At 40.1% G+C, this 72,089-nt stretch overlaps 1 protein-coding gene across 1 annotated transcript; it reads left to right on the forward strand.

The window, feature by feature from the left end:
- The first annotated feature begins 12,803 nt into the window (after positions 1-12,803).
- ankrd39 (ankyrin repeat domain 39) lies at positions 12,804-20,618 on the forward strand. The gene is made up of 5 exons (XM_028799449.2): positions 12,804-12,970; positions 13,989-14,201; positions 15,718-15,821; positions 18,433-18,636; positions 20,096-20,618. The coding sequence occupies exons 1-5, from the start codon at positions 12,943-12,945 to the stop codon at positions 20,255-20,257; spliced, it is 711 nt and encodes a 236-aa protein (XP_028655282.1). The 5' UTR covers positions 12,804-12,942; the 3' UTR covers positions 20,258-20,618.
- Positions 20,619-72,089: the final 51,471 nt, after the last annotated feature.

Consider the following 72,089-nt stretch of genomic DNA (forward strand, 5'->3'; position numbering starts at 1 on the left):
AACAACTGTTTCCATATTTCCACACTGTAGCAACTTGTTCAGCAATACTCAGTGAGCATGTGAAGCACCTTTTGAGCAGAGAAGAATGTCTATATACAATATATACACTGATCAGCCACAACATTAAAACCACTCACAGGTGAAGTGAATAACATTGACTATCTCATTACAATGGCACCTGTAAAGGGTGGGACATATTAGGCAGCAAATGAACAGTCAGTTATTGAAGGTGGTGTGTTGGAAGAAGGAAAAATTGGTAAGCATAAGGATCTGAGCAAGTTTTTCACACAGTATCTCCAAAATGGCAAGTATTGTGGGGTGTTCCCGGTATGCAGCACTAAGTACCTACCAAAAGTGGTCCAAGGACTGACAGTCGGTGAACCAGTGACAGGATCATGGATGCCCAAGGCCCATGGGGAGCAAAGGCTAGCCCTTCTGGTCATATCCCACAGAAGAGCTGCTTTAACACAAATTGCTGAAAACGTAATGCATACCATGAGGGAAAGGTGTTAGAACACAAAATACATTGCAGCTTACTACATTTGGGGTTGCGCAGTTACAGACTGGTCAGAGTGCCCAGGCTGACCCCTGTCTACTGTCAAAGGTCCATACAAAGGGCATATCAGCATCAGAATTGGTCCATGAAGTAATAAAAGAAGGTAGCCTGGTCTGACAAATTACATTTTCTTTTGGATCATGTAGATGGCCGGGTACATGTGCATTATATACCTGGAGAAGAGATGGCAGCAGGATGCACTTTGAGAAGAAGATAAGCCTGCGGAGGAAATGTGATGCTCTAGGCAATGTTTTGGGTCCCAGCATTCATGTGGATGTTACTTTGACACGTACCACCTACGTAAAGATTGTTGCAGACCACCTACACCCTATCATGGCAATGGTATTTCCTTATGGCAGTGGCCTCTTTCAGCAAGATAATGCACTCTGTCACACTGCAAATATTGTTCAGGAATGGTTTGAGGGACATGACAAAGAATTCAAGGTGCAGACTTGGCCTCCAGCTTCACTGGATATCAGTCTGATTGAGCACTTGTGGGATATGCTGGAAAAACAAGTACGATCCATGGAGGCCTCACCTTGCAACTTACAGGATTTAAAGGGTCTGCTGCCGATACCACAGGACATCTTCAATGGTCTTTTGGAGTAAGAGCTGTTTTGGTATCATGAGGGTAACCTACACAATACTAGGCAATATTAGGCAGGTGGTTTTCATGTTGTGGCTCACAGGTGTATAGAAAATAAGCACAAATTGCCTGTATCTTCTAATCCAAGATTTTATTGCTGGGTGCTTTTTGAATCAAATCTCATTTTCCGTTGTAACTGCTGCGGATTCATAAAACATTTAGACCCTTTTACTTTCTGTACTATTGTGTTATAGATTTCATTTTAAATTTATCTTTTTTTGCCCCAGTCTGAGATTGTGTACACTCTAGAGCAGGTTTTCTTCAAGAACTTCTCTGTATTTGGCTGCATTCATTCTTCCCTTAATCCTGACTAGTTTCCCTGTCCATGCTACTGAGAAGCATCCCCATAGCGTGATGCTGCTACCATCAAGCTTCAGCGTAGGGATGGTATTAGGTTGGTGATGGGCAGTGCCTGAACTTTGCCAGAAAAATTGTTTGGAGTTACATTTTTGCCTCATCAGACTAGATTATCATTTTTCCTTATATTCTGAATCTTTTAAATGCCTTTCATTCAATAATAACTTTCTCTCTAACCATTCTACCATAAATGCCTGATTAATGCAGTACTGCTGAGATGGTTCTCCTTCCAGAAGGTTCTCTCATGTCATTACAAGACTTTTGAAGCTCCTTCAGAGTGGCTATTGTGTTCTTGGCCACCTCCCTGACCAAGGCTCTTCTTGCCCAGTTAGTTAGTTTGGCAGGACTGCCAACCCAAGAAGATTCCTGGTGGATCCAAACTTCATCCAGTTCACTATTATTGAGGCCACTGTGTTCCTGAGAACACTCAAAGCTTTTAGACATGGTTTCACCACAATTTTATCATGAAAGTCTACAGAGATTTCCTTGGACTTCCTAGCTTTGTGTTTGTGCTGACATGCAGTGTGAATTGTGGTACCTTATATACACAGGTGTGGACATTTTTAAATAATATCCAGTCAATTTAGTTTGCCACAGGTGGCCTACAATCAAGTTCTAGACACATCTCAAGGAGAATTAAAGTAAACACAATTTGGAGTGTCACAGCAAAGGGTCTGAAAAGGAATATAAATGAGAGATTTCAGCTTTTGGATTTTTAATAGATTTTCAAGCCTTTTTGAAAACAGATTTTCACTTTGTCATTAAAATGGCAAATTTATCCATTTCAAATAAAATCTTCAATACAATAAAGTGTGCAGAAAGTGATGGGGTCTGAATCCACTACATGTGCAAGAAAAAGTAAAAGAGCAAAATATGTGAAATTTCAGATTCATATTTTTTAGTACTGTAAGATATTAAATACAATTATAGTATAACACAACATATTCAACCCTGTTTAATCCAATTCAGGTTTATCCATCCATCCATCCATTTTCCAACCCGCTGAATCCGAACACAGGGTCACGGGGGTCTGCTGGAGCCAATCCCAGCCAACACAGGGCACAAGGCAGGAAACAATCCTGGGCAGGGTGCCAACCCACCGCAGAACACACACAAACACACCCACACACCAAGCACACACTAGGGCCAATTTAGAATCGCCAATCCACCTAACCTGCATGTCTTTGGACTGTGGGAGGAAACCGGAGCGCCCGGAGGAAACCCACGCAGACACGGGGAGAACATGCAAACTCCACGCAGGGAGGACCCGGGAATCGAACCCAGGTCCCCAGATCTCCCAACTGCGAGGCAGCAGCACTACCCACTGCGCCACCGTGCCGCCCAATTCAGGTTTATGGGGAGGCCAAATCAAACCTCCAGCACTGGACACAAGGAAGGAAAGATCCTTGGACCAGTCACCATGGCCCACTCATGCATAAACCCACACTCAGAATTACAAAGGCAAATTTGGAATTTCCAATCTGCCCAATAAAGCACTGCTGCTACACATAACTACTGTCCTGAGCTCAAATTCAATTCCAATGTATTGTCTGTGTGGTATTTGCAGGTTCTCTCTGAATATGATGTGTTTTTCTCTGGGTACTCCAGTTTTCTTGCCACATCCACTATATGGTGGAGGTTAGGAATACTGACAATTTCAAGTTGGTGCTATGATGGTCTAGCACCCTGTCCACAGCTGTTTCCCGCTTTGCACCACCATGGCTCCCTGCTTGTCAAGACCATGAATTGGATTAACACAGGTTTGACAATGCCCAACTGATTAACTGTTGACCCAATCTGCACATCTTCTACATGTGAGAGAAAAACCCATTAAGATATAGGGAGAATGTCTTCTTCTTTTAGCTGCTCCCATTAGGGGTTGCCACAGCAGATCATCTTTTTCCATATCTTTCTGTCCTCTGCATCTTGCTCTGTTACACCCATCACCTGCATGTCCTCTCTCACCACATCCATAAACCTTCTCTTAGGCCTTCCTCTTTTACTCTTACCTGGCAGCTCTATTCTTAACATCCTTCTCCCAATATACCCAGCATTTCTCCTCTGCACATGTCCAAACCAACACAATCTCGCCTTTCTCACTTTGTCTCCCAACCGTACAACCTGAGCAGACCTTTTAATGTACTCATTTCTAATCCTGCCCATCCTCGCCACACCCAATGCAAACCTTAATATCTTTAACTCTGCTACCTCCAGCTCTAACTCCTGTTTTTGGTCAGTTCCACCATCTCCAACCCACATAACATAGCTGGTCTCACTACTGTCCTGTAGACCTTCCTTTTCACTCTTGCTGATGCCCACCTGTCACAAATTACTCCTGACACTCTTCTCCACCCATTCCATCCTGCCTGCACTCTCTTTTTCACGTCTCTTCCACAATTCCTCTTACTCTGTACTGCTGATCCAAAGTATTTAAACTCTTCCACCTTTGCCAACTCTACTCCCTGCATCCTCACCATTCCACTGACCTCCCTCTCATTTACACTCAAGTATTCTGTCTTGTTCCTACTGACCTTCATTCCTCTCCTCTGTAGACCATATCTCCACCTCTCTGGGGTCTCCTCAACCTACTCCCTACTCTTGCTACAGATCACAATGTCCTCAGCAAACATCATAGTCCACTGTGACTTCATTCTAATCTTGTCTGTCAACCTTTCCATCACCACTGCAAATAAGGGCTCCTGATGTAATCCCACCTGCACGTTGAATGCATCTGTCACTCTTACTGCAGACATCACCACTGTCACACCTCCCTCATACATATCCTGTATCACTCTTACATACTTCTCTGTCACTCCTGACTTCCTCATACAATACCAAAACTCTTCTTAAGGCACCCTGTCACATGCTTTTTCCAGGTCCACAAAGACGCAATGCAAATCCTTCTGGCCTTCTCTATACTTCTCCATCAACACCCTCAGAGTAAACATCACATCTGTGGTGCTCTTTCCTGGCATGAAACTTTCCTGCTGCTCACTAATCATCACCTCACTTCTTAAATTATCTTCCACTACTCTTTCCCATAACTTCATGCTGTGGCTCTTCAATTTTATCCCCCTTTAGTTACTACAGCTCTGCACATCCCTCTTATTCAAAAAAATCGGTGCCAGCTTCTTTAAATAAATTAACATATTCTACTACACAGTATATTATCCACTCCTCAGGCATCCTCTCACTTTCCAAGATTGCACTAAACAATCTGGTTAAAAACTCCACTGCCATCTCTCCTAAACACCTCCATGTTTCCACAGGTATGTTAATCTGGATCAAGAGCCTTTCCATTCTTCATCCTCTTCATAGCTGTCCTTACTTCCTCCTTCACTTCCTGATTCACTATCGCCACAACATCCAACCTTCTCTCTCTCTCATTCTCCTCATTCATCAGCCTCTCAAAGTACTCTTTCCATCTGCTCAACAAACCCTCCTCACTTGTGAGAATGTTTCCATCTTTATCCTTTATCACCCTAACCTGCTGAAAATCTTTCCCAGCTCGGTCCCTCTGTCTAGCCAATCGGCACAGGTCCTTTTCTCCATCCTTAGTGTCCAACCTCTCATACAACTCATCATACATCTTTTCTTTAGCCTTTGATACCTGTCTTTTCACCTTACGCCTTATCTGCTTGTACTCCTGTCTAATTTCTTCATGTCCCTGACTATCCCACTTCTTCTTCGCCAACCTCTTCCTCTGTATACTCTCCTGTTCATCCCCATTCCACCACCAGGTTTCCTTTTCCTCCTTCCTCTGTCCAGATGTCATGTCAAGCACCCTTCTTGCAGTCACCCTTACTACTTCTGCTGAAGTTGCCCAGCTGTCTGGTAACTCTTCACTGCCACCCAGTGCCTGTTTTACCTCTTCCCTGAACTGAACCTTGCAGTCTTCCTTTTTCAACTTCCACCATTTGATCCTTGGTCTGCCTTCACTCTCCTCCTCTTCTTGATCTCCAACATCATCCTACAGACCATCATCCTATGCTGCCTAACTACATTTTCCCCTTCCACCACTTTGCCGTCTTCAATCTCCTTCAGATTGACCCTCCTGCATAGGATATAATCTACCTGTGTGCATCTTCCTCCACTCTTGTACATCACCCTATGTTCCTCCCTCTTCTTAAAATATGTATTCATCACAGCCATGTCCACCGTTTTCACAAAATTCACTATCATTTGACCTTCTTCATTCCTCTCCTTTACATCACACCTACCCATTTCCTCATCTTCTCCGTTCCCTTTACAATCATGTCAATTGAAATCTGCTCCAATCACCACTCTCAGTCCCTTGGTTACACTGTCCATTACTTCATCCAACTCACTCCAGAAATCTTCTTTCTCATCCATCGCATACCCAACTTGCACTAACAACATTCACCATCACACCTTCAATTTCCAGCTTCATAATCATCACTCTTTTCACCTCCAAATCACTCCTGGCATACTGTTCCTTCAGAATAGCCCCTACCCCATTTCTCCACCCATTCACACCATGATAAAACAATTTGAATCCACCTCTGATCCACCTGGCCTTACTTCCCTTCCATTTAGTCTCTAGCACACACAATATATCGACCTTTCTTCTCTCCATCACATCAGCTACCTCTCTCCCCTTACCAGTCATACTGCCAACATTCAAAGTTCCTACCCTCAGTTCCACTCTCTTTACCTTCCTCCTCTCCTTCTGCCTCTGGATACGTCTCCCCCTCTTCTTCTCCTTCTTCGGCCAACAGTAGCCCAATTTCTGCCAGCACTCTGTTGGCTAAAAGTACAGGTGGTAGCCATTTTTAACACAGGCCTCAGCCAATCCAGTATGGAAATATGTATTGTTGTCCAGATATTGATCTGGCAAAATTTTACACCGGATGCCCTTCCTGATGTAGCCCTCCCCATTTATCTGTGTTTGGGACTGGTACAAAGAAACACATTGGTTTGTGCATCCCCTGTGGTTGAGAGAATGTCTACACTCCACATTAACAATGAACAAGAGGCTGGATTCAAATCCAGAGTGCTGGATCCAAGAAACACAAGCACTAACCACTCATTCATCATGTTGTCTCTTACCACAAAAAGCCCCTGGCTATCTCCAGAAAAAAAGATGTCTGTCCTAGAATATCAATCTCTAAAGCTATGGAGCTTCATAGTATCCACATGGATACATTATCCTGCTACAACCTCTACAAGAACATAAGAAAGCTAGAACAGCATCTAAAATACTGCAAGCTTCTCTAGAATCAGTGTTCATGGACCCACTGTCAGAAAGACTCTGGACAAAAATGGGATCCATGGCATTTTAACAAGACACAAACCATCTCTCATTAGTAAGGGTGCTCACTTTGTATTGCCATGATGTACTGGGATGATCCTCAGCAGTGCTGGAAAAATGTTTGATGGAGAATTAAGTTAAAAACAGGACTTTTCTGACTGGAGAGCCTCTGTATTGTTTGGTGAAAAGCTTATTCTACATTCCAGTTAAAGAAATTTATACCAGTGATGGGGCATAGTGGTAGATGTATTATGAAAAAGCCTTGCTTCATCAGGACCTAAGTTAATTGTCATCAGTGAAGGAACGGTTAATTTTGCCCAGTTTTAAAGGGATATTCAGGAGAATGCAATGGCATCTATTACTGTGCTGAAACTAAAGTACCACTTATTCTGCCCTACACCACAATGACTGAAGAAAAAGATTTTTTTTGGAATGGCCAAGTCAAAGTCTTAAAATAAATTACAATGAAGTGTTTTGGTAGGACCTTAAATGAGCAGTTCATTCGTAAAAGCCCACAAGTATCACCAAGATGAAGCAGTTCCGCAAGCAAGTTTCTCCTCATCAGTATGAGGCTACGCAATGACTACAAAAGACTTTAGCTGCTGTTATATGTAATGAAACTAGTTAATGTGTCCATGTGGATAAAAATACAGTACTCTTAATGTTAGTTAGTTTCCTTTTCAAGTAGGCCAAGTGCTAGGTTTGTTATATTTTTTCGACTTCTCTTTTTTCCTGTTTAATTTTGACTTGCCCCATTGCTGTTTTTGTTCATTATTTTGCTCTTCCAGTTTTGACAATTTTGCCTGTTATAAACAACAATTTTTGTCTCACAAAATTTATATCAAAAGAATAGTGGTCAAAAAAGAGTTGCAGGAGTCTGACTTGTCTGGGTGAGGCAGAGCAGGTCTTTTTATATGATACCTGGGAGTGCTTCTGGTGCCAGGGCATGTGGCCTGTAGGAAGCACTTCTGCGTCAGGCAGAAGCCCCAAAAAATGCAGCACTTTCTGGTAGCACCCATAAAACTGAACAGGGCTGCTCCATGGAAGTACAATTCCCAGCATACCTTCCAGGTGTCTGAATGGGTACTAAAGCCCAGGTGTGCTGCCCTCTAGTGTACTGCAGGAGTAAGTAGTCAGACCGGATTTCCTCCTTCTGTACCTCCATTATATTAACCTCCTGCTTGGATAAAGTTCTTCAGTCCATTCCAGCTGGGACAACAGTATATGCACTTCCACATGGGCATTTCTTGCCAGTCTCTTGGCATAGGTAGGACATTCCTTACCTTTCATCTTGTTTATCCAGTCAGTTGGCCTCCTGGCCAGGTAAGGAACGTCAACCCATCCTGGCAGGGATGACGATCATGCATGGCGTCCATCACAAACTATACAAAAAGACAAAACGATGAAGTTCAGGGCTCATGGTGTACACATAGTGCAGATAAGACAAGACAATGTACATAAGCAGACATAACCTTGCAACATACTGTACATACACATTTAAATAGGCAGTATGTGAATAAAATGAATTGCCACAATTGCACATTAAACGAAAGTTCCACAGTTGAACATGGTTGCTGATCTTTTGACATGATAGATAAAGTGACTTGTGCATAAACTGGAGCGAGAGACTGTGATCTAAGATGTTAGGATAGGATGGAAGATGTTGTATATTTACGTTATTTAAGTGTATTTTGTGGGTGGAACATCAAGAGACAGGGCCACCATGACATCAATACTTTGGGACCACCCTCAGCCTTTATACTGAGCTTGGGAAGATGGTCCCTGCAGTGTGTCATTTGAGTTTCTGTCGGACACATCTTTCTGTTGTACTACTGGACTTATTGTTTTTAGTGAATTTTTGCTACTGGTTATTGGATTTTGATATTGAATTGTGGAGTTGGACTTTTTAGGCACATCCTTTTGCCTCATTTTATCATATATTATTCTTCTATCTTAATAAATTATTTATATTTAAAGAACATAGCTTTGTTTTTGTCCTTCATGGTAGAAGTTGTCACAGTTTTCGTCTCCTCTGATGAGCATTTTTGCATTTTCGGGATATGTAAAGGTATTTTTCAACTTTCAAAGTCAGTGCCCCATTTCAGGCTTACACAGGCCTGAAAGCCAGCCTCTTGAATTTTCGGTCTGGCAGCCTAGGGTGAAGCCTGTTTCTGAGACTTACCAGTGAAGTCTGTCATATTTTAGCCAGGATGTGTTCTCTGGTTTATATTTATTTTACTTTTCTGCATCTTCTTCGTTTGTTGTAAAGTATTGTTGTTTTTTTGGTACTGATGTATTTCTGTCAATATTCTTCAGTTTATTATTTGTTAAATATTTATGACATGTTCCCCTGTGTTTTTTGTGTTTTACGGATGGAACCCCAAGATATGGGGCCACACTGGCTTCAGAACTGAAGGACTTTATATTGTGAAGGTGGGCTGCAGATCCTTTAGTGGTTCATTGACGTTCAGGGAAACCTTTTCATTGTCAGCATTGTTTTAAGGTTCTGGGTTTATTGTTTCTGTGAACTTGGACTTGGTTGCTGTGGGTTGCATTTTTAGGCAAACACCTTTGCAGTTTTTTACTCAGATTTATTTATTTATTTATTTTTTAATTTTTACAATTTTTTTTAACTTTTGGAGCCAAATCCCTTTTTAGCCTGTGTAGGTTAAAGCCTACCAGTAGACTTTGGGGAGTATGTGCTGAGGCCTATTTATGGACAGGCTGGGGTGGGCCCTGGGCTGGTTTATGGGACTTTTTTGATGCCTCACCCCCATCTGGTCAGGTTTTCATTTACTATGAGATCTGTTCCCCCTTTTTCGCTATTTTGTGTTGCTGCATCACAATACTTTTCAATGATTAATTTTCCTTCAAAATAGCCTCTCAAAATTCAGCAAAAACCATGGTAAGTGCAAGTTGCAATTAATTCCACAAATTCTCTCAAAGTTGGTTTGCATTTTTACTTCTTAATAGTTTAAATTAAATTATATGGTTTTATAAAATGGTCACAACTGAACTGAAAAATGCAAGGATGAAGAATATAACAAACGTTCATTTATCCAAAGAAAATAAATTTCACACAATGCTGTGGTTCCTCTCCCTAGGCCAGTAGGAAAGAGAAGGCAGATTAAATATTCACAGCAGTTTAAATAAACAGCAGGCAGTTCTGTCTCTTATCTAATCTGTGTTTATTCTTAAATGTAATATTAGCTCTTTGAGAGTATAAATAACACATACATGAATAATTAAACTGCCATGAATAAAACACTCAGCAGGTGACCTTTTGTTGTTAGACAGGATTTCTAAGAATTCAGTATCTAATGCCATGAAAAAAGCAACCCCTTTTGAAAATACAGTGATAATACTGAAGATAATAAATACGGTTTATATACAGAACTGTGCAAAAGTCTAAGGCATACGTAAAAAGAGTTTTGTGTAGAGAAGATGTTTTTTAATAATGAAATTAAATATGTCTAAGAAATATATATTATAAAGAGCTGAAAATAGTAAAAAAAATCAAATTAATACTTGATGTGATCACCCTTTGCCTTTAAAACAGACTCATTTCTCTTAAGTTCACTGTCATGCAATTGTATAAGATAATCAGCTGATAGTTTGCTTGTAGACCTCACTTTGATGTACAGTATGTCCTGTAGCTGACCATTGTGTTCCTGGTCTGAACCTTGTCTGTCTGCTAGGGAGAGACTTCACTAATGCAGAATGAGCACCTTTTGTGTTGCTGCTGCGCTCACTCTTGCCATTGTGTAAGGACTGATGATTTGGAGGTTAAGCTGGTTAAACCTTTTATTTTGGGTGTCCTTCACCCAGTTTGATTCCTTCTATGCCCCTGTTTCTGTTTCAGTGAATAGTTTTGCTTCAATTGACTACTTTTGACATCAATTATTACCACCTGTTTTTTATGCTTGTTTAACCATGCACTGAGCTATATACAGTTGTTACAAAATAAATAGGTTTTTATCTGAAAGTGGTATATTCTTTACTGTTATGTTACTTTCTTTACTACAATACAAATCTTTCCCTGTAAAATTAGATTTTTTGGAAATCCAAAAGTTGCTCCTTACTACTTAAACTGTAATGAAGAAGATAATAAAATAAACATTGCAGACAAAATGTATATGAAAAATCTTGAGTGTCTAAGATTGTTGCACAGTACTGTATATAATATATGCTGCTTATTATATATTGAATAGTAATTTACCCTTGCACTACCATTATCTCTAATTGTTATAAAAGGCTCACACCATCAATGCGGCTTAACAAGTAAATCTGACTACTAAAATAAAAGCAGATATTAAATGTCATATTTATTTTAATTTGTTGTCTGATTTATTAAGATAAGCAAGAGCATTGTTTCTTCATTTATCACATATTTTCCCTTTCCTCAAAGATTTTCTCAAACTCTTCCTTCATATCTCAGCATAACCGAGTTCAGTTGAAGGGCACAATACTGCCCTTTAAGAATTTAATGAACATAAAGTATGCTTAATATAATAATATGGTTACAGGCACAAGCAATATTTACTACATGTTAAAATATTTTCTTCTGGTCTAACAACTATGTTAAATGATTTTATCAGTTTTTTTTTAAGCCTACTACAGTATATAATTAATTACCTGTGATGTTTCAATTGTAATGCTTAACTGTGACAGTATTATTTGCTACTATATAACCTCCTATTAGATTAGATTAAATAAACTTTATTAATCCCAAGGTGAAATTCAGAGAACAGAACTGACCAGAATATCTCTTCTCAATAATCCTTTTCACACTGGCACTGATTTACCACTAACACCAAGAACCAGGATGAGGCTGATGACCAGTTTTCAAGAGCTATAGAACTATACAAGATGAGTTATTTAAACATTAGTTCTAACATAAAATTATCAAATATAATTAAACCAACTTGTGGTTCCAGGAGGCTTGAGCCCTATCCTGGTAGCATTGGGCAAATGCAGAAAGCTACCATTTGATAAGCCCATTCATGCACACATTTACACATTCAGGCCAATTTAAATTAGAAATTAACAACTGCACATCGTTTGGGAACGTGTGAGAAAGCAAGTGCATATATTGGGAGAATGTATACATTTCACATGGAACAAGTCCATGCACAGAATTCCGATCCAGAAAGATTGGTCACTAAGATGACAATGCTGCTCACTGTGCTACAATGCCGACAATACTGTGATGTATTAATTCTAACATAATGGAAGGGTACCTGCAGCATACGATTACTAAAACCAAAATAAAAACATAACTGGGTTAAACCAAAGATGAGCTCAGCAGTACGATCTAGGGAACAAACCCCGCGTTAAACGGGTGCTTCTCCGGATCGAGAAGAATCAGTTGTGGTGGTTTATTTTCTTGATTTTGCCTTGTTCTTTCTCATCATTGTGTTGGCAGGTAACCAACACTCCACTTGGGAGACAGGTAACACATCTACTGGCGGGCGCCTCACGTTATAAAAAACGGGAGTTCAAAATTAACGCGCAGCTCTGTCCTGTTAACACCAAAATGTACACAAAACTGTAAATCCCACTGGGGTTAACTTTATGGTAATCAACGGTCACACAAAGCACAGTGACCACACGGGAAGCTCAGCGCTTTCGCTTTAAACCATTAAACGCGCCACAGGTATTATCCTGTTACGATCTGGCGTACATGTAGGATTGGCGTCTTTCTTGCAACTGTGTTCGAGTCTGTTGTGCTGTACAGATCAAATAAAATATTTGGAAAGCTCACATGTGTCATTCGAAGGTAGGGTAAAAGCACATACTGGATGAGCCATTACGCATCCCATGTATCGCCCTCCTCTGCCTCCGCCCCTCAGACTGCGACAGTTTGCGTCCTGGTTTAACCTTAAAACTATTGGCTAGCCACTGACCAATCATCAAAAGAACACGCTATTTGCGGAACTACAGGGGCACGTGACGTCTAACACGCGTGCGCAGTGCAATCTATGGAGGCGTGGAAAGCAGTAGTTGGCGGCGGGCTGTTTGTTTATTTTTAGTGAGCTTCTCGAATGTAGGTAATCTTTCTTCAGCAATCGAATCTTCAAAACAAGTTCACTACGCATACTATGAAGTTCAATGTTTTCTGAACATCGATTGAAGAAATGTACGTTTTCATTTTCAATTATAAAAATTCATAACTAGTTGGTAGCAGATATCAAATATTCAATGTTATTCGTGAGTGCCTCGTGCTATACAAATTTTATAATAATAACATAGCAGATGCCTTTTCCAGAAACAATGTAAAGCGATAAATGTATACACTTTGTTTGTCCAGCGACACCTACTGTATAAGATTTCCAGCCAGAGAAAACAAAACGTGTATTCTATTAACAATTGCAGACGCCAGCAAAAGTGTAGTATGATGAATTAATGTCTAGGTTTTGCTTATGCCGTATGTTGTAAGAGTAAGAAAATGTTAAGCAGTTACATGTAAAAGTGAACTGGCCATTGCCAAAAGTCAAACTCAATACAAGAAATGACTAGGAGTTTAAATGCAAGTTATAGCAAAAAGGCCACAAATGGTTATTTGGCTTTATCAGTTAAACATATCTGGAAAGGTTAACCTTAAGTGGTTTTTTTTCTTTTTGGAAGTAGACACCAGCGGTAAGAAATAGTAAAGAGAAGATTTGGAGGCCAGCCCTTTTAACTAGTGCACGTTATGTCCCGATGCTCAGTTATAGCCTGATGTCCTGTTCGGTTATAAATACAGTCTTGCTGGGTTAAGCTTCTGCTCCTTGCAACCCTGTAATGGAAACATAAGTATAGAAAATAGGAGGACAGACAGATCATCTAAATGTTCTCCTGTAAACAAATGATGTCTTTTCTGTGTTTACCTGAGATTTGTTAACTCAAAAGATGCCTGCGGCCAGTGTGTATAGACCCAGTGCATCACAGTTGCTTCCCTCACGTTATTTTGGTGCTTCATCCATCGTTAGTTCCATCATTCTGTTCAGTGCTGCCAGGGTAGATGCCAGTTTCCTTAATCTAAGGTTGATAAAGAGGCAAAAAGATGGATAGGTGAATGAATTAGTGTGCAGATTAATGGTTCCCCTTTATTTCTTTATTATAAGTAATTGTGTTACTTTAGTATGAAATACTGAGCAGTTGTTATTTTATTTTAGTGTGTTGTTATATTAGGTGGACACAATGCATCAAGAACTGGGACCATCCAGGACAAGGATTAGCTGTTGCTTATAATTTCGCAGACAAGAAGGAGAGAAGTATTATCTCAAGAATGAGTGCTTCAGAAAATACCAAATGTACCTGCTGTTCCCATTGTTCAGCTGTCCAACTGAGTGTCCATCAGACTCTAGATGAAATGGAATTTGAAAGAGGTGCTTACTTACTGTATAAGTGACTACATATGTCTAATGATCTAAAGAAATGATTGCATTTGTTGACATTGAAGTAGACTTTTGTAATGTTTATAATACATTTTTACAGTAAATAAATGAAACAGAAAACGGATAATACTAGGACTGCAACAACTAGTAGATGTAATCAATAGTAACTAACAATAAAATAGTTGCCATTGAATTTTGTTATCGAGTGTGCTGATATTGCACCTTTTATGTGATGAGCCCACATGGTTTAACTTAAATAAAGCAGAAATATCCAAATATAGTTTCAAGGCACTCTTCATTTTAACACATTTATCCTGTTATGGAATCAGTTGATAAACAAAAATACCTCATTTATACATGATTTGAGAGTTAGTTAGCTTGGTCAGTTTAATAGACATGTCTTTTTTCAGTCTCCCTCTCAGCCTCATTGTCTCCAGCTCTGTCTTGGTGCATGTTTTAATTAACCCAATCCTCTGCCATTTTGTTCCATATGTCCAAACCACCTTAGCCTGTTTCTCCTGAACACAACACTTGTCCACCTCCCCACCTAATCATCTTTAACATGGTATTGATTTTCTTCTAACCTCATTATACCCCACACATCTATCTAATCATTCTCTCTGTTCTTTCCAGTTTTGCTACATACAGTATACTGTCTTCACCTGCCACATATGTCTGATTTTTGTAGACTTCTTTACAAGTGTGAGTGGAGGACAACTGCCAAAGTTTTTTCCATTCACCTCTCACAGTTGCTTTCACTACTGTTCTCACGTCTCCATTTGCACTACAGGACTATTCTAAGCAACAGAAGGTCTACACTTTCTCTAAGACAACTCCATTGCCAGTGTCTACATTTACACTTACTACATTATCATTCTGTACCCCTTTCACACATTTTCTGCAAACCAGGATTTCACTGGCTACCTGAAGACTAGCCTTCACACCACTGCATCTTTTATATTTCACTCGTACAATTACGTGCTCAATGTATTGAGTTTATTTACACACCTAGGCCACACATGCAGCATGCCCGTGTACCTACTTCTTCCATGCCTCCTTCCTCTTTGTCTCCAACCATCAATTTTACTTAGTGAATTTACCTTGAGGCCCTTTGCTTCAAAAATAACTTGTGAATACCTCCAAAAATGACCAGAATGCATACTTATATCAATGCAACATCCAGTAACTTGTAGAATCTATAATGCGAAATTTAAAGATCTGACATTTCTTTGAGACATAAGATTTTCCACTCATCTGAAACATTCAAGTGAGTAAAGTAATTGTGAAAGTTCACCAGAACATTTTTTATTTTTTCAGTTTCTTTAAATCCATAAAATAAAGTAAATGGCTCAGTGACTAATGCAGTATATTAAGAAAAACAAAAATTATTTTATTATTAATTTCCATCACAATGTTTAGAGTATAATTTTTGGAGCATATGAACATGTTACATATATATTTCTGATAACTATTATTTCTCTTATCTTCAAAACTGCTCTTCATTTAGGTATTTGGTCAGCAGCTATGAATGGAGAGCTGGATAGAGTAAAAGGGTTTCTTGATAAAGGAACCAACCCCTGTGTTGTGGACAAGTTTGGTTATACAGCATTGGTAAGTGAACATGGTTTTTCATTAATCATGAACTGGTAGACAGTACATTGGCTTGTTAGGGTGATGAATTCCTTCTTTAGGTTGTTCAGGATGTTTGCTGTATTGGTAAAATGTAATCAACAGGGATTATAATGCTTTCAAGTGTTCAGAAAATTGATTTAGTTAGATAGTATTCTTCAAAGCAATGACAGGACAGTTTCTGCTTTTAGTTGCAATTATAGTGTTTTTGACACAGCTGTGTCTATTATCCTATTATTTACTTAAGAATATCAAGTTAGCAATACCCCGGGATCCTGCTCAGGATGAAGCAAGTTTGAAATTGAATGAATAGAAGTTAAAAATACAAGTTTTTGACATTGAAAATCTACATGTGTAAAACTGACCAATAATGATAAAGATGCAACAACCAAGCCTGCTTTTGTAGTTCACATTCCTCCCAAAAATAAGTTTTTCAGTGACCTAATAAAAAGAAGAGTAACTCTGTATAACTACTATTAAAGGTGCACATAAAAATTAAGTAATTAAATATTTATAGTAAAAATAGACTTCCTAAGCTGCCAGAAATAGTTAAAAAATCTGTGTATTTTCAATACTATCATTGTGTCAAAATGTATGTTCTGTATCGCTGTGAACACTATCACTTCAGAGAGATCAGTATAAAAGCCGGTCAAAATGAACATGTAGATCTACCTAGTATGGAACCTCTGTTCCTCCATTACACTTTTTTTTTCACCCTGTTATTTTAAATGGAAACAAATTTCCTTATACCTATGAATTGTGTGTTGACTGCTGGTGGTAGTGAAGTGATCTATTTTGGTTAAAAAATAACAAATTGCACTTTTTGAATTAAAAATGCAGTACAAGTATCTCCCTTTTAACCGTCTACCCTTTGATATATATTTTTTTGTTATTCCAGTTAGCTAAATGGCCTACCAAGTTTGCATGTAAGAAACTATGACAAATGTTCAAATACATTCCTTAATATCTTTAGAATTGTGATTATTTTGTAATAGCACCTTTTTCATCTGTCTGTTTTCTGAAGATACTGTCTCTCTATTACTGGATCACAGATGTAATCAGCATAAGACAGAAATTAATTCTGAGTGGGATGCTAGCCCATCAGAGTATACAATGACTCTTATAACTCACTTCTACACAGAATCGGCCATTAAGAATTCACTGAACGTAGAAAAATGTTACTGTTGGGAGATGACCATAATTAAAGATTGAATCATTAGAATTTACAGTACTTGGTCAAGTAGCAATGTTTCATAATCCTGTGATAAGAAATGTCAACTAAAAAGCACTTCCTTTTCCTTTCCTTATATTCATCTTAGGTTACTTGGAAACATTTTATTCTGTCCAGCTTGTTTCTTTAAGTATATGTAATACTAAAGTCACAGTTCTTCATGTCGCATATGACACACTACAAATCCTTAACTGTTGATTTTGTTCTTAACATGTCTGCTTTTAACAATTCTTCTTCTTCTTCAGCTGCCAAGTTTTGAGGTTATGTTTTGTGCATTGAATATTTGGGATAGCTGAATGTGTCTTCAGTTTCTAGATGGTTCATTTTAAAGTGCTCTTTGTGATTCTCAGTGCTTTTGAAAATCTTTTTATATTATCCCTCTGCTAACTTGTGTTTGTAAGGAACTGTGTTCCTCAGCTTTTAAGATGGCTCCTTTGTATTCATTTTGCTTTATTGTAATAACCAATAGAGTATTTTCTCACAGACTGATGTGTTTCACCTTACAAGGACGTGATTTGAATTTAAAAGATTAAGTCTACAGATGGATTCCCATCATAATCAGATTAAAATTCTAACAGCAACAGGACATGGCTGTACTTTAATTGAGAGGAAATAATGTACTAAGGATATTAATATATATATATATTAACTTTTATTCCAAAATAAACCTTTTATACTTTGAATGTTTGTGGTCCATTAAAATGTTAGGTATATTTTGTTTGCCATACAAAATGATCCAGGTTAATTTGCTACTTTTTGCTGTAAATAATTCTTCAGCAGCTACCAATGCACACCCTCACTGGATCAAATAGCTCATAGAGCCTGATGCAAAAACCTAATTTTATTAAGTGCTCTGTCAGTATATCTTCCAGAAAATGACCCAAAATGAAAATTCATGCTCAGTTTAGTGGAAATAACAGTAATTTAATCTGGGTACCACTTGATGCTTGAAGACTTTGATCTGCAGTTTACATAATCGACTGTGAAAGATAAAATGATGCGATGAGTTCTTACCTCAGTGTTATGCAATAAGTTGGTAACTAAAATAGCAGCGTTTAAAATACTCATAAGAGAAAGTTCTTAAACTGCTCTTTCTGTATAATCCAGTCATTTTATGTCTGAGTAGTGAAAGAAATGACTAGATTGATCTTTGACTTCTATTGGTGGGGAATGAAGGTCATGCAAATGTGGGCTCTGCATGATTGTTGGTTCAGAGCTTAAAATAAGTTCAGTAGCCTGCATCTAAAATGTCCTTAATCATCAGACCTTAATGTATGCATTTCTAAATATCTGCATATTTGCTTTTAAACCTTTACTGTAGTCTCTGAATATTTAGTCTGTGGACAATCTTTATCATTGCAGCATTATGCAAGTCGTAGTGGCAGCCTTTCTGTTTGCCGTACCCTTCTGCAACATGGTGCATGTGTCAATGCCCAGACTAGGGGAGGAGCCACATCCCTTCACCGTGCAGCCTATTGTGGTCATGGGGATGTGGTGGCACTTTTGTTGTCAAGTGGAGCAGATCCAAAGATTTCTGATGATGACGGTGCTACTCCTTTACACAAGGTCAGTTGCATGTTGGTATTGCAGAAGATCTTTGTTTTACTAAAGCTGATTTTCCTAAGGATGTTTTTTTTTTTCCCCTGATCCTTTGTAGTGCTGGGAGATATACCAGTTCATACCGAAAAACGTTTTTTATTTTTGTTATGATATGGATTTTTCTTATACCGCAATACCGGTTTAAATAGCTTAAACAACGTTCGGAACGTGGTGCAGCGGAAAACTGTTTAAGGGGGGACCTTTTTCAGTGCTACAGTGCTAAACACGCATGCAATGGAGTACATGCGTTAGTGGAAGTATTGAGCGATGCAAATGGACAGAGAACATTCAGAAACTGAAGCTGTAGCAGATGATAAAGTTGAACATGATGACAAAGAAGAACTTTTGCCGAAAAAAGGACCCGTGTCTGTTGTCTGGAGATACTTTGGTTTTAAAAGATCGGATGTAGACCAAACAACTATTTACTGCAAATGCTGTTGAGCTAAAGTTGTCGCTGGAGGCAGCAACACAAGCAATTTGCTGTACCACCTTAGCCGCAAACATGCTTTGGTGTACCATGAATGTATGGAACTAAGATTGGCACCCTCCATGTCCTCAGGTAAAACTGAAAAAGCTGGAGGACACTCGAGTCAGATGCGTTTGCCAAAGGTACTGCCTACAACAAAAAAAGCAAGTGGTGGATCGAGATAACCAACGCCATTACAATCCATACAACTAATGTGTCAGTGGACAGAGGTTGGTAACATTAACAGAAAGTGTAGTTGGTTTACAAAAAATATTTACTATTTATTCCTTTTCTAAGTCATGTTCAGTGCAATGCAACTTTTGACAAGCACCTCTGGATATTTTACTAAGTCTAAATGCCTCTTTGGATGGTTGAAAATATGTTGTCAAAATTTTAGTTTAAGTTGTTTGCAAAATTTGTTCAATAAAAAGGTTCTATATTTTGACTGCAGCTGTCATGCAATGTGATTCCTTCTCTTTATTAGTGCCACCCCCTTGAAAACTATCACTTTATGGGGTCATGCAAACCTGTATTAATACGTGTGTGCACATCAAAATGGTTTTTTGTACAATGTACAATTCTCATGACAGTGGAATAGGTTATTCTTAGCCAGTCTATTGCAGAAATTGCAGTGGAAAATGTGGTTAACATCCATTCATGCATGTGAAAAAAATACCGTTGAATACCGTGAAACCAATATCATTTTGAAAAATACTGTGATATAGAATTTTGGTCATACTGCCCAGCACTAATCCTTTGTCTAAATTTGTGACCGGTTAAATCTACCCATACTGAAAATTTTCAGCAATAAAAAAAGAGGATATTTTCAGGGTTTAGATGTCTTTTGTTGTAATCAGATGCTATTATTATTGCTATTATTAACCTTTTAAACAAATATTGTTAAAAGATAATTAAAGAAAACATTACATTGGTTTCAATGCATTGTTTTTTAATTTTCAGGCTGCAAGATGTGGACATGTGGAGATATGTAAAGTACTTGTCAAAAACTGTCCTGCTCTCAAGAATCTCCAGGATAAGAATTGTAGAATCCCAGCTGGCCTAGTCCAAAACAACATTGAACTCATGGACCTTCTTATGGTGCCAGAGACTGTAGACTGCTGATATTTCTGTTTGGCACCAGAAGAGTAAGCAATCAAAAGGACATGTGAATTGTTTTGATAATTACCCTTTAAAATAAGCATCATCTGGATAACGTTCCTTACACCCTTTTGAAGGTTAATGCTTGCATGTAAGCACAACACCACATTGCAGTGCAGAAGTGCATCTAATTTGTCAAGGTTTCATGTGGCCACTAGGTGCCAGCAAATCATTTCATTTAATCTCTACTAAGCAGCAATACTTGTTTTCTTTTTAAATGCTGGTAGATGGTAAACATTGTTTTCTCTTTCATGGTGCCCTTAGGGAACATTGGTGTACTTTCAGAATTCAACTCAAAAATTAAAATTTCTTTTATTCAACCATTCTTTCTTTTCGTTGCAGTCACTCATTTTTAAAATGTATCTCATTTATTTTGGCTCACAGTACCATCTGTCCTGTATTGTTTAAGCAAACATGTCCAGAATTAATTAAATTTCTTTCCATAGTGATAAATGAATAGAACTAGTCATCCCACAGCTAATGGGGTATTTTTAGATTATCGGATAAAATGTGTTTGAGAAATGCTTGGTGTTTCAGAGTAATGTAGCCAGTCATAGAGGTATCAGGAATTTATTAACAATATGATTGCAGTGAATGCTGTTGTACTGTAAATACATAAACAAGAAAAAGTTGCAGATTGCAAATGTACCATAAATAAGAATGGAATGAGTCCTTCAGTTTAAATAACAGTGTAAATGTGGCTTGTGGATATTTTAAAATCCATTTTCCTCAGCAAACTACTCTATAAAAGCATAAATATATATTAGATATATTTTATATATAGATACAATGTGTGTTTGCATGTGTTTTATTTTTTGGGTAGTGGGTCATTCTTGATTTTAAACAGTGACAAGCTTAACATGTGAAAAGAAGAAAATGAAATGGCTTCTTCTTAAGTGGGGAAAGTAAAACAACAATCCAAACACCTCCGCAGAAACGGGAGTTTTCAGGTATTTGTTTGCTTACAACACACTTTTGCCATTAATTAAGCAATCAGAATAGCACAGTAAACATATTATGGCCCCATAGATTGTAATTGTGAAATTTATTTTTAAAGAAGAAGACGAGAGATATGAATCCTGTGATAATGCTTTATACAGTATGTAGTGTTATATAATTCTTTATTCCAGAAATATTTTGCTTCTGGTAATTTCAAATGTGTGGCGTGGTAGACATGGGAGTTTAGCTGTGTGTAGTTGAACAATGCAGGCTGCATTTTTAATCAAACTCAATTTGTCGAATTAATTTCCTAGCATATCTCAATACCAACAACTGTGACACGATAGCAGCAGTAGGAGCTGGGAGTTTTTGTTAGACTTCTCCTTTGACCAAGTCCTGTTTTGTGTGCAGTTTTACATTGCAGAGTTGATCCACTAACAAAGTTACAACAGATTCTTGCATTTCAAACAGGATAGTACTGTATTCAAAAGTGGTTCCATGCAATACAGTCGATAGGTTCAAGAAAGAATAACAGCATTTAAATAAGTAAAATAAAAATGGGTCATTATCCTGTACTTTGACCTGTTACATCCCAGTAGCACTGATTTCCTGTCTTGGTTTAGGATGAACTGTTTAAGTTACCCAACTCCATGGAAAGTAGTGTCTAACAACGCATACTAATGTTTGCTGTTTCTGCTCATTGTTTTGCTCCCTAAAAGCCACATATCTTCAATGAGTTACTTCAATAACCATGCAGATACAAGCAGACTATAGAGGAGCTTGTCATGGTAAAACCTGACAACTCCTGTTCACTATACAGTAATTGTGATATAAATACATTTTGGTGAAGAACAAAATCACATAATATATTTGGTTTTATTTTCTAAAATGTTGCATTTTGGTGCCTTTCAATGCTGGATGTAAGCTTTAGTAAGCACAAATTGTTGTGTACACACACAAATAAATGCCTGTTTTTGTTTTTTTTTAACAGACATCGGAAAACCACAAGTCACACTCAAGTGGTAGCATTTACAGTACACCTTTGTATTACTCTGGCACAGAGAAGCTGTGTTGAGGAATGCTGCTTTGGGCCTCTTCCGGCCCTCTGTACACTTTTATGGTTGCCTATTCTGAGAGCACAGGCTCTGTGGGAACTTTACTAACTTTGTGCCTTCCCTGTGATTGACCTTCTGAGGCAGTTATTTGTGGAAAGCACTGTCCCTTAGAAGCAGTGTGACCCATTGCTGGTGCAATGTATTGTGCATTACAGCAAGAGAATAGCATACAATTGTTGCTTTCAGAAAAGTGTAAATGTTCTTTCCTTGTTCTACCTACTTACTCCCTCTCAGCTCCACCACCTCCCTCATACTGCAGTTTTTTTGGCTCACACCCCTTTGCTTTTGTCACGTGTTTAAATTTCCATGGTGGAACTGTACTTCATGCTATTTCTTTTGGCAACTGTTCTGCATGGCCCAGGGAAACTGGAAAATGAGGTGTCTTTTCCATTTCTCTGTTCTTCATTTTGAATAGAAGAACTTTTCCCATTACATTGGTACCATTTAAAGTGCTCGGATAAGCTTGAAGTGTGAACATTTGCAGCTTTGTTTTGTAAAACAGACTATCCATGCCACAGCAAAACACTGCAGATAATACATTTTATCACTAGAGATGTTATGTTAAGTTGTCCCTAAGGCGTGGATTGTTTATTAACAGTATAGATAGGTGTGTGTGTACTGTGATGGCTTAGAGTTACTTCCCACTTACTGGTAGTCCTGTAGCCGTGAACTGGATAAATAGGGTAGAAAATATATTATTAATCTGTGGAGTCCGAGTCCATAGGAATTATTGTGTTTAAAATGTACAGAACTCAAATGAATGTAAATTGTAATATGTGTTAAAAATTCTGATTTCACTTTTTGTAGTTTTGTATTACTTAATAAAAAAAAAATCACAGTAGCATCACTACAGAGTTTTAAACCCAAAATTTAACTGATTAGGATGCTAAAAAGTAGCCTGATAATTTACGATGGTGGCAATGAAATGCTTTGAATCTTGTATGTTATGTGCTTTCAATCCACATAGTAAATATATAAATCTAATTACAGATAGAGGAGTCAGAGTTGGCGGTACCATAAATTGAAGAGTTTAAGAGTCGAAAGTTTTTGTACTGACCCTACAGCCCAAGAATTAAGGTGTAGCAGAGTAGGCCAAAACCTATATGTTTTGATGTCAAATTACTGATGGAGCTTAAGGTCGTGATTTACAAGCTACTCTTGTTGGGATTGTACATGTAATTTACAAGTGTACAAGTGAAAGCGTTGTTACTTCTGTGCCTTATTTTGAAATTTGCTTATTCAAAAAATTTTAATTCATGAATTGCATCTTACTGTTCATTTGTTTAAAAAAAAACTGTTACTCCTTGTTACACTTTGCAGGTAAGATTCTCAGTCTTCTGCTCCCTTTGTAGTTCAGATACAGTGTTTGTTTAGATACACCTGGTTTTTGAGGCTGATGAAATCAAAGGCAGCTGAATGTGATTCTGTGCATTGGTTTACTCTTGCTGTACTTGTATGATGAAGTACAAATAAATGGCATAATCTCTTCTAGCCAGTTTGAAACACACTGTCTTATTGTCTGATGGTTTAAATTGTACCATATACAGTGCATCCGGAAAGTATTCACAGCGCATCACTTTTTCCACATTTTGTTATGTTATAGCCTTATTCCAAAATTGATTAAATTCATTTTTTTCCTCAGAATTCTACACACAACACCCCATAATGTCAACATGAAAAAAGTTTACTGGAGGTTTTTGCAAATTTATTAAAAATAAGAAAACTGAGAAAGCACATGTACAGAAGTATTCACAGCCTTTGCCATGAAGCTCAAAATTGAGCTCAGGTGCATCCTGTTTCCCCTGATCATCCTTGAGATGTTTCTGCAGCTTAATTGGAGTCCACCTGTGGTAAATTCAGTTGATTGGACATGATTTGGAAAGGCACACACCTGTCTTTATAAGGTCCCACAGTTGACAGTTCATGTCAGAGCACAAACCAAGCATGGCCAAAGGAATTGTCTGTAGACCTCCGAGACAGGATTGTCTCGAGGCACAAATCTGGGGAAGGTTACAGAAACATTTCTGCTGCTTTGAAGGTCCCAATGAGCACAGTGGCCTCCATCATCCGTAAGTGGAAGAAGTTCGAAACCACCAGGACTCTTCCTACAGCTGACCGGCCATCTAAACTGAGTGATCGGGGGGAGAAGGGCCTTAGTCAGGGAGGTGACCAGAACCCAATGGTCACTCTGTCAGTGCTCCAGAGGTCCTCTGTGGAGAAAGGAGAACCTTCCAGAAGGAGAACCATCTCTGCAGCAATCCACCAATCAGGCCTGTATGGTAGAGTGGCCAGACGGAAGCCACTCCTTAGTAAAAGGCACATGGCAGCCCACCTGGAGTTTGCCAAAAGGCACCTGAAGGACTCTCAGATCATGAGAAAGAAAATTCTCTATCTGATGAGACAAAGATTGAACTCTTTGGTGTGAATGCCAGGCATCATGTTTGGAGGAAACCAGGCACCACTCATCACCAGGCCAATACCATCCCTACAGTGAAGCATGGTGGTGGCAGCATCATGCTGTGGGGATGTTTTTCAGAGGCAGGGACTGGGAGACTAGTCAGGATAAAGGGAAAGATGACTGCAGCAATGTACAGAGACATCCTGGATGAAAACCTGTTCCAGAGCGCTCTTGACCTCAGACTAGGGCGACGGTTCATCTTTCAGCAGGACAACGACCCTAAGCACACAGCCAAGATAACAAAGGAGTGGCTTTAGGACAACTCTGTGAATGTCCTTGAGTGGCCCAGCCAGAGCCCAGACTTGAATCTGATTGAACATCTCTGGAGAGATCTTAAAATGGCTGTGCACTGACGCTTCCCATCCAACCTGATGGAGCTTGAGAGGTGCTGCAAAGAGGAATGGGCGAAACTGGCCAAGGATAGGTGTGCCAAGCTTGTGGCATCATATTCAACAAGACTTGAGGCTGTAATTGCTGCCAAAGGTGCATCGACAAAGTATTGAGCAAAGGCTGTGAATACTTATGTACATGTGATTTCTCAGTTTTTTTATTTTTAATAAATTTGCAAAAACCTCAAGTAAACTTTTTTCACGTTGTCATTATGGGGTGTTGTGTGTAAAATTCTGAGGAAAAAAATGAATTTAATCCATTTTGGAATAAGGCTGTAACATAACAAAATGTGGAAAAAGTGATGCGCTGTGAATACTTTCCGGATGCACTGTATATATATATATATATATATAATATATATATATATATATATATATACTGTATACCAGGGGTAGGCAACGTCGGTCCTGGAGTGCCACAGTATGTGCAGGTTTTTGTTCCAACCCAGTTCCTTAATGAGAACTCAATTATTGCTGATGAAGCACATATTGCTTAAGTGACATTTTAATGCTTCATTTTAGTGGTCTCGCTTGTTAAGGTTCTCCAACTTTAATTGCTTATTTCAATCTTAAACTGCTGCATTCAGTGTTTTAATTGCTCCTTATTAGCAATAAGATGTAAAAGACAAAGCAGCCAGCAGTTCTCCAGCTAGCTTTTTTCCAATTACATCTGTGTGTGTTCATCATGCACGGTTTGATTTAATAAAACACTTAATAGAAAAATGTGACAGACTGAAAATGATCTGTTTTAGGCTTCAAATCATTTGGATGATATCCTTGGAAAGGAAAAAAATCTACGATATAAAAGCCTTACATTGCACAGACTAACAAGCCATAAAATTAAATAAGGTCTGAGATTGGCAATGATTGGTTTCTAATTAAGCAATTGGGTTGGAATGAAAACCTGTAGCCACTGCGGCTCACCAGGACCGACATTGCCTACCCCTGTTTTACATCTTATTGCTAATAAGGAGCAATTAAAACACTGAATGCAGCAGTTTAAGATTGAAATAAGCAATTAAGGTTGGAGAACCTTAACAAGCGAGACCACTAAAATGAAGCATTAAAATGTCACTTAAGCAATATGTGCTTCATCAGCAATAATTGAGTTCTCGTTAAGGAACTGGGTTGGAACAAAAACCTGCACATACTGTGGCACTCCAGGACCGACGTTGCCTACCCCTGCTGTATACCATACCATAACATATACTGTATATATATTAAGTCACATATTGGATCTCGATGAACAAAATGTTCAAGTGGAAAATCTTTACTGAGTAATACTATGTAGTGCGTTGAGAACGAAATGGCGTAACAAGGGTCAATGGAAACCAAAATCCCCAAACCATTGAGGGCTGAATTCAACATCACACCGAAAATCAGTCAGAAATTGAATTCACAGGCTGATCCAACTTGAGTGAATTTCAGCACGGCACCTCATAATGTGACTCAGTAGTGTGTATGGCTCCCACGTGCCTGTATGCACTCCCAATAACATCTGGACATGCTCCTGATGAGCAAATCCTTGGTGATCTTTTTCCCAGATGTGGATCAGGGTATCAGTGAGCTCCTAGGCAGTCTGTGGCACTATTTCGTGGTGTAGGATGTGCAGATACATAACATCCCAGAGATTGTCAGTTTGATTCGCATCTGTGGAACGTGTTGGCCAGTCAATGACATCAGTGCCTTCCTCATCCAGGAACTGCCTACATGCTCTGGCCACATGAGGCCAAGCATTGTCCTGCACCAGGAGGAACCCAAGACTCACTGCAAGGCGTAAGTGTTGACAATGGCTTTGAGGATTTCATCCCAGTACCTAACAATTGTCAGGGTACCATTGCCTAGCATGTGGAGGTCTATGCAGTCCTCCAAGGATATGCCTACCCAGATCATCACTGACCCACCGCCAAACCAGTTATGCTTGATGTTTATGCAGGCTGCATAATATTCACCACGGTGTCTCCACACTCTTTCATGTCTGTTGCACGTACTCAGCGTAAACCTTCTGTCATCTGTGAAGGGAAACAGCGCGCCAATAGCGGAGCTGCCAATTGTAATATTCCCTGATGAATGCCAATAGAGCTGCATGGTGATGAGCTGTGGGCCCAGGTTCCACTAGATGACATTGGGCCTTCATGTCACCCTTGTGGAGTTTGGTCAGAAACATATACACCAATAGCCAACAGGAGGTCATTTTGTAGGTATGGTAGTGCTCCTCCTGCACCACCTTGCACAAAGAAGTAGATGCCAGTCCTACTGCTGGGCTGATGCCCTTCTACAGCCCTGTCCAGCTCTCCTCATGTAACAGCCTGTCTCCTAGTATCTTCTTTGTGTTCCTTAGACTGTTTTGCGAGACGCAGCAAACCTTCATGCAATGACACATGGATTTTCGTTCATGAAGGAGCTGGGCTACCAGTGCGACCTGAATATCAGTCAGGAAAAATAAGGAGAGAGCAGCTGTCTGTGGCCACCACCTGCAAAACATTCCATTTTTGGGGGTGTCTTGCCATAGTCCCTCTAGTGCACCTGTTGTCACTTTCATTTGGACCAAAGCAGGTGAAATTGATTCACAATCGCGCATGCTTCCCAACTAGACAGACTGATATCCCTGAAGCTTAACTGACTTGGTGTTTGACTACTGTGATGATCAAGTGTTCCATTTTTGAGCAGTATATATATTACAGAAACACAAAGAAAGAGATTTGGAGCACTTTGAAGGCATACCCTATATATTATAAATAAGCAAAAGGCATAAAAAAAGTGTTCTACAGTGCAACATTGAGCCTTCTTGAAAACATCAATTAAAAAGCCCAAGGTGGTGGCTCTTCCTATTTTGATGGCTTCTAGAAGGAAGTGGCAGATCCAGGTGGTCTGATGCCAGAAGTGACATCACGGATGGAAATACTTCAGTCTTCCCTTCTGCAGAGGGGAAAGTTGAGAGAGAGATTATTACAGAGCGCCCCCTCATGTGTCTGCAGAGAATTACAATCACAAACTCTTAAGCTGTTCCTCAAGCGCACACGTGTGGCAATGTATATGTATACTGTATATACAATATATATATATATATATATTACTGCCGAGTATTACCTAATATGCACTGTAAAGTACCATTGCCCTGATTCCACCGTGCAATGTATTACTAAAGTACCAAGTTAGAGATATACCCAGCTGACTCCATCTTTGTCTTTTACACCATGGACTTTATTGGAGTTCCCTTAGTACATCCAGTACATGATATTTCAGCTTCATGATATAAAAGATTGTAACAACAATTCATTTACTGGAAGACTTGCACAAGTCCATTTAAAATTCAGTAATGTAAAAAGTTAATTGTTTGAAAGTAACAAAAAATTTAAGGTAACTGGTTTGGGGTATTTTGAATGGGACCCTTTTTCTTAGTGTTTTTAAGAAGTAAAATTGCTTACTAGTGGTTTACTGAAATAAAGCCATAAATAAATAAAATCTGAAATAGCACCTTATTTTAAGAAAGAGACCTGACACTAAAATAAGAAGGAACCTTTTCACACATAAAGTGCTAATTGCTTATTGATGTAGCAGACAAAGTTATTTTAGAACTGAAAGCATATCAGCAAAAAAAAAAGTGTGTGGGCTCTGACAGCTTGTGCCAGTAAATAAATAACAAGGCTGGCAGTGAATATACTCGGTTGTGGAAAGCAAATAAGGCGAGAAATGTGGCTTTGGCCCGGGATCATTGTCTAAAATGGACTTGGAGAACAACAAACCTATAGGTTGAGCCATCCTAGGGGAAAGTTTTTCTTTTTCAGTCTGCAGATTGACTCATTTATGTGTTGTTACTTTAGAGTGCATGTTCAGAGCATTCGTAATGACTTTGAATAGGTGGCCCTATGTCTATTTGGAGGATGCTGAAATACATTTACCAATATGGATTTGGTTGCACTAGGATGCTGAAGAAAAAAAAATAAAAATAAAAAAGTTAACAATGGAGCATGGAACATAGATGGTAGGCTGAACCCTTCTGCGCTGCTTTGTGAGATTTCACTTGAACATTTATGTTACACAATTAACCAGAAAACTACATTCACTGGGCAGCTTCCCATCTTCCTTTGCCTTGTATTTTATTTTTCATTGTTTTAAGGGTTAATTCCTCCATCAATTATTTGCTTATTTATTTCAAGGGTGCAGATGGGTCCCTAGCCCAGGGCAGTCCACACACACATCACACTAACTCATACTGAGACGATTTAGCGTTTAGTGCCTTTGGGATGTCGGGGAAAAGCACACAGATTTGAACCCACAACCCTGGAACTGCTAACCACTATGCAGCCCTTTAAGAATGAATATTTTACATAATTCCCCTTCAGATTTTGTGCATGCTTCAGTTTTATTCCTCTCGTTTTAACAGTTTGTTGCCTCTATCAGTTACGAGTCATTGACTTTTCCTTACAGTAGCCTCATTAGGTTTAAATTTAAACTTTAAAAGCCCAAGTGATCCATTTTGCCTCTTTCGTATGTTTTTATGATGCTGTCCATCTGTCACTGATTTTTTTTTTCTTTTTCCCCTCCTCATCTTTCTTCCTTTTGTTATCTGACCAAATCTGGTCAGTATATGCAGTTTGAAGATATGCATTATTAATCACACCATAGCTGAACTGCATTAATGACATATTTATTCAACTTCTTTCTTTTTTTTTTTTGTTATTTTCAGCCCAGTCAAATTCATGAGAGCTGCAGCTTATTCCAACTGCAATGGCCTTAAGACTGAAGCTGGGCCAGTCAAGAATGACCAGTGAGTGACTCCTGTTTTTTGTACACTACCTTTCTCCAAAGCCACCCGTGACACTGTGTGGGTTCATTTGGCTCCTGTTCTGTATGTGTAACCTTTTTTTTTTATATATATATATAACTTCAAAGAAGTGGTGAGGCGGCCTTCTGCTGTTATGCACCTAAAATCTGGAATAGCCTGCCAGTAGGAATTCGCCAGGCTAATACAGTGGAGCACTTTAAAAAACTGCTAAAAACACATTACTTTAACATGGCCTTCTCATAACTTCACTGTAATTTAATCCTGATACTCTGTATATCCAATTCATTATAATAACTATTCATGGTGGCTCTAAAATCTGTACTAACCCCTACTCTCTCTTCTTTTTCCATGTCATCTACTCAAAGCACCGTGATGTTGCAACAGTGATGGATTAAAAGCCAGAAGTCTGCATGACCATCATCATCAAGTCCTTCCGTGAGAACCCTAATTACAAAGAGGACTATTTCATTTATGTTAGGTAGAATGCCCAGAGGGGACTGGGTGGTCTCGTGGCCTGGAACCCCTACAGATTTTGTTTTTTTTTTTTTTGTCTTTTCTGTCCCCCCTAGCCATCGGACCTTACTCTTTTTCTATGTTAACTAATGTTGTCTTATTTTAATTTCTTATTTTGTCTTTTTTTTTCTTTTCTTCATTATGTAAAGCACTTTGAGCTACTTTTTTGTATGAAAATGTGCTATATAAATAAATGTTGTTGTTGTTGTTGTTGTTAAAGGCCAGGTTAATGTCGTCCCTACTGACTGACCGACCTGAAGTTGTATGTTCAATGTTCTCTTTATCTGTGCACTGTGGACCCATAGGTGTACTGAACCACAGATAAAGTGCAAGGAGCTGCTGCAGTTTGATCTGATGGCAGTGTTCAATGCTACTTTTACCCTTTATGATAAAGTATATTGTAAATATTGAAGAAGCTTACGGGAGTAGTGGAGCTGCATAGTTTAAAATAGTGCTGTGAAATAAAATATACCTAGAAAAATAAGAAAATGTGACACTTTATAGCACAGTATTTTCCCTGGGGTTATGTGCCTAAATGTCTGTCACTTATGTTTGATGTAATCAGTGTGCAGGCAAAGCCTCATTTAATGTTCTTGATTTATAAGAATACTAGGGGATTAGCCCCCTGCTTGCTTCGCTTGCCAACCCCTCCCCCCAGCCTGCGCTCGGTGCCAGCCATTTTGCATCTCTGCCACTCGCGTTGTGAAGAGAGGGGCTGAACGCACCCCAAGGAGACGCAATTGCTCCTCCAAAACCCCCTCTTTAACAGTGATACAACGGGAAACAATACAGTTTGTTTTTTTTACCTCCTCTTTACTCAATCAGCTGCTGCTGTTGCTGCCATCCCACATGATCTGCATCACGCACGGCGCTTCAAACATTTAAAAGTCTGTACAGCAGCTGTCCTACTTTTTGTCTTTTATTTCTGGCCCCGGGTGTGGTAAAATCTTTTGGCACAAAGTCTCGTCTCACGGGATGTGAGTTCTTGATATTTTTTGGTTTATAATTTAAACATGGAATAAGAATCTGAAAATCTAAGAACATCACATTAAAGTTTGATAAATTCTGAAAAGAATGGTACCAAATATATATATATATATATATGTATATATATATATATATATATATATATATATATATATATATATATATATATATATATATATATATATATATATGTGTAGGTTTTAAAATAAGCCTGATTTAAAGCGTGACATAAAATCGTTGCACAAAATCGTTGCACTTCTAGGCTTAGGATTTTATATATATATATATATATATATATATATATATATATATATATATAGTAGATATTCTCATTGCATCCATAATGGCTAATACGGTGCAGCACCCTAATCCTAATAGCTTTAATCCATCCATCAGCCTCATTCTGGTTCTTTTGGGGCTTCTGGGATAAGTGGGATAAGAGCATGTCTTTGGACCTTGGGAAGAAGTGTTTACATTTTCATGTTAATAAAGTGAATGTTTATTGTACAAAGTGACCTGTAGCTCCTCACACTGGTACTAATGCTTACATAAAGGTGGCACACTAGCAGGGGGAGTGACTGAGTTGGGACAATATAGCTATATATCTTATGAATATCTTCTGAGTTTGCTTTTCAGACTGTCATATCCACTTCAAGTTTGTTCCTAGATTCCCGTCATTCTTTGTGTGAAAGTAAAGTAATGGATTGGAAAAGTGTACAATACAGAGCCCATAGAGAAAAAGCAGGAGCGAGGAGGGCCCCAGTGAGTGGACAATTGTGTCTTGCACGTTGCAAGAGTAAGCAGTTCCAGTGATCTAATGATATTATTAGTTTACCGACACCTTTATGGTGGCATTAACAATTTGAGATACAGTTGGTTCTTTTTTGGATTGGAGCAAAGGCAAGTGAAGTGATGTGCTCATGGTCATACAGTGTAAGTTGCAGGGTTCGAATGCCAAAGCCTTAACCACTACACTCCCTGCCAGTGATCTCCACATTGTATACAGAAAAGTTCGTAGTTACATAGAACTTCTGATATATCTGATTAACCAACACACTATAACTGAGACTCAAGATATAACATATAATAACTCTATTTATTTACCAGTGGATTCTGTCTTAGGAGTTGCTGCAGTGCTCAGTGCTCCTCACTTTTTTTTTTAATTATAAAGGGAATTAGTAAAGTAGATTGAGACTGTTATTTTAAAATAAGTTCATCAAGAACACGGGGATACAGTTGGAAACTTGTTAAGAGTAAATTTTACACAAACATTAGGCAGTTTCTTTTATCATGTGGAATAAACTACCAAGTAGTGTGGTAGACAGTAAGACTTTAGAGACTTTCAAAACTCGACTTGATGTTTTTTTGGAAGAAATAAGTGGATAGGACTGGCGAGCTTTGTTGGGCTGAATGGCCTGTTCTCGTCCGGAGTGTTTCTAATGTTCTTACTGTTCCAGGAGGTCGGGTTCATATTCCAGCCTAATTCATGTACTGTACAGTATGTGTAAGGTTTGTTATTTTCTCAGTATCCTGTTACTATGCTTGTTTATCACTGGTTACTTTGGTCCTCTCCCGCTGCAACACTCCTTACTACTTATCTTCCAAAGACTTGCATGCAAAGCTAATGAGAGACTCTAAATTGGCCAAGTACAGTATAGTCCAGTGCTGGTTCTTGCTGATAGAGTTTCTGGCTTGCTGTTCTAAAATTGAATGAAGCTGGTTTGCTAAATCATTGGCCATAATTCTTCACATCCCATTTTCTTTACATGTTATGCCTCCATTCAATTTACTTTTATCAGTTTTTCCATGTTCTTAATTGTATGTTCCTTTGTCTGTTTCTCACTGCATGCTACTCTGTCTACCTGTACTGTCTGCCTTTTTCCTTATGTTATCCTCTTTGTAACTCACTTTCTATTCAGACGTACCCTCATTTGTTCACAGATGCACTGGTAGATTGAAGAGTCATGCAACAATTACCCAGGTGTGTGCCCATTGCTGGCATAGGTGGCACTTATATTCTCACTGATCATGGCTTTGGAGAGGGGGCATGGTGAGCACACGCAGTGACGCAAGTGAGTATTTCACTGTGATTTGCACATGTCACAACCATCCACCTTAATAAAAGGATAAACTGTCTGTCTTGTGTGTCTGCCCAGTTGCTGCGTTTCTGTCATTCCACAAACATTTTTAGTAATAAAATGCATTGCATTTTTCATTCCAATAGATAGCACATCACAAATATTAACACTGCTTTTACATTGCAGTATTAGTTTTTGCAATATGTGGTGCACTGCAAACGTTAAAGTTGAGGTCTACACTGTTTACTTACATGTTACATTAATCCACCTTAATAAAAAGATAAGTGTCTGTGTGTCTGTTCGTGTGTCCGCCTGGTTGCTATGTCACTGCCATTCCAATAGATCAGGGGTAGGCAAAATCGTTCCTGGAGGGCCGCAGTGGCATCAGGTTTTTGTTCCAACCCAACTGCTTAATCAGAAGTACGTACTGCTCAAGTGACACTTCTGCTTCATTTTAGTTGACTTGCTCATTAAGATTTTGAACCCTTATTACTTTAGCCTTAAACAGCTGTATTCTTGTTTTTTAATGGCTCCTTATTAGCAATAAGATGCAAATGACAAAAGATTTAGCTTGTTTCCATTTATACCTATGTATATTTATCACATACTATTTGGTTTAATTAAATACTTGAAAGGAAAGTGAAGAGAAAAAAGTGAAGGACTGAGAAATACTCATCCATTTTAGATTTCAAATCATCCTTAGAAAGGAACAAAAAATCTAGGATTTGAGAATGACCTGACGTGGCAGAGTTAAAGTATTAACAAGCCATGAAATTAAATTATTTGCAAGGATTATTTTCTAATTAAGCAATTGGGTTGGAACAAAAACCTGTAGCCACTATGGCCCCCCAGGACTGACTTTGCCCACCCCTGCATTACAAACACTGTTTTTATGAATCTCATACCAATAACAGAGGTGTATGCATTGTATGGTGCATTGCAAATGTTAACACTGGGGTCTATGTTTATTATTTAGATTTCAACATATCTTGGGTGGGTATCACTGCTAGTCCAACTTAATAAAAAGGATAGGTAGGTGTTTGTGTGTTTGTCTGTGTGTCATTCCAATAGATGGCGCTTCACAAACATTAACAGTCTTTTACAAATCCCATACCAAATGGCATATAACAGAGACACACATTGCATGGTACACTACATATGTTAGCACTGAGATCCACATTTGTTACTTACCTATATTTCAGCCCACCTCATGACACTAGATGGATAACTCCCCCTTCCCCAACAAATAATGCCAGTAGTGGTAAGTAGGGTGACACAGTGATTAGTGCTGCTGCCTAACACTTTCAGATTCACATGCTTCATGACATTTTCTCACCATGTGTGGGTTTTTTCTCTTGGTACTGGCCCTTCTCACACATCACAAAGACTTATCTGTGTTAGATTTACTCAAGACTTTAATTTGGACCCTCTGTGAGCAACAGCGCATTTATGAGTGAATGTGTCTTATGATGGACTGGTGGCCTATCTAGTTTTGGTTCCTGCCTTGTAACTGGTGCTGTCTTCAACGGCCATAAACTGGATTAGCAAGTTAAAAATGTAATGGATGAAGGGATGATAGCAATAATGGATATCTGCTTGTTATTACTGTAAGTGATAAGAGTATCACCAAAATCCTGAGTACCTCTGCTAAGTATGCCAAGTCAGTTCCCAGCACTGGGACAAGGTATTTTTTATAGATTATTTTTAATACATTTATTACATTTTAGGAGAAAGTGCAACTCTGAATGTACCTTTTCTGTCAGACTGTAACCACAGGCATTTTGGTTTTTGGCAGTTGGTTCTGCTTACATCAGCCTTTTCATTTATCCAGACTGTGGAGATCACAATCTTTCTCAGCTGCTAGTCTCTCCCATTGACAGCAGACCTGATTATTTGGGATTTTGTTTTCTCTGTCGTTGTGGCCTTCTCCGTCATTTGTCACTGACTAACAAACAATACCTGAGAGCTGTACTCCCTTATCTTGTCAGACATTGCAGAGACGTTACGCCCTATCCTTTCATTCATCCTCTGTCCATATGACAAAAACCACACTTTGGGGCGGGGGGTGGGGGGTTGCTTGTCATACTGGGCACATCTGGTCGCTTGTGTTTCCATTGCACAGCAGAACCACTTCCAGCCACAGGTCTGGAGGTGAGCCAGGCAGACATCTGGAAGTTGCTGAAAGGCTGACGCCGGTGGGGGTGGAGTGCAAGAAAATGCTTTGCTCTTTCCAGAGAGCAGTCTGCGGGGTCCATAACGGAGGAAACTGCAGGTGAACAGACTTTGGGAGTTTGAGCGCTTCTGCTGTTTCTGCTCCGTTAACTTATAGGACTGGAATGGCACCGGATGCTGAAGGTGCTTTAGTAAGTCTTGGCTATTTGCACAAAGGGAGAACGGCTTGGATGAGTCTGTTCTTTGCAGATCTGCATTCACCCATTAGTCTGCTTCCTATTAAGTCTGTTTAGAATATGATTTCATGAAAATAATTAGGCAAATTCTGTGGGCTATGCAGCTTAGAAGTCCTGCTTTACTTTGGTTTTACTTGACTTGTTTTCTTTTAATTTCATTTAGCTGTAGGCTATCACTTCTTATCTTAGGTTTACAGTTAAAACACAGATAAAACTTAATGTAGTTTTACTAGTTTTATAAATTTTATCTGATTGGGATCACTTATGTAATAGGATTCCACATGAACATGAAGTATATCAAAGCAATATTTTTTAACAAAATACAGATGGAGGGGATAAACACAAAGTTAGAAACAAAAGGCAAGATACTGTAACCTCTGTCTGTTTTACTGGACCTGGCATCTTCAGCGCTGGTGCTTGATTTCCACATCTGTGGAAATGCCGCATTACAAACGCTGCTTTTATGACTCCCATACCAAATGGCATATAACAAAGACACATGCATCGCATGGTGCACTGCAAACGTTAACAGTGAGGTCTACATTGATTACTTATATTTGCTTGTGACAGGTCATCTGACCCTCTATATGCTCAAATGACTTCACCATTATATCACCTCCGGCTTGTAGAGCATTCAAAAAGCAGATTTTATCCTTAAATTGGCTCTTGGAAGTAAAACTAGAGTCAAAGATGTGTGCTACCTGCAGAGGATTATGGGGTGAGCGACAGAAAAGGGCAGCCCCGTGTGTGTTTGCTTGCTGAAGAGATTTGTGAGGTTTGCAACAAAAGGCCGAGTGGTGCAACCTGCAGTGCAAACACTTCTGGGAAAGTTCGATTCAGTACAGACTTAGCAAGTGTTATTTACCGTTCCTTTATAGTCATTCCTTTTATAATGTTTGAGAATGGTATATACTGCCTAGTTTTTAGGGGACAAACAATGGACACTCGCTCTTTACATCGCTGTGCTGGGTAACTCACTATCCTTGGGAGGACCGCTTGCTGCTGCAGCAAGACTTTAGCAGACTTGCTATTTTTCTAGGCTCTCATAAAGATAACACAAAAGCTGCTCATTTATATGATGGCATCAAAACTAATACTGCTTTAATTTGAACATAAATAAATAAATAAAGAAGCAAACCTCACAAACATAACTATAACTTTTAACATCAAATATTTTTTTTTTTAAAATAATCCATACTTGAAAGTGAACTTTTAGGGGTTTCTTCCATTTCTTTGTTGCATATCACAACAGCACACGTCTACGTTTTCTGAATGCAAAGTCGTCTATGAGGTCATCACACGACAGCTTCTGTGCGAGGTCTGAGTTGATGCTGGTGATAGCTGAGCCATGGATGACCTCAAGTATGCCTCGATGAGTTTCAGTCTTAAAAAACTGATAAGTGGGAAGGTTACTGCAATCATAGATTTAGACTTCAATGATATTTCATGGCAATGATATACCAATTGATTTGTTCCCTTTTTAAATGAAGGCCTAATTAAAAAATAATATTATTATTATTAATAATAATAATAATATTAATGGTCCAGGATATCAGTGCACTGTTACTTGATATAGCCAGCAGTATCACTTGTGACATACAGTGCATCCGGAAAGTATTCACAGCGCATCACTTTTTCCACATTTTGTTATCTTACAGCCTTATTCCAAAATGGATTAAATTCATTTTTTTCCTCAGAATTCTACACACAACACCCCATAATGACAACGTGAAAAAAGTTTACTTGAGGTTTTTGCAAATTTATTAAAAATAAAGAAACTGAGAAATCACATGTACCTAAGTATTCACAGCCTTTGCTCAATACTTTGTCGATGCACCTTTGGCAGCAATTACAGCCTCAAGTCTTGTTGAATATGATGCCACAAGCTTGGCACACCTATCCTTGGCCAGTTTTGCCCATTCCTCTTTGCAGCACCTCTCAAGCTCCATCAGGTTGGATGGGAAGTGTTGGTGCACAACCATTTTAAGATCTCTCCAGAGATGTTCAATCGGATTCAAGTCTGGGCTCTGGCTGGGCCACTCAAGGACATTCACAGAGTTGTCCTGAAGTCACTCCTTTGATATCTTGGCTGTTTGCTTTGGGTCATTGTCCTGCTGAAAGTTGAACTGTCACCCCAGTCTGAGATCAAGAGCGCCCTGGAGTAGGTTTTCATCCAGGATGTCTCTATACATTGTTGCAGTCATCTTTCCCTTTATCCTGACTAGTCTCCCAGTTCCTGCCGCTGAAAAACATCCCCACAGCATGATGCTGCCACCACCATGCTTCACTGTAGGGATGGTGCCAGGTTTCCTCCAAACGTGACGCCTGGCATTCACACCAAAGAGTTCCATCTTTGTCTCATCAGACCAGAGAATTTTCTTTCTCATGGTCTGAGAGTCCTTCAGGTGCCTTTTGGCAAAGTCCAGGTGGGCTGCCATGTGCCTTTTACTAAGGAGTGGCTTCCGTCTGGCCACTCTACCGTACAGGCCTGATTGGTGGATTGCTGCAGAGATAGTTGTCCTGCTGGAAGTTTCTCCTCTCTCCACAGAGGACCTCTGGAGCTCTGACAGAGTGACCATCGGGTTCTTGGTCACCTCCCTGACTAAGGCCCTTCTCCCCCCGATCACTCAGTTTAGATGGCCGGCCAGCTCTAGGAAGAGTCCTGGTGGTTTCGAACTTCTTCCACTTACGGATGATGGAGGCCGCTGTGCTCATTGGGACCTTCAAAGCAGCAGAAATTTTTCTGTAACCTTCCCCAGATTTGTGCCTTTAGACAATCCTGTCTCGGAGGTCTACAGACAATTCCTTTGACTTCATGCTTGGTTTGTGCTCAGACATGAACTGTCAACTGTAGGACCTTATAAAGACAGGTGTGTGCCTTTCCAAATCATGTCCAGTCAACTGAATTTACCACAGGTGGACTCCAATTAAGCTGCAGAAACATCTCAAGGATGATCAGAGGACACAGGATGCACCTGAGCTCAACTTTGAGCTTCATGGCAAAGGCTGTGAATACTTATGTACATGTGCTTTCTCAGTTTTTTTTTTTATTTTTAATAAATTTGCAAAAACCTCAAGTAAACTTTTTTCACGTTGTCATTATGGGGTGTTGTGTGTAGAATTCTGAGGAAAAAAATGAATTTAATCCATTTTGGAATAAGGCTGTAAGATAACAAAATGTGGAAAAAGTGATGCGCTGTGAATACTTTCCGGATGCACTGTATGAATCAACAACAACAAAACAATTTTAATACTACTACACTATCATTGCTAATACTACTACTAATAATAAATGCTTCTACTACTATTAATAAAGATAATAATATAAAATGCAACTACTACTATACTAATAATAAAAAACTACTATTACTATTACTGAATGTGCTTAATTAACTTAGATATTTAAAATAAGAACATGTAAATGTATCATCTACACTTATGAATTTATCTAAACTACATTTTGGCCTTCCAATGACAGCAGATAGCAATAAGGCATTAATTAAATTAGTATTTTTTGTTACCAATAAAATGAATCAATAGTTGAAGTTAATCTGAGCTCATTGCTCCTTTTGTAGCTCAGAGTTGCTTGCCTGCTGCACACCAAAAGTTACCTCATAACTAACTAGCAATCAAGAGAGCTGCCTGTGTGTCTTCAATGCAACAGCACTCAGAGCGCTTCATGTGTCAGCAGCCTTTACAAACATGTGTCGGTCCTGAGGTCTTTATGACGATGACAAAATAATCCTCAGCCATAATTCAGCTACGTACTGTAATAGATGATATATGCTAAACACTAGCCATCAAAATTATTACAGATAATGCTACTCCACTAAACCGCTAGCTTTAGTGTAGTGGTGTGATGGTGCATGTCAGCTGCGCACTCCCAGTTGCTGTAGGGAGCCTTTTCCACCCACTACCACTGATAACATACCCGAGGGATGAGCCAACAGATGAGGACGCTCACACAAAGCAACAGGTAGACGCATAAAAGTGCTGTTATTAAATTCCAACAAAACTGCAGTGTCCAAAACAGTGCAGTGCTCTAAAGTCCATAAATAAATCTATAAAAATAAGTGTCTGTGAAGATTAAAATTCCAATAAATAAATGAATTAAAAGTGAGGTTAAAAACATAGGAGACTTTCTTCTAAAACCACAAGCCCAGGTGCCTTCCTGTTAAAACTGACGTCTCTCTCCTACCCTGATCTTACCCTTGAGGACAGAGAGGCATCCATCCAACAGACTCAAACAACCTTTTACACCGGACCCTGTCCCCACCATCAATCCTATGGTGTTCCATGGGGAGCACATTGTCCTCCCACCGCTGCCAATCACTGGCTCCCCTATGCAGCCCCCTCCTAAGCGTCGCCTATATGTTCCTTCCTTGGGCTCGTCTGCCTGTCCATCTGCTACTCCCCACTCTTTCACTGGCTCTCACTCACTCCTGCGTTTCTCTCAGTTCCTCTCTTTAACCTCCTTTCTTCTTCCTCTTGTTTCTCTGCTCAAATCTCCCCTTCTGTCCCGTGCAGGCTCCTTTATCCTCTGCTTTCAAATTGGGTATGGGCATGAGGAGCTGATCCCTATCCAGCATCGTTTAGTTCCCTAATTAACTGCAGAGTAAAACGCACTCACACACACCCGCATACCCACACCCATTTAGATCCTGCACATTCAGGGCACGATTATCTTTCTATTATAAAAAAAAAAGTCTTGTGAGGGAGACTAGGGAGACGAGACGTGAGACAACATTTAAAACAAGTTCACGGACATCTAACCTAGCAGTTGTAGGAAAGCTTTTGGCAGGCACACTTCATGTGCTCCCAGCTCTTAAAACAACGACAAGCAGAACACACAGCTCGCCAGCAGCAGCAACAGCAAGTCAGCAGATGAACCAACTGCTTCTCCTTACCGTGCGTTCAGCTCCCCCTTCACAACGCGAGCGGCAGAGACGCGAAATGGCAAAAGGACAGCTGCTGTACAGGCTTTGAAATGATCAACGTGCTGTGTGACAAGCAGAACATGCATCTCGCCAGCAGCAGCAAGCCAGCAGATGATCCGACCGCTTCTCCTTAGCGTGCGTTACGCACCCCCACACGCCCCCCCCCTTCACAACGCAAGTGGCAGAGACGCGAAGTGGCAAAAGGACATCTGCTTACAGGCTTTTAAATGATCAACACGCTTCGAGACAAGCAGAACACGCAGCTCGCCAGCAGTAAGAGTAACAGGGTTGTTATTTCATTATTATTTGACTGACACCTTTAACCAAGGCAACTCACATCATCTGAGACACAATTGGTTTTTCCAATTGGAGCACAGGCAGGTGAAGTGACCTGCTCATGGTCACACAGTGTCAGGGTTTGAAGTCTCTTTGTCGTAAAGAAATGTGAAAGATTAATATTTTTCCATATTTCTCCATCAGTGTAATAATTAACCTAAGGAGGTTTAGGGAATGTGCCCATGGAACTGGGCACACATGCAGTAATAGAATTTAGAGAATGTGCCTGTAGTATTAATGACACATTATACATTCCAGAACAGAAGAATAGTATAGCATGGTATTTACTTTATTGTCAAATGACAGGTTCCACACTTCTGGACTCCCAGTTTCATTCAGTATCTCCTCTGTATAAGATATGAGTGGTAGTTTCACATCCCCTTTCATAGTATGTGGCACAGGACAAAGTTTTAAAGCAGTCAGATCAAATCCACCAAGGAATGGCACAACAAGAAGACATGGAGAGTTAAGGACTATCCTAGTCAAAGCCCTGATTTGAATCCCATTGAAATGCTGTGGTGGGGTTTGAAAACGAGCAGCACATGCAAGAAAACCCACAAACATCCTGTAACTGAAGGAGTTTTGCATGGAGGAGTGGTCAGAAATGTTTTACCAAGTCAGTGTCTGAGACTGGTGGGCAGTTATGCAAAACGTCTACCAGAAGGGGCAACACCAGCTTCTGAGACCCAAGGGTGTGCTTCTTTTCTTACCAAGCAGAGTATTACATCGATTAATATTTTTGTTACATAAATGATTGAAAAGACCATTTTTCCTTTTGTTTTTATTCAGGTATATCACCTTTATCTGCAGACACTATCTGCATGATGATCTACTATTAGTCTGTTCAAATATGTTGAAAAAGTCAACAGTTTTCTGCTTTTTGACATAGCTGTGTAATGTACTATGCTGTTATTTATATGAAGGTCCTCACAAACTGGTAAATGGCCAGTGAGACAACAGCTTTCCCTTTCATTGTTGTCAGTTGTTTTCTTAGGTCACCACTATTGGGTTATGTCCATCGCTCTTGGGTCATCACACTACATGTATGTAAAAAATAATTTTTTTTAATGCACAAATAATCATTTATGCGAAGCACACATAGTCTAGTCTTACCGATAATCAAAGGTGATACTAAAACAACAATGAGAATCAGCGTATCCGCTTACACTAAGTGCCGTCTGCTTTGGCTCTAGGTCTGTCATTTTAATAGGCTGGGTTGTGATTGATGCAGCAATAACAACATTGCGGATTATGCCGCCTTTCCCGAGGGACCAGAGAAGTTTATCTTAAAGAAGTATTTTCTTAATCATTGGCCATAAAAGACACTTAGAAGTTATTAAGTGTCCCACTAAAGAAATTACAAGACCAGTCCTTCACTCCTTCTTTGTCTTGTTTGGAGTCAATGGTTAACTAAAAGACTATCTCAGAATAAAGTGACCTCTTATTTAAGATCATTACGTAGGAGGAGCTGTGGCACTCTTCATGTGTCGTGAATCAAGCTTTGAGGATCAAATAGGATCTATCTATCATATAATGAGTTTCATATCTATCTATCTATCTATCTATCTATCTATCTATCTATCTATCTATCTATCTATCTATCTATCTATCTATCTATCTGTCTGTCTGTCTGTCTGTCTGTCTGTCTGTCTGTCTGTCTGTCTGTCTGTCTGTCTGTCTGTCTGTCCCTCCCTCCCTCCCTCTCATGTTCTCTTTGATGGCAGGTCACTATAATATTGTGGGATCTCACCTCAATGAACAAAAAGAAACTTAAAGATGTCTTTACAGAACGAGGTACCACCTCATGAATGTTGAATAAAACCACATCCAGATCTTAGTGAAAGCAATGCTAACACATGTTAAATGAAGCTCATTATGTTTGCAAAATGTGGCTTTGATTCAACTGGAAAGAAGTGCTGCCACCTTTGTCCCCATTCACGTGGGGCTTTTGAGCCATCTTATGTCCTGTCTGGCCCACGGTGCTGGTCTATCCTTAACAGTCAGTTGTTCTAGGAAAACCTGCAGCTCTTTTTATCACTCGACTAGCCCATCTAATTCATGAGCCCACAGGAAGCACGCTGTATCCTTCTGACAATAAACAGCAGCCCAGGACTTGAGTTACAGCCGTTGAAATGTAAACAGAGGCCTCCCATCACACCCTGGGGACATGCCCACAGAGACCCCAGCTCTGCTCCCTTGCCACATCTGGTCACAGATGTCTTCTGCTCCATCGTTTTTTGGTTTTTTTTTTATGTATGAAAAAGAAGGTTCTTCTGCAGGCATTAAGAAAAGTGATGATGCTACTCCTATTGTACTCTCGGGTGTGGAGAGATCAGCTTGGCATTCAGAGGCTAGCTGCTCGGATGCCAAAGAGAGAATCAGAACTGCAGTATCACTTCTGCTTGTCAAGCTTTTAAAAATGGGTCTGCCTGCTGAGCAAAAGCTATGTATGAGAATTCAAATGAGGAGTTCTGTTTTCAGACGATCTGAAGGCCAGCATTAATGCATTTAATAGCTTTAACAGCTCAAGTCATTGTGAATTATTCAAAGTGTCAAACTTTGGACTCCTTTAAGTAGTCCATTAATTGAGTATATCAATGCTTCAATTAATTAATAACTTTATAACTACTCTGGGCGGCACGGTGGCGCAGTGGGTAGCGCTGCTGCCTCGCAGTTGGGAGATCTGGGGACCTGGGTTCGCTTCCTGGGTCCTCCCTGCGTGGAGTTTGCATGTTCTCCCCGTGTCTGTGTGGGTTTCCTCCAGGCGCTCCGCTTTCCTCCCACAGTCCAAAGACATGCAGGTTAGGTGGATTGGCGATTCTAAATTGGCCCTAGTGTGTGCTTGGTGTGTGGGTGTGTTTGTGTGTGTCCTGCGGTGGGTTGGCACCCTGCCCAGGATTGGTTCCCTGCCTTGTGCCCTGTGTTGGCTGGGATTGGCTCCAGCAGACCCCCGTGACCCTGTGTTCGGATTCAGCGGGTTGGAAAATGGATGGATGGATGGATAACTACTCTCAGAAACTGATGATTTACAGTGACCTCTTGGAAACTGCGGACAGGTGCTTTCCAGATCCATGGTTTAGGAGGCCTGGTGTAGATTCGCTACTGGGTGTGGGCACATTTGGTTTGGGGAGGCTGCTGAGACTTTAGTTTTTTCATTAACGTCCCTCAGTTAATCTGTGGCAGCTTTGTAATTGTAGATCAGCTTTCTGCTAAACTTCATATTCAGCTATTTTAGCATCAAAGCACCTAAAAGTCTGAATTTTATATTTATAACAGGGGTGTCAAACTCAGATCCTGGAGGGCGGTGGTGGCAGCAGGTTTTCATTCAAGCGTCTTTCTTAATTAGTAACCAGTTACTGCTTCTAATTTAACATAATGCTTAGGTCATGATGTCTTAATTATGATTGACTTGTTTATTTTTTTTTTTAACTGGCAGCTAAACAATAAAGAGACCCAAACTGAGCCAACAGATGATCAACTAATTCAAGGGTTCCAGCAATTCTGGAGAGCCACCACTTTTATTCAAGCCAATTTTTCCTATTTAGCTATTAATGAAACCCATTATTTAATTCAATGGCTGGTTACTGTTTTCATTCTGCCACACAAGTCATTTCTACAGCTGTTTTTTTTCTGAGATCACCATCCAAATGTTTTGTGGACCAGAGCAGATCAGTATTTCTCAGATCTTTATTTTATTCTTTTCAGATATTTCATTGAGACAGATATTGCATGAAAGACACAGGTGCACGTGAGATCTTTGTTAGCCCGGTCATCTTCTGGCTTGCTTTGCATCTCATTATGGTTTAGTTGTTCATAAAGAAGACAAGAAACAATCAAAATGGAGTCAATTAAAAACAACACAACATAGAATGTTCCATTAGAATTAGTAATTGGTTAATAATGGAGAAAGTGGTCTGGAATGAAAACATATAACCACTGCTGCCCTCCAGGAGCTGAGTTTGACTTCCCTGATTTATAAGATATGGGTCTCTAAAAAGTCTAAGTGGTCATAATCGTTAGTTATTTAAAGCTATGAGCAGAACACCTTGACTAGTTTTGTGTGTTTAAACTCAGTTGTTTAAAAGTAGAGAAAAACCAAGCAAAATGACACCTTTTATTGGCTAACTAAAAAGATTACAATATGCAAGCTTTCGAGGCAACTCAGGCCCCTTCTTCAGGCAAGATGTAATACAGAGACTGGAGTTCCCTGTGTTTATATACACACTCTAGGACAAGAAACAACTACATTCATAATGGCTAACACAGTACAACACCCTAGTACTACATTGTTTAAAAGTATAAATTTTACCAGTATTTGTATAATTAAGAGAGCATGAGAATGCATTGGTTGGCATGGCTGCTTCACTGCTTTATGAACCAGGGTCCATATCCTATCTGTCCTGTCCAATTTTCTCTTGTACCTCACAGAAGTGTTACTTTGGTTAACTGTTGACTCGGTGTGAGCAGGTACAAGTATACCCTGGTGGTCAGCTGCCTCTCTGTCCGAAGATGGTAGACATCCAGAAGAGATGCTCTCTTCTTGCACTCCCCCACTCTGTCTGTTTTTTTTCATTTTGTTAGCAGAAGCACTCTTGGCACTTGCTGTTATCTTCTCCAGGTACTGTCAGAGAGTGCACAAGTTCGGTTGTAGAAGATGGGCAGCAATTCAAAAGTCCCAGATCTGAGCAGATCAGCAGTTTTGGTGCTCCGGTGTATCATTTGACAACAGGTACTATATGTGGTTTACTGACCAGTACTGGAGTAAGGGGTTAGTAAAAGACTAGTAAACAGAGCGCCATTCAGGACATTCATGCCTACTTCTCAATTAAAATTACCCTGAATTTGCTGGTTTCTAATGGCAAACTGAACTTGTGAAGAGAGTTGACAGTAAGTAGCCAAGCACACAATGCATGTTGAACTTTTGGTTATCTAACCTCAAAATCAGCTTCCACTTGCTATTTAATGAAATGAAGCTCTGCTCTTTAGATCGCTACTTCTCTTGCTCTGTGGCACTGCAAATCATCAAGAGATCCATCAAAGGTTTTCCTTCACAAAATGGCTTCAAGGGCCCTGGAGAAACCTGAACTGCATGACACTCTGCATCTGTTTCCTACAGTTTATTTGGACACAGGAGGAAAGTCCTTCTGCCCCTCAAACCCACATCCTTCATAACAGGCTCCTGCCAAACCAAGCAGGGATATTATTTAGTCTGAAAATAGAAGGCCTTTGTGGCTTCTGGTTTTTTCAGAAAAAGTCAGTCGGGGCAGAAGGTCTGGTTGTGACAAGCTAAATGGAGCTTCGAAATGCACACTGATTGCAGATGGGTTTTGCAAGTCTGGGGAGAATGTTGTAAATATAGCGTGCCATGTCAGTTCCACCCTGTGAAGGATTTTAAGGTTATGATAAGTCACCTTTGAGGCTGATGGCTGCATTCTATAAAGTAAAGAGGGCTGTTTGCCATAATCACATTTTCTTATTCTCTTGTATTAAAGGACAAACGTGATAGTCAACTTCTCTTGATTTTCTGTGACTAAGGGAAAAACAAGCCCAGGCTAAAGTATATGCAACAAAAATACATAAAATGTAAACTGCAAGGAAGAACAATGTTAATACAAATGAACAGTCAAGAAAAGAAGAAAACATCAGGGCAATTTTCCCTTAGGAATACGGTGTCAAGAGTTCCATCTTTTTAATTTATCATAGCTATTCCACATTGAGCACTTAAAAGTAATAAAAATTTAAAAATCAAGATATAATGTATTTGGAGTATGTATAAAGTGTGACAGTAAATAGATAGTATAGAAAAAATAAAACACTGAATGTAGCAGGTATAACCAGAGGCTGCACACTTTAAAATCATGTGAAGGATAAGCATGTTAGAGAAATGTCTACCCAAAAAAAAACTCAGTCTGGAAGAAGGTTATAGAGAGCTGGAGCCTACCTTGCCAGGCTGCATCAGGCACTGGGCAGGAGCGATCCCCGGATGAGAATCTAAAGTCCTCCATCCCCAGTTACCGTGGATCAGTTTAAAGGTACCAGTTAACCCAACGCACATCTTTGGGGCAGCTTGTGGACACAAGACTTGTGACAGCAACATGGAGACACTGGCCAGGCCAGCAAAAGGTTCGCTTCTAAAAAAGATAGGGGGCAGCATAAGTCGATGAAGGATGTTTTAAAAAATGTGATATGAAAAATGTAGTCATTTGAGAATAAATAGAACAGTTTTATTACTATGTTTTTGATGTACATATAAAAAACAAATTCTCTTCTCCAAAAAGTTTGTATTACGATGTAATTCCAATATCTTGGCAGATATTCATGAAAACTTGTGATGGTGTATGATAATAAGGGAATTAGGTAAAAAAATGCGTGGCACGGTGGCACAGTGGTAGTAGTGCTGCCTCATAGTAAGGAGACCAGGGTTCGTGTCCCGAGTCCTCCCTGCGTGTAGTTTGCATGTTCTCCCCATGTGTTTGTGGGTTTCCTCCGGGTGCTTCAGTTTCCTCTTACTGTTCAAAGACAAGCAGATTAGGTGAATTGTCGATGCTAAATTGGCCTTGGTGTGTGTTTGCATGTGGGTGTTCACCCTATGATGGACTGGTGTCCTGTCTGGGGTTTGTTCCTGCCCTGTGCTAGCTGGGATTGGCTCTAGCCACCCAATGACCCACTCCCCTCCAGCCATGACCCTGAAATGGATTAAGTGGGTTTGAGAATGGTGATAACTAATAGAACGACAGCCCGTCTTTGACCATGCCACCTCTATATGATCTTTTGATCTAGATTTCCATTTCTCACCATTTACTCCATTAAGAAATCATGAACACCCCTCTTTAAAACAATAAAAAAGCAGAAATGCCACTCACTACTGTACTACAATATTGGTTAATGAGTACATTCTGTCACATCTACAGTAAAATTTTAATCAACATGCAAGACATTGCCACTGTAACTAACCTACCATGAAAATTCTGTCTTCCTTACCTCAAATATGCTCTTAAAATAACACAAATAAATAAAATGGATTAAAAAAACAATATCCCCAGTTACTGTAGGACAGTGTTTCTCAACCTGTGGGTTGCAACTTAAATGTGGATAGCTGGACACCCTAGCTTCAGCTTTTGTTCGCTCACTTTGCATTTTGTCTTTAAAGACAGTAAGTGAATAAAAAGGAAGGAAAAAGAGAGGCAAGAAATTGAACCTTCATCTAATGGGAGTGTCCTGAGCAGCAAAGCATAAAAGACTGGCTTTGCTACAAAGCCAAAAAGGTGAATAATTGCTTGCTGCATTGTGACAAAGCTGGTGATAGGAGATTTGGGTAATCTGACGGGCTTACACTGTATAGTAAGCAGTGAGGAAGTGCATTATGGGCAATGTGGACCTTTTAGCTTAGAAAGTAGTTGAGATTTAAAGATGATTCTATAACATAGAGGAAGCTAATGTAGTGGAGTGGCTTGAGGAGTAATCTAGTGATTGCCAGACCTCCATGCCATTAAGCCATTATCCAGCTGTGTCTCAGCTTTTTTTTTTTTAACTTGGGGTCAGTTTTCACTTCAAAGTACGGAGAATGGCCCCCATCCTAGGTGTTCTCCAAAGAATAGGGAGACTTCCTTCAGCCTCTCTTTTGTCACATGGGTGGCCTCAAAGGCTTCTGTCCAGATTTCTGAATTTACGATAACCCTGTGGCGTGCATTTTTTCCCCCAGTTTAGTAAATGCAAATAACATTTGAATTTTTTTTTTCATAAATCTACCTGCCTCCTTGATCTCCTTGTTTAGAGCTATCTTGTAGCTCTTTAAAATCAGATGAACAGGCACAAGTTCAATAAAGTGTGCCTTGCCTTAGCCTGTGCACCTTATGTTATAAATCATCTCCTTTTTAAACGGCTATAATAGTAAAAACAGTTCAGAGAGAAGCAGTGAGAAGGCGTACAGCCCAACACATCTGTACGGCACGTTGCATGGACAATTTTCAGTCCACAGACTGAGAAACATACAGTCTTTGTTACTATTTAGACTCTGGGTTGGTCACTTTGGTGTTGACATTAATAATAAAGATAAGTTATATTTATATAGTATTTATGAATAAATCAAAAAAGCTTTTATGTTAAAAGTTTCCGAGTCGTGAGGAGTTCTGTTTCTTCTGGAAGCAATGGGCACCAATCAGGAGTTGACCCTAAGCAGGGTGTCAGTCTAAGAGAAAGACACTCAAAATGGGGTGTTTTAGAGTCACCAGTTAACTCAACAGGCACATCTTCTAGATGTAGGAGGAAACCTCCCACAGACACAGACAGAACTAAAAAAATCCACACAGTGCACACATACCTAAGACTGACAACATTCTCAAACTCTCTTAATGCAGTTCAGGGTCAATGAGGTATAGGAGCCTATCCTGGCAGCATCTGAACCTGCCCAGTACAGAGCACCAGTCCATGGCGGAGCCCACTCACATACACACATCCATACAGATCCAGTTTAAAGTCATCAGTCAACCATCTTTGGGAATGTGGGAGGGAAGCCCATGTAGATCAGGGGACAACATGCAGGTTTCACACAGACAATGGCCAGGTGCAGCAATACTGTGAAGCACTTCACTACCTTGCTACCCAACTCTAAATCATTTCAAAAACAATTTGGAACACCAAATGCTAAACTTACTTTTTGTGCGGATATTAGATGTTCCAGCTTGCTCTGTGAGATCCTTCAGCACCTGTTCTCCCTTTCCCTGAATTTACAGAAGATTCACCGGCTGTGGAGAACATCCTGTGTGGACCCAGCGTCAAAGAAAGGGCATTCCAGTGATCCCAAGCACTTCACACCAGTTGCTCTTACTTCATACATCATGAAGACCTTTGAGAGGGTGGCCCAAAAACAACTATGACCCCTGGTTTCACAACATCCTCTGTAGTTTGTCTATCAGGCACATATATGTTTTGAGGATGCTCTGATCTACATGCTGTACAGAGCCTACTCCCACTTGGACAAAGCCGGCACCATAGTCAGGATTATGTTCTTTGATTTTTCCAGTGCTTTTAACACCATTCTGCATGACTGGGGAACAAAGCTCAAGAATTTGTATCTTGATGTCCCCACAATCTCCTGGATCACAAACTACCTGACCAACAGAGAGAAGTCTCTGAGGCTGAGAGACTTGTGTCAGAAAGGGTGGTATATAATACTGGAGCACTTCAGGGAACTGTTCTGTCTCCCATCGTGTTCACCTTCTACACAGACTTCCAGCACTTACCATGTACAGAAATTTGCCTCCTTCATAGGCTGCATTAATAATGGAGATGAGTCAAAAGTTCAGGAAGGCTTTGGAAGACAAAAGAAGACAGCAGCAAGACAAAAGAACTGGTGGTGGGCTTCCAACATGCCAAGAAGCCTCTGGGACCAGTCACCTTTCAGGGAGAGGATGTGGAAGTGGTGCAGAGCTATGAGTATCTGGGAGTTCACATAAACAACAAACAGGACTGGTTTGACAACACAGTGACGCTGTGGTCTCCTGGGAAAACAACTTGAGCTCAAAAGAAACACAATGCTTGAACAAACTTATTAGAAAAGTCTGCTCCATCACAGGATGAACCCTGGACACAGTGGAAGCCATTGTGTAAAAGAGGATGATGGCAAAATTGGATGCCATTATGAAAAATCCCCTCCATGCCCTCTAGAAGGTGCTGTCTTGGAGCACATTTAGCCACAGGCTCATTCCACCAAGGTGTGCTAAGAACAGCCTCTGGGGGTCTTTTCTGCCTTCTGCTACCAGGTAATTCAATGCTTCCTCCCGATATACTCTTTATGTACAGTTTGAAATTTCTACACAGTATTCATTTATGTATTTATTTATTGTTTGACTGTATTATCTTTCCTGTGAGTCTGTATCTTTGTTTTTTGTGCTTCTGCTGATGTGTACATATGAATTTCCTCTTGGAATTATTCAAGTTTATCTATCCATCCATCCATCCATCCATCCATTGTCTCCCACTTATCCGAGGTCGGGTCGCGGGGGCAGCAGCTTGAGCAGAGATGCCCAGACTTCCCTCTCCCCGGCCACTTCTTCTAGCTCTTCCGGGAGAATCCCAAGGCGTTCCCAGGCCAGTCGAGAGACATAGTCCCTCCAACGTGTCCTGGGTCTTCCCCGGGGCCTCCTCCCGGTTAGACGTGCCCGGAACACCTCACCAGGGAGGGTCTAGGAGGCATCCTGATCAGATGCCCGAGCCACCTCATCTGACGCCTCTCGATGCGGAGGAGCAGCAGCTCTACTCTGAGCCCCTCCCGGATGACTGAGCTTCTCACCCTATCTTTAAGGGAAAGCCCAGACACCCTGCGGAGGAAACTCATTTCAGCCGCTTGTATTCGTGATCTCGTTCTTTCGGTCACTACCCATAGCTCATGACCATAGGTGAGGGTAGGAACATAGATTGACTGGTAAATTGAGAGCTTCGCGTTGTGGCTCAGCTCCTTTTTCACCACGACAGACCGATGCAGAGCCCGCATTACTGCGGATGCCGCACCAATCCGCCTGTCGATCTCACGCTCCATTCTTCCCTCACTCGTGAACAAGACCCCGAGATACTTGAACTCCTCCACTTGGGGCAGGATCTCGCTACCAACCCTGAGAGGGAACTCCACCCTTTTCCAGCTGAGGACCATGGTCTCGGATTTGGAGGTGCTGATTCTCATCCCAGCCGCTTCACACTCGGCTGCGAACCGATCCAGAGAGAGCTGAAGATCACGGCCTGATGAAGCAAACAGGACAACATCATCTGCAAAAAGCAGTGACCCAATCCTGAGCCCACCAAACCGGACCCCCTCAACACCCTGGCTGCGCCTAGAAATTCTGTCCATAAAAGTTATGAACAGAATCGGTGACAAAGGGCAGCCCTGGCGGAGTCCAACTCTCACTGGAAACGGGTTCGACTTACTGCCGGCAATGCGGACCAGGCTCTGGCACCGATTGTACAGGGACCGAACAGCCCTTATCAAGGGGGCTGGTACCCCATACTCTCGGAGTACCCCCCACAGGATTCCCCGAGGGACACGGTCAAATGCCTTTTCCAAGTCCACAAAACACATGTAGACTGGTTGGGCAAACTCCCATGCACCCTCCAGGACCCTGCTAAGGGTATAGGGCTGGTCCACTGTTCCGCGACCAGGACGAAAACCACACTGTTCCTCCTGAATCCGAGGCTCGACTATCCGACGGACCCTCCTCTCCAGGACCCCTGAATAGACTTTTCCAGGGAGGCTGAGGAGTGTGATCCCTCTGTAGTTGGAACACACCCTCCGATCCCCCTTCTTAAAGAGGGGGACCACCACCCCGGTCTGCCAATCCAGAGGCACTGTCCCTGATGTCCATGCGATGTTGCAGAGGCGTGTCAACCAAGACAGTCCTACAACATCCAGAGCCTTGAGGAACTCCGGGCGTATCTCATCCACCCCCGGGGCCCTGCCACCAAGGAGTTTTTTGACCACCTCGGTGACCTCAGTCCCAGAGATGGGGGAGCCCACCTCTGAGTCCCCAGGCTCTGCTTCCTCATTGGAAGGCATGTTAATGGGATTGAGTAGGTCTTCGAAGTACTCCCCCCACCGACCCACAACGTCCCGAGTCGAGGTCAGCAGCGCACCATCCCCACCATATACAGTGTTGACACTGCACTGCTTCCCCTTCCCGAGACGCCGGATTTATCTAATTTATAATATAATATATATAATATCTAAGTTTATCTAATCAATTATAATGTTATTTTGAATAGGTGTATTATTTAAAAGTCTCAAACAAGTGATACCCCGAGCTCCTCATGGGATGGCATGTTCAGGTGGTTAAAGGTGCTGTCAAGTCTTGAAATTGTGAAGAAAAGTATTGGGTGTGGTGTGTTGTTGGAGGAAGGAGGGTATTTGGGAGCAATTCATACAGATGAGAGGTTTATATATATAGTAGAGTGGGATTTAAATGAGTCATGCCACTTAACCCCTTTGTTTCATTGACTCATGAGAATACAGCATGTCAGTTGGGTTAACATGTTACACTGTTTAACTGTCTGGTCCCTCTCATTTGTGTAACTCCGCTATTTTACGATGGTGAAGTAGTACATTTTTTAGCAGTACTGTCTCACTACAGCTTCAACTTGTTTTCAGGTCCTGGCTCAGAGACCCTTTTCTCTTTGCATCCTTGAGGATTTTCTCAGGACATTCAAAGTATACTTCACAGATGAGCACCATGGGAACATTGGTGATTCCACTTTGTCCGTGGGTGCAGGTCCACATGTAATGCTTGGCCTTTACCACATTTGGGTTCAGCCTCCATAGAAGGGTGTAAGTCAGAATCAGAATTTATAATCAAGTGACTGTATGAAACAGTTTTGTTTGATAGCTAACTAACAGCTCAAGGTGGACTGAACTGTTTCTTTTCATTTGCAAAGTGGACTCTTTACCCATCAGCTTCATTTATTGATTAGAAATATTTACTGATTTTGTTGAATAAAATAATAATAAGTGTTGCTTCATGACAACTTTAACTAGAGGAGGGATACAGGCTTACTACTGTCCCCAAGCTAACATGCAGCCTTATCTAAGCTGATGCTTATCCCCCCCTTACCTTTATGTCTACATATTCACTGATAAAACACCCAAGTCTGTTTGTATAACGAGACTAACTACAGTTCTGGGAGGTGGCACGACACCATTATGAACATTCTCTCATTATCAGCCTTAACCCTACTGTGTTACATTAGGCTTAGTCCACACTGCTACATTAGTCTCAGTTTTCACCTGTTGTCCACAGTAACTTGGCACTTTCAGCCCCCAAAAATGGAAACTTTTAAAAACGCTTTCCAGAGCACTATGATTCTGAAATCACAGCTTTAGTGTTGTTATGTGGAAATGTAAAACGCAGACTCTAATCACATTCTGATTTGTCTAAGCTTATTACTTAGCCTATCCCTGACTGGATTCTGCTCATTGCAATGTCTCATTCCATGATTGGTCACCCTTCACAGAAGAAGACCATATTGCAACGCAGTGAAAACAGAGGAGTTGTGTTGCTTATCTGTGTGCATCTAAATTGCATTTTGTACAGTTTGAATGCTGCATGTGTGCAAAAGGCAAATAATTTTATTAATAATTTAAAAAATAATGTCAGACTCCTTAACACCATGCTGCCCCCTGGGATGTTCCACACGGCCTCAACCACCTCTAAAAACAGAACTTTTATACATGCGAGCCACTTTCCAGCAAAGACGACTGAGCATGTAGAAAAGAACTGAAAATCTCATACTGACCTTTAAGTATTTTTACACTCTTGATATCTTGCTGTGAAACATTCTGACCTGTCATTGTTTACACATGTCTTAAACAACTATTATCATACACTGATAATTTCTGTATTATCTATGTCTATTATTTATTATTTATTTATTATACGAGACATTAAGCCCATTACAATAACGGGCGCTAGAACAGTAATGAATAAACATTAGTAGGAACAGTCAATATTAAATGGCAAGGGACCGTCTATTTTCTGTTACAGTAATCCTGGCTTGTATGTGGCTGTAATATGCGTCACTGTATTGTGTGCAGTTCCCCAGCAAGTATTTTAATCTGTGCTGTCGTGCAGCTGATTATTGTATGTGTGACGTCACCCCAGCAATGGATTTTATGTGCGCGAAAATAAATCTACTTTTAAAAGTCATCCTATTGTAATAACATGAAAATTCGTATGTTTAGGAAAACCCCTTCAACGACTGACACTTTACACTTTACCGGGCCAAGTTTGTTAATCGCAAATCTGACATCCTCAAGAGTGAACACTTGCACAACAACAAACACTAATCCCAGCTCTTTGGGGAAGCTGGTCTCCGCGTCTCAGTACCTGATTGGATTTTTCGTGCGTTATGTTTTAGGTTTTACCTCATTTACCGAAATCCAATTGGATCGGCCGCGTGATATTTTATAGGTCCCGCCCTCTCTGTCTTGTGTGATGCATCAGGCGGCCTTTAAAGCATTCTACTTTGAAGCATCACACCGTGCCCTGCGCATGCGCACTTCACCAGAAGACACACACATGGACACATGGACGCACACAGCGGTTTTATTAAAGAGGATTACATATGTATCTATTGACTATATTTATGTATCTAGATTGCAAATACCATACATTGCATCACTGTTCATATTGCTTACTACACGTCATATTGCTGCTACTTCTTTGTCTTGTCTTTGCACAATGTCTTGTCTTGTTTGTGTTTCAATTTTAAATTTTAATTTTAATTCTATTTTTAATTTATTATTGCACTTCATCTTGTTACACTGTGGACCCTGAGTTTCACAATTTCGTCTATCTGTATACTTGTATATGGTTGAGATGACAATAAAGTTCGCTTTGACTTTGACTTTATTTACCAGTGGCGACAATTTTGTGATAAATCCTGTGGCTGGCAGCATTACCATTACTTCAAGGATTTTTCCACCTGTGTGCGCATGCGCAGTGTAAGCAAACATCAACGTCACATGCATTTTCAGTTGTTTTAGTGTGGATGGAGATACTTTCGTAAATGATATGAAAATGCTAGTGTGGATGGATTTCTTTAAATGCACACCTTGTACTGTAGAAATAGCCCCTCACTGCCTGTTTATCTAATGAGACTGACTGCAGTACAGGGGCTTGGCATGGCACCATTCTGAACGTTCTTTCATTATCAACCTTAACAAAGACACTCTCTCCCTTAACCCTACTGTGTACTATCAGGCCCAATCCAGACTACTACGGTTTGTTTAAAAATGTAGGCATTAGCCTCAGTTTTCATTTTTTGTCCACTGTAACCTGGCATTTTCAACCCCCAAAAACAGAGACTTTTGAAAATGCTTTGCAGAATGGCATGCTTTTGAAAATGCAGCATTAGTGTTGTTATGTGGAAATGCAAAAATGCATATTTTTGAAAACACAGACTCTAATCGCATTCTGATTTGTTCGTGCTTACTACATAGCCCATCCGTGATTGGATTCTGCTCATTGCAACAACTCATTCCATGATTGGTCACCCTTCACGGAAGAAAATCATATACAAAGGAGTTATGCTGCTTACTTGAAAGCATCTAAATTGTATTTTGTACAGTATGAATGCTGCAAATGATTTAGGAGTGGCTACAATTTTGTGATAAATCCCGTGGCTGGCGGCATTACTGTCACTTAAAGGATTTTTTCACCTATATGTGCATGCGCAGTGTAGGCAAATGTCTATGTCACATGCATTTTCAGTTGTTTTAGTGTGGATGGAGATGCTTTCGTAAATGATATGAAACTCTGGTGTGGATGGATTTTTTTAAATGAACACCTGTGTAGAAGTAGCCTGTCTAGCCTTCACTGTCTATTTGTGTAATGAGACTAGCTACAGTTCAGGGACATGGGATAGCGCCATTATGAATGTTCACTCATTGTCAGCCTTACATAAGACATTGTCAAACTTAACCCTGATGTATTGTGCTGATGCTGTCACATTCAGTCCATCAGAGGTGAGTCTGCTCTCTGGAATATTGTCCAGATTAGTTTAAATTTCAGCATTGGATAAACCAGTTGAGACCCTTGCGATGAGCACTAAGCTCCATGTGGCTGCTCAAATGCAAAATTCCTATTAACATTTGCAATGTCAGCTCCACTCGTCAAAAGCTGGCCTGCTGGCAGGTTTTTTAAAACTAGTCATGCTATCACGTCGTCTATACCCTAATTAGAAACATTTGCCACTTCTGCAGGCCATGGGATGCTTTATGTGGAGTGCAGCTGAAGTGATGACTTTAAAGTTATTAACTGGGGCTGGTGATTAAATGATGCTAAATGTATACAGCTGTACAAACAATTAGTACAATTAATTTGTGAGATTAAACTAAAATGAAATCCAAAAGAAGCTGGGGCCCATGAATCCTGAACTAAAGAAGCTTTGGCTTCCTTTCATGCACAGTGTGCACGCTGACTCATTTCCTATGCATACCTAAAACTTTCTCAAAGGGCTGTTTTTCAATACAAGTGGATTTAGTGGGACATTCAAAAAGACCCTCTGCTAAAAATGTAAATCAATGTATGGAGCTACAATGTGGCTTTAGAAACCTTCAACCCTTTACTAAAAATGGTGCAGCTCAAAGGACTTATGTTCTAAGAATAATTCATGTTATTTGTTGCTTGCTCTTCCCACGCCTTACCAGTACAGGTCACGTTAGACAGCTAATCAGTCTATAGCCTCCTTAATTCAATAGTGGGCCAGGGGGCACAGAAGCCAGTCCTTGCAGCATTATTGGCAAATAATGAAACAGTCTGGGTACTAGTCTATCAGAAGATCCACATAGGGCAAATCTGAAATCCTCAGACAACATACCCTGCACTTTTTGGGAGATGTGGGAAGAAAAGTGGAGTGCCTCAAGTAAAAGACATGGGGAGAATGAACAGACTCCACCCAGACAACTTCTGGTAAGGGGTTTGAAACCAGGACACCGTGTCCATGATGCAGCAGTGCTAACCCCTGCACTACTGTGCCATGCAGATAAGGAATTACTGTTTACTATGTTTTATACATGGATGATGGACAGATTAATGAGTCTGAGGTGGGGACTGAACCAACAACATTGAGATTTAAAGCCCAGTGCTCAAAATTTTTACTTTGCCATGCTTTTAATCTTCTTCTTCTTTCGGCCGCTCCTGTTAGTGGTTGCCACAGCGGATCATCTTCTTCCATATCTTTCTGTCCTCTGCATCTTGCTCTGTTACATCCATCACCTGCATGTCCTCTCTCACCACATCCATAAACCTCCGCTTAGGCCTTCCTCTTTTCCTCTTCCCTGGCAGCTCTATTCTTAGCATCCTTCTCCCAATATACTCAGCATCTCTCCTCTGCACATGTCCAAACCAACGCAATCTTGCCTCTCTGACTTTGTCTCCCAACCGTCCAACTTGAGCTGATCCTCTAATGTACTCATTTCTAATCCTATCCATCCTCGTCACACCCTATACAAATCTTAGCATCTTTAACTCTGCTACCTCCAGCTCTGTCTCCTGCTTTCTGGTCAGTGCCACCATCTCCAACCCATAAAACACAGCTGGTCTCACTATAGACCTTCCCTTTCACTCTTGCTGATACCCGTCTGTCACAAATTACTCCTGTTACTCTTCTCCACCCATTCCACCCTGCCTGCACCCTCTTTTTCACCTCTCTTCCACAATCCCCATTACTCTGTACTGTTGATCCCAAGTATTTAAACTAATCCACCTTCACCAACTCTACTTTTTGCATCCTCACCGTTCCACTGACCTCCCTCTCATTTACACACATGTATTCTGACTTGTTCCTACTGACCTTCATTCCTCTCCTCTCTAGAGTATATCTCCACCTCTCAAGGGTCTCCTCAACCTGCTCCCTACTATCGCTACAGATCACAATGTCATCAGCAAACATCATAATCCAAGGGGACTACTGTCTAATCTCGTCTGTCAACCTGTCCATCACCATTGCAAATAAGAAAGGGCTCAGAGCCAATCCCTGATGTAATCCCACTTCCACCTTGAATTCTTCCGTCACCCCTACCACCTCACCACAGTCACACTTCCCTCGTACATATCCTGTACAACTCTTACGTACTTTTCTGCCACTCCTGACTTCCTCATACAATACCACAACTCTTCTCGAGGCACCCTATCATATACTTTCTTCTGGCCTTCTGTATACTTCTCCATCAACACCCTCAGAGCAAACATCACATCTGTGGTGTTCTTTCTTGGCATGAAACGATACTGCTGCTCACTAATCATCACCTCAATTCTTAACCTAGTTTCCACTACTCTTTCCCATAACTTCATGTTTGTGGCTCATCAATTTTATCCCCCTGTAGTTACTGCAGTCCTGCACATCCCCTTTATTCTTAAATATCGGCACCGGTACACTTCTTCTCCACTCCTTAGGCATCCTCTCACTTTCCAAGATTCCATTAAACAATCTGGTTAAAAACTCCACTGCCATCTCTCCTAAACACCTCCACGCTTCCACAGGTATGTCATCTGGACCAGCGGCTTTTCCATTCTTCATCCTCTTCTTAGCTGTCCTTACTTTCTCCTTGCTAATCTGTTGCACTTCCTGATTCACTATCTCCACATCATCCAACCTCTTCTCTCTCTCGTTCTCTTCATTCATAAGCCTTTCAAAGTACTCTTTCCATCTGCTCAACACACTCTCTTCGCTTGTGAGTACGTTTCCATCTTTATCCTTTATTACCCTAACCTGCTGCACATCTTTCCCAGCTCAGTCCCTTTGTTTAGCCAATCGGTACAGGTCCTTTTCTCCCTCCTTAGTGTCCAACCTCTCATACAGCTCATCATATGCTTTTTCTTTAGCCTTCGTCACCTCTCTCTTCACCTTGCGCCTTATCTCCTTGTACTCTTGTCTACTTTCTGCATGTCTCTGACTATCCCACTTCTTCTTTGCCATCCTCTTCCTCTGTATACTCTCCAGTAGTTCCCCATTCCACCACCAGGTTTCCTTTTCTTCCTTCCTCTGTCCAGATGTCATGCCAAGCACCCTTCTTGCTGTCACCCTTACTACATCTGGTGTAGTTTCCCAGCTGTCTGGTAACTCTTCACTACCACCCAGTGCCTGTCTCACCTTCTCCCTAAACTCAAACTTGCAGTCTTCCTTTTTCAACTTCCACCATTTGATCCTTGGCTCTGCCCTCACTCTCTTCCTCTTCTTGATCTCCAACGTCATCCTACAGACCACCATCCTATGCTGCTTAACTACACTTTCCCCTGCCAATACTTTGCAGTCTTCAATCTCCTTCAGATCAACCGTTCTACATAGGATGTAATCTACCTGTTTGTATCTTCCTCCACTCTTGTACATCACTCTATGTACCTCCATCTTCTTAAAATACGTATTCACCACAGCCATGTCCATCCTTTTGGCAGAATCCACTATCCTCTGACCTTCTTCATTCCTCTCCTTGAAACCATTCCTACCCATCACCTCCTTGTCTCCTTTGTTCCCTTCACCAACATTTCCATTGAAATCCGCTCCAATCACCACTTTCTGTCCCTTGGGTTCACTGTTCATCACTTCATCCAACTCACTCCAAAAATCTTCTTTCTCATCCATTGCATACCCAACTTGCGTTGCATATGCACTAACAACATTCATCATGACACCTCCAATTTCCAGCTTCATAATCATTACTCTGCCTGACACTCTTTTCACCTCCAAAACACTGTTAACATACTGCTCCTTCAGAATAACTCCTACCCCATTTCTTCTCCCATCCACACCATAATAGAACAATTTGAATCCACCTCCAATCCACCTGGCCTTACTCCCCTTCCATTTAGTCTATTGCACGCACAATATATCAACCTTCCTTCTGTCCATCATATCTGCTAACTCTCTCCCCTTACCAGTCATACTGCCAACATTCAAAGTTCCTACCCTCAGTTCCACTCTCTTTACTTTCCTCCTCTCCTCCTGCCTCCGGACACGTCTTCTTCTCCTTCTTCTTCGGCCAAAAGTAGCCCAATTTCTGCCAGCACCCTGTTGACTAACAGTACTGGTGGCGGTCGTTGTTAACCTGGGGCTCGACTGATCCTGTATGGAAATTTGTATTGTTGTCCACATATTGATTTGGCAAAATTTTACACCAGATGCCCTTCCTGATATAACCCTCCCCATTTAAATGGGCTTGGGACCAACACAAAGAAACACACTGGTTTGTGCATCCCCTGTGGCTGGGTTTTTGCCATGCTGTTAATGATGTTACACAAATTTAAAGATTGATTTGTAGCTCAGAGAAGCTTGGGCTGGAGCTTATCCCAGCTACATTAGGCACAATGCAGGAACCAGTTCTTCTAGATAGATAGTTGTAAGTCCATTGCAGTTCCCTCTCATACACACACCGACACTCACATAAAGCCAACTCGGAATAGCCATTATAGGTGCCAAGGTGAACAGACTGGCATCCTGACCAGAAGAGAGGGTGCTTCCTTACCCGGACGAGAGGCCATAAGGGAAGAATATGGATTGACAGGTGTCGCAGCCGGGGATGTTGTGGATACCTTTCCTTGCTGGGAAAATATAATACAAGGACATGGGAGGACAGTATCTTAGGGCCATGTAATCTCCTAGTACACCAGATGACAGCATCCCTCAGGTTGAACTCCCATTTGTGCACCAGCAGGGAACCTTGGGAATTGTAGTCTTGATGGACAGGTCTTTCAGGGTATGTGGGTGCTGCCAGAAGGAGCTGTGGGGTGAGGGCTCACACATTTTAATGAGGTTCCGCCTGACCTGGAAGTGCTTCCAGGGTGTAAGCATGTGGCACTGTTAGTACTCCTGGGTTTGGCATAAAAGAAGCTGCTCAAACACATCCAGGGAAGCTGGAGGAGAGTAAACGAAAATTAATACATGAATTGTGTACGTGACTACTTTTAGAAGAAAGGACCAGACAAAGGTATTTGCGATTAATAAAATTTACTTTATTTTGGTCTTTTGGCTCTGTATATGCACTGTGTCTCACATCTGGGGATCAGTGTCCCCCCCTATCCTGTCACACCATTCAACTTAATTTTGGGGATGTGTGAGTAATATTTGAGTACCAGGAAGAATAGCCATGTACATGAAGAACGTGCAACCTCAAAACAGACAGGAACTGGGGGCAGAATATATGAAGCTTGGCTAATCATTCACCTAGAGTTCTTTTCAAATCAAAGGGAATTACGTCAGGTACCTTGAATTGGATTCAGTACTTTTAAGAATGTTGTTTTCCTAATAAACTATGAATTATTTGACCTTTTTCTCACTGAAAAAGTATTGAAAGACTTTTCTGAGGTTGACTTTTGATGCACTGTCAGCCATACTTTAAAATAATTTCTTAGAAAATAGATGATTGAAACATGGCCTTATAATCCACCCATGGTCTGTGAAAATGTGACTTTGAATTATGGTGGCTGGATTGACCTAAATGAATTCATGCTAATCTAGGGTGCCTGATTTGAAATTAAATTACCACCTTCAGTCCTTCACCTGCCTCTTTGAGCCACACCAGTACTGCATGCCTCTTTATCTTAGACAATATAGTAAAAATTTTCATTTTTTGAAATGCATCAAATAAAATGCCACTCACTATATGTAATCTGAAGCCTCCAGCTGGACAGCATTGACCGCACTGGATACATTTCATTTTGAGTAATGGGTTTATTTGATATTGTACAATAGAACAAAAAATGTATGATCATTTTCTTCTTGTGAAAAAACAAAATCAACCATTGTGCTAACAGACACAGGTCTTCTTGCAGTTAAATACTGCATTAATTCTGTGCTTGTTTTGTCCTGATGAAATGCAGTGCACAAGCTGAATGTCTTTTTAGATTTAAACTTGAAATAAAGTATTTCCTTTGTGAACAGGGTCTCAGATAAAACTATCACTAAATATTTTGACACAGTTTCATTGTTGGCTGTTGCACTTAGAAAGTTTTGAACACCTTTTTATGTACAGTAAAATTAAAAAAAGCAGCTTTTTTAACGCACCATGTTCATCATGGCAGCTTTAACTCCCAGTCAGTCACAGGACATACAGGCCATCACCATCTCAAACAAATGACTTTGCGGTTTGGCAGGAGAATGGTGTCCAAAGAACAGGTTGATATCAGAGATATGTTACATGGTGATTAGCACATCCAAGTACCAATTCCACTGTACTCTGTACACGTGATAATGTTGATCCAATGAACATTGTCTGTAGACTCTGAAGAAACACTAACCATGGTGGATGTGGGGAATCAGGATCAATGTCCATCCACATCATATTTATATACCGTATATACTCGCAGATAAGTTCTCCCTCAGATAAGTCGGGACTTGATTTTATCATATAATTTCTGGTATTTTATAGTGTCAGTTGTATAAGTCGAATGTGGAAAACTCACGCTATTGGTCCAAGAGATTATGATATGCTAATGGCCACCTGAGAGAGTAACCACAGAGCACACTGTCTTTTTTTTCTATGTATTGTATTGTGCCTACATGACCACACAGTAATACCCAAACTATTCCGAAGCAACGTTTGCAATGATTTCTGTTTTTTGTATCTCTCACCCTCATACACCTTTATCATAAGGGCATTCCTTATCTACGATGGAGTGTTTGATCAGAAGAAAATATGAAGTTGGTTTTAAATTAAACGTCGTTGGAGTAGCGAAAGAAATTGGTAATTGTGCTGCTGTAGCAAAATTCGATGCGAAATGAAAAACTGATGCAAGATTGGAGGAGGCAAGAAGATGTAAAAATAAAAAAAAAATGTAAGTGTCACATTTTTAAATGGGCATATAAGTCGGGGTCTGATTTTATGATTGATTTTTCGGGTTTCAAGACTCAACTTTTACGTGAGTATATACGGTAAATCATTTTGGTGAAAATTGAGGATAGATAGATATACAGTAGATGACTGAACCCATAAAATGTCTTGCCTTGCTCATCCACTGCAGTAGTTCATTAACCTCCTTGACATTAACCCTAAGTTTGACTCGAGCTCAGAATTCTATGTAAATACAGTTAAACACAAGTCAGACTTGGGCTGACATGTAATGCTCCGTTTTACAGTGTTAATAACTTGTGGGCAGTATTCTAATGGCATCTAGCGCATAAAATATCATAATGCTGCAAAAAATCCTGGAAGGTAACTCATCAATATCCATGAGTGGGGTGGAAACTTCAATTAATATACAATGATGTGGAACGAGACGCTGTAAATCCAGTTTTAGAACAAACTGAAACGTGAATCAATCGATTGTGGTGCCAATGTAAATTAGTCATCAGAAGTTGACACGGATACTTAAACAAGTATATATAAACACCATATGATCAAACTGCCATGAATTTGGTTATCTTATAAGGTTCAATATGGTTCAAGTAGGTATGTGGCAAAAATGCAAAATGATGACAATCAAATAGAAAGACAAGAAAGCACTGTTCACAACACAGCAACTGTTATGTTTGTATGGGGAAAACTGGAAGTCGCTAAGCCTTGCACTGTGGTAGCCTACAATAACACAAGTGGAATGTCCATCATACAGATTAAGCATGACATTCTACCCTTTCATGCACAATCAGCAGAGAAAATATTAGAAGAAAACTGCATGAAAAACACGCTTCTACTTTGCTCATTGAAACATACGTTGGTGATTGTCTCAAAATATGTCACATGAAGGTTGTGTACTAAATCTGCATCAGTACAGCTATGGACACTTGACATAGCTTTCCTACTGTAGTTATGTTGACATTTTGATAAAATTCAACCTTTTTGTCTTGTTTTACGAGGGGTAAACATAATGCTAAGGAGGTTAAAAAGAAGAAATACCCTTGTTTGGTTTGTCAACAACCATGCTATAGTCTATTCCTTTAGTAAAGTCACTGCTGTAAAGTGTTTAAGCTCATCCAGGAGTTTAATAACTAAAGGTTTCTTTAGCTGCTTGTACCTGACCTGAATTTGTAAGTGGTAGAACCTTACAGACCTTATTTTAGATAATTATTCAACACTTTCTTTAAGGGAGTGCCAATGTATACAATGGATTTCAAACGTCTACACAACTGTATTGACATGCCTGCCTTTGTTTATTGTAAAGCCAGGACTGAAAACAAATTTCATCAGACATTTTTATGTGCTTTAATAAGATTTTAGAGCCAACAATATTTAAGTGAAAAAACAGATAGATGATTTTAAGAAAAAGTTTTTTCTCTGTTGCAAAGAGTTCCCCTTTTACTCTGGGGAGTTCTTTTTGATTTGGTTACCGTCATATAAACGTACTAGAATTTGGACTCGAACAAAGTAGTTTCTGCTATTGTATTATATTTCGGAGGTGTCAAGCTCGATAAGGGGGATTACTTGTGTTCTATTTTGTGTGTTTTACTTACCCAGTGTTTGACACCCATTGCATGCCCAACCTACCTGGAAGGAGTCTCTCTCTCTCTGAATTGCCCTTCTCAAGATGTCATCTATTTTTTTTTCCTACAATGGTTCTGGGAGTTTTTTCTTCTTTTCTTAGAAAGTCAAGGCTGGGGAGCTGTCAAAAAACAAGGTTTATTAAAGCCCATTGTGACATTCCTTGTGTGTTTTTGGACTATACAAGAAATAAATTATTGTTGTTATTTTTGTAAGTTCTTACGCCTTCTTTAGTTTTGCTGTTGCCCTGATGAGCCTTTTCCTTGGCTATTCACCAATTTTGGAGGGATATTCTAATCTATGGAGTGTCATAGTGGTGCCATATTTTCTTCATTTCTTAATGGTGGTCTTCAGACATATTAGAGCATTAGAACAATCTAGAGTAGAACAGGCCATTCAGCTCAACAAAGCTCGCCAGCCCTATCCACTTAATTTAACCTCAAGTTGATTTTTCAAAGTCCCTAAAGTCTTAATGTCTACCACACTACTTGGTATCTTATTCCAAGAGTCTATCGTTCTTTGTGTAAAGAAAAACTTCCTAATGTTTGCGCAAAATTTACCCTTAGCAAGTTTCCAACTGGGAGGCACGGTGGCGCAGTGGGTAGCGCTGCTGCCTTGCAGTTGGGAGATCTGGGGACCTGGGTTCGATTCCCGGGTCCTCCCTGCGTGGAGTTTGCATGTTCTCCCCGTGTCTGCGTGGGTTTCCTCCGGGTACTCCGGTTTCCTCCCACAGTCCAAAGACATGCAGGTTAGGTGGATTGGCGATTCTAAATTGGCCCTAGTGTGTGCTTGGTGTGTGGGTGTGTCTGTGTGTGTCCTGCGGTGGGTTGGCACCCTGCCCGGGATTGTTTCCTGCCTTGTGCCCTGTGTTGGCTGGGATTGGCTCCGGCAGACCCCCGTGACCCTGTGTTCGGATTCAGCGGGTTGGAAAATGGATGGATGGATGGAAGTTTCCAACTGTGTCCCTGTGTTCTTGATGAACTCATTTTAAAATAACAGTCTCAATCCACTGTACTTATTCCCTTCATAATTTTAAACTCGTCAATCATGTCTCCTCTTAATCCTCTTTTGCTTAAACTGAAAAGACTCAGCTCTTTTCCAGTAACCCTGGAATGAGCCTAGTTGCTCTGCTCTGGACCTTTTCTAGCATCTATGTCCTTTTTGTAGCCTGGAGAGTTGTTTTCCGTCTTGCTACTGACACATACATTCAGTAATAGCCTCTCCAGGAGTCTAGTAGACCTGAGTTATTTGTGTACTAATCAACCAAGAAACCTCCAAGGAATTCCAGCAAGGACAACTGATTTTATTTAGAACTAATCCGTTGAATTCAATTGATTTCTGGTGAAGACTATTTCATTTTGAACATGAATTGGATTGTGGCTGGATACATTAGTTAAAAGCTCTATTATCAAGGGTGTACACATCTATGCAACTGAGGCATTGAAGGACTTCATTTTTTAATTTTTGTTTATTTTTCTCTAAAATAATGTATTTATTTTTTCACATAAAAATTCTTGGTTGCAAGTTCTTATGCAAGTTAACAAAGGGTCTGACATTGATTTATCTGGATTTACTTTTGATATCCACTGTATAATGCTTTGAAGAACCAAGATGGTAGAAATGTTGTAGTAAACTAGAGACTTGGGCCTAATGGGTTAATCAGCATGCCTGGTCTGTCTAGCTGAAACTTAATGAGTCCATCTTTGTGAGAAGCAAATCATCAGCCTGCTTCTGTTTTGTCGTGCTAAAAGAAGAGCACCTGAGACCCTCAGGCCCTGCGCTAATCAGGTAAGTGACTGGTTATTGTACATCCAAGTAGGACATCTTAGGAAACCCGCACATGTGCATGCACACACGCACACACACACATCCCGCAATCATACACCATTATCTAATGGACTCGTCACCGTAGTGGGGGCTGGTAATCAAATCAGATCTCTCTGAAGTAAGCTTCATTTCCGAGGGGACTTGGTGACCAGGCTAGATAATTGAATGGCTCTTGTTACTTTAGAGCAAACATGTTGTCTTATCAATGATGCATACATATTGCCCTGCCTTAGTTGGTAAACAGAAATTAGCCTGGTGCCCTGAGACTACCCTAAAAAAAAGAATATTGATTGCATTTACTATATTGTTTAACAGTATCTGCATTTTGAGTCTCTTGTGTGTTTTAAGCTTGTCATGTAAAGCCTCCCTTTAGGTTATGAATTATCATCCTGAGGCGGGCTGGCCAGCTGGACGTGTAAACAAAGTGCTGGCTGTCACAAGAGTACCCCTGTACTGAATGTGTGGCAGAGAAAAGGAAAGCCAGCAACCTCCAGAGGACGAACTCCTACTAAAATACGCTGTTTGGTAATGTTTGAATTATTATGTCAGCTTGTTAAACAGAAAGGTGCCAAATATGTGAAAAATCTCATTGAAAAAATGGTAACACATTTAATCCATTAATGATTTAATTGTGTATTCTGATTATTTTTCCCATATGTTAAATTCAGACTTGCATTTGTTTATTTTGAATTAACCAAATTAAAGTCACAAGTGTTACAATATATTTTCATATATCTACATATAATGAACGTTACCAGTCAATATCTGGACACATCCAGTAATTTTCATGTTTTTGATAAAAATTGATAACTATTTTTTATCAAGACCTCATAAATTTAAAAGACATTACTAGTGTTGCTAATGGCTATTACTGCTTGAAATGACTGATTTTTAATTTATTACTTACATATGACTATAAAGTCCTCCTTTCAGCAGCAGTTCCTTTAGTTCCCTACTGGACATCTCTCTTTGTTTATCCTTATTCAGTGATGTTTACATGCCAATTACTTATTAGGGAAACCTTTGTAATTGCATTAGCACCACTGAACCATGTTATTCTGTTGTTGCATGGTATTGGTATTCCCAAAGTTCTATTCTGCATTCACAAATGGCCAAAATGAAGTATCTTTCTCAAGAAATGCATCAGTCTATTGAACGAACGAAAGTTATTCTGTGTGACAGGTTGCCAAGAAATTATAGATTTCATACAAAGGTGTCTGTTACTGTCTTGAGACAGGAGGGAAAACTCTATCTATCTATCTATCTATCTATCTATCTATCTATCTATCTATCTATCTATCTATCTATCTATCTATCTATCTATCTATCTATCTATCTATCTATCTATCTATCTATCTATCTATCTATCTATCTATCTATTGTCACACACTTGCGCATGGGAGGCAGCTAAAGGGCTTGAGTGACGGCAGTTCTGAGATATGCCGGGAGGTGGCAGAGTGCACTGACTCTTTTTCTTTCTTGCCTGCAGACCATTCCCGGGAGATTCCACCTGACTCTCGTGACATCATTTCCGGGACCGAGCCAATGGAAGGAGTCCTTACTGGCTCCGGCTCCTCTGACGTCACGTCTGGGCCCGAACCAATGGAGAATGAACACATCCCTGATCCTTATGACCTCACTTCCTGTCTTCCCCTTTAAAACCCTGCCCTTTGTCCTTATTCCTCAGTCTGATCTCGGACTCGATTGTATGCACGTCAGTGCTACCGTTTTGATCACTACAACTTTGCAGCCAAGGATTTGAGATTATATGGGTGGCTGCCCCAAACCTTTTTCTGTCTCAGACTCGTTTTGTGACACTATCTATCTATCTATCTATCTATCTATCTATCTATCTATCTATCTATCTATCTATCTATCTATCTATCTATCTATCTATCTATCTATCTATCTATCTATCTATCTATCTATCTATCTATCTATCTATCTATCTATCTATCTATCTATCATAAAGTGTCTTTTCTAACTATCTATCTGTTGTGCATAACTGCCAGAATTGATAAATGGCATGAAAGAGTCCCATATGAAAAATCCTGAAGAAAGGAAGATCCACATTGACAGTAAGAAAAAGAAAACCTCTGCACACTCACATGCAAAGAAGGGGGGACCACCAGGGAACTTTAGACCCTGCCATGCTGAATGCCAGTAAATAAAACCCCTGAGAGAAATCATCACCTTGAATGCATACCGTACATGCTACAGGGAAGGCATCTTATCATATTCCAGGACTGGCTGGCTTTCTAATAATACTGACAAAGAATGGTATTATTATTATTATTATTATTACTATTATTATTACTTACATAGCATTTTTCAAGGTACTCAAAGCTCTTTACACAGTGAGTGGGGAGCCACTTCAACCATCACTAATGTATAATATCCACCTGGATGATGCAACGGGAGCCATTTTTGTGCCAGTATTCTCACCATACATTAGCTGTTAGGTGGTAAAAGGGGTGAGAGATAGTTAGCCAATTAGAGACAGGGAATGATTTGGGGGCCAGAATGACCAGTCCATACTGGGCAATTTAGTCTGGACATTAGGATACACCCTACTGTTTACAAAGGATTCCCAGGGATCTTTAATGACGACAGAGAGTCAGGACCTCAGTTATACATCTCATCTGAAGGACAGCTTCAATTTCACTGTACTGGGGCGTTGGGATCTACACACAGACCACAGGGTAAGCACCACCTGCTGGCCTCACCAACACCTCTTCCAGCAGCAACCCAAGCTTTTTCCTGGTCGGTCTCTCATCCAACTACTGGCTGAGCCTGAACATGTTTAGCTTTAGGAGGATGACCTTTTCAGAAGTGCATGTGGTATGGCTGCTGGTCATGAATACCTCATGGATGAAAAATCACAGCGCGTGGTCCTATCTTTCTAGTCTACGGATCATGATGAAACTGTAAGAATTAATCCAATACCAAGTGGGCCAGTTGTCTCCAACATGATGACTAGGGGGCAGAATGCTCTCCGTGACTGATATGAGTAGAAACTTTGTTAATAATCCTTTTAAAATCTGCAGCTGACATGCTCTGCCTCTGAAGATTAGAGAGGGCTCATGGACTCAGAGTCACTGGTGGCCACTAAAGGGAACTCAAACCTGCCTGCATTAAATCAGGACCACTTAGATCATAGAATTGATTTTAAGATGTGATCCAAAGATATATTTACAGCTACTCTGGACCATCGAACCTTATGGTGATGCTACAGGAGTGAGGAGGAGTTCAGGAATGTACGTATATATGTGTTATATAGAAATTAAGCACTTTTTTAAGTGCTTGAAAGAGAGAATCAAGAAAGTGGATGAGCTACCTACATATTTGGATAGGGAAAAATAATCCTGTTGAAGAAGGCTCACACAGACAGTAGATGCTCATGTTTTGCCAGTTTCTGTTTGCCCTATTTAATCTCCATCCATATTTTACATTTAAAAAGTTAGACCTCACTTTTTTGATATTAAAGGCTCCTTGTTTTTCACATTGGGTAGGGAGATAGGCCAGTTTGTGGCATTCTGCCATGCAATTTGCTTCTTGGAGGAGTCCTTGAGATCAATAAAAGTAGTTAGGATGGCTACCCTGCTTGCAGCGTGAGCTGAAGTGGAGCACTTCCTGCCTTCATGATGCACACGTAGGCAGCTTGTTTCAGTTATCCAAATACACAGGGAATGTGGTTGAGTTTGACATCAAGTGTAAAAAGTTGATTGTACTCTTGGGTATCATTCTAAGATTTGTGGTTACATTTTATTGATTTATTTATTTTTTATTTTTCGTGCTTCTTAGGAGGCTTGTTTACTTTTGTTACCACTAATGTCATCATAAGGAGACATTTTAAAATCCAAGAGGGCTCAATAATTAAGCTGTATAGGGAATTACCTTGTATTTTCTTATAATAGTCAATATGTGTGTTTACTGTATATACTCATGTATAAGTCAGGTCTCGAAACCTGAAAAATCAATCATAAAATCAGACCCTGACTTGTACTCCCGTTCAAAAATACGACACTTAATTATTTTTTTTTTTTTACATCTTCTTGCCTCAGATCTCGCATCAGTTTCTCAGACACATTGAATCTTGTTGCAGCAGCGCAGTTACCAATTTCTTTTGCTACTTCAATGACGTTTGATCTAAAACCAGCTTCATATATTCTTCTGATCGAACGCTCCATTGTAGATAAGGGATGCTCTTATGATAAAGGTGTATGAGGGTGTGAGATACAAAAAAACACAAATCAGTGCAAACGTTGCTTCGGAATAGTTCGGGTATTACCGTGTGGTCACGTAGGCACAATAAAGAGAGAGAGGGGTTAGGGGCATGCGCTGATACAGCGCATTGCTGCACCCACATAGAAAAAACGCTAGTGTGCTCTGTGGTTACTCTATCAGGTGGGCGTTAACATACTGTATCATAATCCCTTGGACCAATACGTAAGTTTTCCGCATTCCACTTATATGAGGGACATTATAAAATACCAGAAATTATACTGTAAAAGCAAGTCCCGACTTATCCGTGGAACAACTTATATAAACGGTATATACGGTATTTGTTTTTCCCTAATGAAGACTACACTGTCGAAATATTGTGCCTCAGACCTAATTTTTTTTTTGTATCAGCTAAGTTCACAATGCTAGCTGAAAGTAGAAAAAAAGCTTTTTTTTCTAGAGAGAAGATACAAAATCTCTGTCTGGAAATCCAAATGTGTGACCCATCATCTTGCGTTACCGTTTAATCTATCAGTTGTTAATAAGCCTAGTTACTGCATTTTTTGTATAACATAACCTTCTCAGACAAGGGTTAATCAAATTCAGAGTTGCAGGTGTGGAAGAAATCAACATATTAATTAAAGGAAGAAACTTATCCTCTACTAGGACAAATTTGATTAAACCTCTTTTAGTCAGGTTCCAGGCAGGAGGAAACTTGTCCATTGCATCCTTTATTGCCCTACAGCAAATGCTGAAGAGGGAGCATTCATCACAGTAGTCTATTACAGAATGGTCAGAATATTCAAAGAAATAAGGGCAGATTTCCATTTAATAAACAACTGAATT

The sequence above is a fragment of the Erpetoichthys calabaricus genome, chromosome 1 (genome assembly GCF_900747795.2).
Source record: "Erpetoichthys calabaricus chromosome 1, fErpCal1.3, whole genome shotgun sequence".
NCBI classification, from domain to species: Eukaryota; Metazoa; Chordata; class Cladistia; order Polypteriformes; family Polypteridae; genus Erpetoichthys; species Erpetoichthys calabaricus.

What these genes read in the sequence shown, in the direction of transcription:
- ankrd39 (XM_028799449.2), top strand. Translation starts at nt 12,943, where the DNA reads ATGTTTTCTGAACATCGATTGAAGAAAT. An exon ending in AGTTTGGTTATACAGCATTG is followed by an intron (nt 15,822 to 18,432) that starts GTAAGTGAACAT and finishes TTATCATTGCAG; the next exon opens with CATTATGCAAGTCGTAGTGG. An exon ending in GTGCTACTCCTTTACACAAG is followed by an intron (nt 18,637 to 20,095) that starts GTCAGTTGCATG and finishes TTTAATTTTCAG; the next exon opens with GCTGCAAGATGTGGACATGT.